General features: G+C 36.0%; 2 protein-coding genes and 1 pseudogene across 2 annotated transcripts; 1 reads left to right on the top strand and 2 right to left on the bottom strand.

Annotated features, from left to right (window-relative positions):
- The first annotated feature begins 30220 nt into the window (after positions 1-30220).
- Positions 30221-33040, top strand: LOC113303245 (annotated as a pseudogene).
- Positions 33041-33706: 666 nt separating this feature from the next.
- LOC113306116 (vacuolar-processing enzyme alpha-isozyme-like) lies at positions 33707-35505 on the bottom strand. The gene is made up of 3 exons (XM_026555093.1): positions 34741-35505; positions 34358-34636; positions 33707-34150 (listed from the first exon to the last, which is right to left on the bottom strand). The coding sequence occupies exons 1-3, from the start codon at positions 35503-35505 to the stop codon at positions 33707-33709; spliced, it is 1488 nt and encodes a 495-aa protein (XP_026410878.1).
- Positions 35506-37774: 2269 nt separating this feature from the next.
- LOC113303243 (nonsense-mediated mRNA decay protein 2-like) lies at positions 37775-40338 on the bottom strand. The gene is made up of 4 exons (XM_026552272.1): positions 40061-40338; positions 39206-39269; positions 38360-38597; positions 37775-38268 (listed from the first exon to the last, which is right to left on the bottom strand). Exons 1-4 carry the CDS (start codon positions 40242-40244, stop codon positions 37879-37881), a joined length of 876 nt encoding a protein of 291 aa, XP_026408057.1. The 5' UTR covers positions 40245-40338; the 3' UTR covers positions 37775-37878.
- Between the last annotated feature and the right edge of the window lie 31751 nt (positions 40339-72089).

Raw genomic sequence — 72089 nt, 5'->3', positions numbered from 1 at the left:
TTTAAGTGAAGGAAAAACAAAATAAAGAGGAGTATATCCTGATTCGGTATCATCAGTTTTTGGTTCAAAACTCCCTGTCATCTGCACATCTAGAAAACAATTGATTATAAGTATAACTATCCTTCCATCCCCGTGATTGTTCGCTTACATGCCCGTCATAAGGTTGTTGGCATGTATGAGAATATCCATAAGGTTCCGTGGGATATTGATCATAGACAAAAGATTGGTTTTGATTGTACTGAGATTGGAAACCATATTGACTAGTATTAAATAGATTATCACTTTGATATGAATGATCTTGTACACCGTACATGTTATTTCCAAATCGAAACATGACGATATGATACAAAATTGTAAGAATTAAAATTAACAAAACCTAAGCCTAAAATTTAAAATAAAAATAAAAATTATGTACACATATCGTTTATAGAATTTCCCCCCGTTGTAGACGGGTCATAAATACTATTAGTCCATTATGAACACATAAAAAATAAATAAAAAGAAAAGAAAAGCTAGAAGCAAAATCTAAAAATAAAAGTATTAAAAAATAAACTAACTAAAAATAAATAAATAATAGAATAAATAAATAAATTAATATAATTATTAAAATAAATAAAAACAACTAAAAGCTACCGACTGCTCCCCGGCAGCAGCGCCAAAATTTGGTGCGCGTCGTTTACGCAACAAATTAATTACTTCTTTCCACACAATTAACTGGTAATATAATGGCAAGGAGTTCGTTCCCACAAAGAGAATGGAGTTTCTAGCTGTTAAAAAGTAACTGAAAGGGGTCTTTTTAGATTTTAATCAAACTAACTAATAAAACGAAAATAATAAATATTGGTCCAAATTAATAAGGAGAAAGATGATTAGGGAATCATTCGCCGTCACTGAACCGAAGCTTAATTAAATGCAAATTTATCTCTTATTAAATTTATATTGTTACCAACTGTAGAATAGCAACAAGCTCTGAAATTCCACGGATTCCTATTGCCACTGGATACGGAAGCGCTCGACTACCAGATTCTATCCAACCAACCCACCAAGAATAAGCTCTCAAGGTGTAAATTAGTCGAATGTTTCACACTTTGTGAATCAGGTTGATCTCAGCATCAGACGCATAGGCTCGGCCTGCTTACTAGTGTTATCTTTACACACAATTGCTTAACAAAATCCTTCTGTCATCTATTGCGATTTACTACTTGTGTAAAGAGTTAATGTGACAATTACACGTATCACACAAACCTAAACTAGTAGAAGAAATATTGATTGGTTAATTTAATTGATCACTTTAAATAACCCCTCAATATTCTTAAACATTAACAATAATAAAGATAATCAACAATAAAATAAAACTTGAAATAAACGTGGTTTAAGAAAATAATGCTTCATGGTTCAGGACTTTGAAATCATCCCTAATCAATTAAAAGTTTAGCTACTCATAATTAGAAAATACTAGTAAATAAATAAAGAAGAAGGAATTAAATAAAACTAAAAATAAATGCTCACAACAATAACCATAAAATTTTATTTCTCGTCTCTTTATTTCTCACTCTATGTTTCCGGCTACTCGTAACGAAACCAAATGACTAAAAGAAGAAGAAAAGGAAGAAGTGTGTCTTTTCTCTCCCACTTGATCTCTACTTATACACAAAGCTTACCGTCAACATTCCCCTAATTCCTCCGTGGGATCCGGATTCGATAAGAAGTAAAGCGCCTGCCAAAAACTGTTTTGTTCACACAACCCTGTTTTGGTGCTGATTCAGAGTAACAGGGTGCACATAAGAAATGTGTACATAATTCCCAATCCGTTCGATCATCCAAGAACTACACGTGTCTTCTTATGCTCCGTCCATCTGTTTAGCTTCAATGGGCCTCCTTGCATCAGATCAATCCTTTTCTCCAAAATGCGTCAAATTCTCTTATTCCGTCATATATTGTCGGACATTTCCTTCCTTATCAAAATATATCTGGACGCACTTGATTGAGATGGGGAGAAGAAAATCAACCACTTTACTCTTTCTTCTGTTACACCACGTGATATTGGAAGTTGAATGGGCCCCACGTCAGCACCAACAGAAACAAACCATCTTCCCTGCCATGATCGCCAACCCAAGCTTCCAACAATAACAGTGTCTCCCTGAACTTCAAATCGAGCTCCATCACTGATATTGGTAGCAGCAATATATCACCAAGCTCCAACTCGTTTAACTTCATGACAACAGCAACACAAACTCGTGCCATCTCCTCGCCATCACTGCCAATGGCTCCTCGATCATCAGCAACGATGGTATCTCCATCATAACAACTCATTCTCTGTTTTCATTCTATATATATGTATACAGCTTCTCCATCTCTGCCAAGCTCGATTTCATCTCTTTATTGACTTCGCAACCCTGTAATTTCTTCATCTCCAAGATCGGATCAACGGCATCAACTAATAATTCACTTACAAACTCGAATATGATTGATTAATCGAAATCAGGCTAGTACCCATGCTTTCTATCGTCCTCAGGAACCTATTGATGTATTCAAATTCGAATATCGTTGTTGATCAAATCCATAAACATCGTGATTATCATGATGACCACCATTAAGAACAGCTCATGTTCTTCATGTTCATAATAAGGAAGAAGAAGAGGTTCCCTGAGTAATAATCCAGGTGCCTTTAACAGTATTTGAATCTTGACAGCCCCGTAAGTAAAAGACCGGACTTCCTTTAGCAATTCCCTTGAACTTGGCTGCCCCTTAATCGGAAGGTATCCCTTAACATTCAGTTGGAATGCCAATAGCACTTATCCTGTAAAATGACCATTTTTCCTTTACAATCTTCCAAGTTCTTGTTTTTCTCATAACTTCTTCATACAAACTCAGAATGGCTCCGTTCTTTCGTCGTTGACTTCGTATTTCCGTTCTTTTCAACATGATAGAAAAAACTCCTGTGATTTAACGAGTTTCTATTGGTCTTTGGCCCCTTCTCCACTTGTAGCTAGCTTCTTTTATTGCACAATTAAGTGCAAATTCACTTCTTTTTGGACGATTCTCCTAATGAAACACAAATAAGGGAAAAAAACATAATATACAATAATTTGCAAGAATATAGGCAATTACTAGCATGGAATTGACACTAAAATCATGTGAATTATGCACTTATCAGCGGGGGTCTAACAACCACACCCAAAAATTCGTTTGGAAATCTGAGAGGACTTACTTCAATACACTTTCTAGAGAATCAACTAGACAGTCAATCTAGAATAAAGTATATCAAAGAGTATAATATCTCTAACTCTTAATTCAATCCGCAATCAGCAAATAAAAATCTGCGAGCCTGATTGAATATAAGAGGAGTTACTTGAACGGTACCAAAGACCAATGTTCAAGTGTCAATTAATGTAAATCAACAACCAAAGGTTGGATATTCTAATTGATTGACCTTAACGCCCAATCTGTATAATTTCAATTATATAACAAAATATAATACGGAAAAGAAATGACACAGAAACCAGAATTTTGTTAACGAGGAAACCGCAAATGCAGAAAAACCCCGGGACCTAGTCCAGATAGAACACCACATTGTATTAAGACGCTACATACACTAGCCTACTACCAATTAACTTCAGACTGGACTGTAGTTGAATCCTAATCAATCTCACACTGATTCAAGGTACAGTTGCGCTCCTTACGTCTCTGATCCCAACAGGATACTACGCACTTGATTCCCTTAGCTGATCTCACGCACAACTAAGAGTTGCTACTACCCAAAGTCGAAGACTTGATAGACAAATCTGTCTCACACAGAAAAGTCTATAAGATTGAATAAATCTGTCTCCCACAGAAATACCCAAGAGTTTTTGTTCCGTCTTTTGATAAATCAAGGTGAACAGGAACCAGTTGATAAACGGGACTTATATTCCCGAAGAACATCCTAGTATTATCAATCACCTCACAATAAAATTAATCGACTAGCGAAACAAGTTATTGTGGAATCACAAACGATGAGACGAATTTTATTTGTGATATGTTTCTATCTTGCCTATCGGAGATATAAAATCTCGAGCCAATTATTTATTGTACTCAACACGATAGAAATAGCAAGATCAGATCACGAAACTACAAAGATAATAGTTGGGTCTGGCTTCCCAATCCCAATGAAGTCTTCGAGTCCTTAAACTACAGGATCTCGAGAAGAAACCTAAGGTTAAAGGAGAATCAACCCTAGTTATGCAACTAGTAACACACATGAGTGATGTAGTTTTTAAAGTGGTAAATAAAGTTCGTTCAACTCGGACTTGTGTAGACTCAATTTCAGACTTAATAATAGAAAACAATAAAAATAAAGTAAATATAAACACAAGGTTTGTTACAATGTCGAGAGAGTACTGAGACTCAGGATTCCACCAAACCTCATACCATGTGGTTCAAAAATCAATTCTTAGACAACTATAGCTCTTGTTTATTGACTCTAATTTTTTGCCAGGGTAGATTTTAAAAAGGTTAACTGTAAATCACTAGCATGATGCATCAAAAGCACTTAGACCAAGCATACATCATCATACGACTTCACAACTAATTAAGAAAAATCATAAAACGATTATAATGCAAAAAGTCATAAAAAGAATTAAATATAATAACCACATGTATGATATATGGCTTTCTCCATCATCCCAATGTTGGGGTTTAGCTCCTCATATCAAAAACGTGCTCAAAATAATAATCCATATCTCAAAAAGGTGTTTTATTGGAGAAATTGGATAACACAGAGATTTGCAACGCTGTAATGATGTTACAGACGTCGCTGTTACAAATAATATATTGGCTAAAATCCTAATGTAACTGCTGTTTATAAACGATATTTTTGTACTGTTGTTGAACAACGATATTTCTCTGCGACTGTTTCTGTGTGTCTTATGCTCTGTAGCTTCTTCTTCTATACCAGTAGAAACTCCTTCTCTGCAACTTCTCCTGTTGATCTTTGTAGCCTTCTGTTGGCTTCCCCCCAACTCTCGACACCCCCTTTGGAACTCAAAACACACTATTTATACATCACAGCTCCCTATCCAAGGTAAATCTTCACCGAATATATTAGTTCCTTGCCTTGCAAGTTACGGCTTCTTCTTTCCTTCTTTACCTCGTCTATGCTCTTTCAGCTGCCAAACTTTCCCAAATCTCCCAGAACAAAACCAGAAGATATTCGCTCCTCTAAATCCTGCACGTAACTTCCATATTGAAACAAAACAGGGTCGAGATTCTCTCACAGTTTTCGTAAATATCTTCCTTTTCCATGTTTTCGATAAATATCGATTGTATGAAGATTTAATTCCTTCTTTCAGTTCCAAAACACGTCATCTCCCCGTCAATAAGGTAACAACACAATATGACCGTAAAACCCTTGAAAATCTCCGCGTAACTTCCATATCTACATCCCGTGATAACCTTCCCCTCTGTTTCACGTCAACCCGATTATTCAGCCCATTGTAACCAATCCAAATGCATGAATCAACCCTGTTTGGTCAATCAGAGTCCGACCCAACACAAATATGCGATTAAATCTCCTTGGAACATCTCTAAATTCGAATCCAAAATCTTCCAGACGCTGCACACAGTTTCCCGCCAAAACTGATTTCAAACGGATAAGATGTTCCCCATATCCTCTGGTGGGGTGCGAATAGCAACTGCATCTAAATGGGATGCCCCTTAGTAATTAGATTACCCCTTATTCAAAGTGAGAGTCCGAATAGCAAATGTCCTCCGGGTGCTTTCCGACAACTTTTCGAGTCAATTTTTTCCAAAAATGTTTATTAGCCAAAAATACCTACAAATAAATAAAACACCATAATAAGTACAAAAATGAGCCCTAACAATATATAGAATCGAGACAAATCAGACACAAAAATGTGTCCATCAAATACCCCCAAACCTATTATTTGCTAGTCCTCGAGCAAAAATAAAATAGAAATAAAATCCTAACTCACTGTCGCAGGCATCATCGATTGCATTTAACGTATGCAATAAGCCTTTAAACCCCTAGGTGTCCCTAGTGGCGGGGTGTTGTCTCCGGAGGGCTTACCAGAGGTATACCCACAAAACCTTTATACTCCAGACCCTAGCTATCTACACAGAACCTTGGAAGGCACTAAAGAATCTCCTTGGTTGGCATACTTATTGACTACAGGAGGAAGTACCCTGATGCGAAATTCTAATTGTTGTATACGAGTTTGCACTCAAGCATACTAAAATTCATATGAAGTGACAAAGCTCTACTCAGATAGTCGCACTATAGACATCAATATCCGGAGTCAAAACTAATCACATGTATAGATCAAGAAGATGGATATAGAAAAACATAGATGGTTTTGATGTTTACTAGGTGAACGGTGTTTCTCATATCTGTTTGAAGGCCTCCGCAAAAATGAACCTATCCTAATGGACTGAGATACTAGTCTGACTAATATCAACACACTGTCATATACAAGGGAACCAGTGATTGATAATCCTAACTCTAGGTCAACACAACTGGCATATACAAGGGTTCCAGTGGTCGACTTTATTGAATTTATTCCGGTTGGTCTGATGGTCTGGTCTCTTTTTTTTTTCTTTTTTTTATCTCAATCACTCTAATTCACCCTAGCAACTTGAATCGTGAGCCCCACCTAATCACTTAGAGAAACATAGTTTAAAAACAAAACAAAATAAAAACAGAAGTGAAAAGGACTCAACGAGATATGGTGAAACTATCATGTTATTTCTAACACCTGAGCTCTGTGCTTTTATGAATAGACTCTTTAGATGTTTCCACCTAGTCAGATTGGTTCCTCAACTCCTACAACCAAAATGCTTCTATCCACTTAGATTGGTTAGTGCCATCCTTAATAGGCATAAATTTCTAGGCTCTGGAGTTTAATTATGCAACTAAAAAGTTTCTCATATACCCCCAAACTTAAATCTAACATTGTCCTCAATGTTCTAAAGATCAAATTAAAAGCATGAACAAGGAGAAACTGTTACCATTTGAAGCAAAAGAGATAAGGAAAGATATTACCGTGTTGCATGAGAATGGGTTACCTCCCAAGAAGTGCTAAGTTTAACGTCTTCAGTCAGACTAAGAAAGGATTAGTCACCTTATAAAATCATAAAGTAATAGCCGAAATATATGTCGGTCATCAAAACAAAATAGAGCTATCACAAGTAAAAGGAATCTGCAACATGCCAAGAAAATGAACAAATAAAGCACACCCTTGTCTAGTTTCCTGTTTAAGACAACTACATCTAGCTGTGGTTCAGTTTCAGGTTCTATAACTGGGTTCAAATAAAATATTTTCATGGGTTGCGTTTCCTCATAGGTTAGATCCAAATGTTCAGGTTCTAGAGTCTGGAAAAACTCAAATAAGAACTTAGAAGCACATAATAATAACCTGAATAATTGAGGATCCTCTAAATCAATCAGATTTGACTTACACAGCTGACCACAATTAGAGTGGTGATCTTCCTCAAATAACTATGTCAACCCTAATCTCCTAAAGTAATTAGGTTTAGTCTCAAAACTTAATATTCGACACATTTGAAAATCAAACATTCCCACATTTGGAAGAAAAATATTTGGTGGGAAAACAAAGTCAATCTAGGTATTATAGCCTGGGTAAACCACATCAACCAGAGGATGGGTTTCTAATAACTGAAATTTCTTGTGGACATCACTAGGTTTAGGAAAACGTGTATGGAGATAATCTTGTAAAATGGTTGAGGCACATATGTCAATTCCCAAGTGAGGGACCTTTCTAAGAGTTAAATCACATGGAGAATGATAATCACCCCCAAACTTAGAGTTTTCAGTGTCTCTAGAAAGACTAGTCACAACTTCCCTAATTTCAAGGTCATCTAATTCATGAAAATGGTCAATTGATTCTTCTAAGTCGGGTACATCCTCACTCATCTCGACGAGTTCATTTTATTTTTCTAAGTCTATTGTTTATAAATAGCTAGACTCAAAATATACTCGTTCCTCCAAACCATTATTAGCTTCGTAATCAAAAGGAAAAACTTCATCGTCTAAAACGGGGGTATCTCTAGTCAAATCCTCGTCCTTTTGAATAGGTGAATAATTATTAAGATTATTTGGATTTGAACTAGAAATAATATTATTATTAAGCTCAGTTGGAGTAGCAAATTCCTGATCACTATGCCTATTTATTTCAAATTCTTCATCAACACTATCCTCATCATAATCATTATAATAACATGAAAATGGTTGAACCTCATCTAAACAACAAGTAATGTTACCAATATATTCTCTTCATCTTGATTATGCAAACAACTATCCTCATTTTCAAGGGTATTCTTGGAGACACTGTATTTAAGATTATTTCGAGCAATTCTTTCGTTCGTCTCAGCTATCAGCTTGAGGGATTCCTCTATAGAAAGTTTTCTTTCGTCATAAACTAAGTTATTCATCTCAGCTATCCTACGTGTCGACTCTTCTAATTTCCTGAGAGACTCTTCTAAAAGAGAAATATAAGAATTTTGCTCATATGACCGGTGCGTATGTGGATAGTAATTGGGCTCACCATGGTATGGACCATAATCTTCAAAAGGCTGATGTTCCCAACCACTATTAACACTATGGTCAAAGTAGTAACGTCCATTTTGAAACTCAGTCGGATATTCGTTGTATTGGTTATTGTAATACCAGTTCGACATTCTACTGCAGGGGTGTGAGTTGTCACACAAAATAAAACCCACTGACAGGGGATTCATGGGTGGATAGAGTCTTACCTCCCGTACCATACGGGCGATGAACCATTGAAGTCGACTCATGCCACCGACCCCAATGTCAGTGTACGAACCCGAGGGGCCGAGACAGTATCGTAACTGTCGTCCTTCCCTGCAAACAGTTTATATTTAATTTTTAACCCTTCCTTAGGGTTTCAAAATAATAATACTGTCCAGTCCAAAAACAAAGTCCAAAAATAAAAATGTACAAAAAGGAAAAGAAAAATTACAAAAATAAAATCCTATTTACAATTTCTAAAAATAAAAAAAATAACTATATACAAAATCTTCTTCTTCACTCCTTTCAAATTCCTCTTTTTTTTCCTTCTTTGGCGATGCTTTCCTTTTATAGTACTTTTTTTTCCTTGTAGCTTCGATCCAAATCTGAAAAGAATCGAAAAATACTAAAATGCGTAAAAAAGAACAAAAATAATAAAATGAAAAAGAAACCTAAAACAAATATAAATACAAGTCCGCGTAGACGGCGCCAAAAATTGATGTAGTTTTTAAAGTGGTAAATAAAGTTTGTTCAACTCGGACTTGTGTAGACTCAATTTCAGACTTAATAATAGAAAACAATAAAAATAAAGAAAATATATACACAAGGTTTGTCACAATGTCGAGAGAGTACTGAGACTCAGGATTCCACCAAACCTCATACCATGTGGTTCAAAAATCAATTCTTAGACAATTATATCTCTTGTTTATTGACTCTAATTCTTTGCCAGGGTAGATTTTAAAAATATTAACTGTAAATCACTAGCATGATGCATCAAAAGCGCTTAGACCAAGCATACATCATCATACGACTTCACAACTAATTAAGAAAAATCTTAAAACGATTAAATTAATGCAAAAAGTCATAAAAAGAATTAAATATAATTACCACATGTATGATATATGGCTTTCTCCATCATCCCAGTGTTGGGGTTTAGCTCCTCATATCAAAAACGTGCTCAAAATAATAATCCATAGCTCAAAAAGGTGTTTTATTGGAGAAATTGTATAACACAGAGATTTGCAACGTTGTAATGATGTTAAAGACGTCGCTGTTACAAAGAAGATATTGGCTAAAATCCTAATGTAACTGCTGTTTATAAACGATATTTTTGTACTGTTGTTGGACAACGATATTTCTCTGCGACTTTTTCTGTGTGTCTTATGCTATGCAGCTTCTTCTTCTATACCAGTAGAAACTCCTTCTCTGGAACTTCTCCTGCTGATCTCTGTAGCCTTCTGTTGGCTTCCCCGAACTCTCGACACCCCCTTTGGAACTCAAAACACACTATTTGTACATCACATCTCCCTATCCAAGGTAAATCTTCACCGAATATATTAGTTCCCTGCCTTGCAAGTTACGGCTTCTTCTTTCCTTCTTTACCTCGTCTATGCTCTTTCAGCTGCCAAACTTTCCCAAATCTCCCATAACAAAACCAGAAGATATTCTCTCCTTTAAAGCCTGCACGTAACTTCCATATTGAAACAAAACAGGGTCGAGATTCTCTCACAGTTTCCGTAAATATCTTCCTAATAAATATCGATTGTATGAAGATTTAATTCCTTCTTTCAGTTCCAAAACACGTCATCTCCCCGTCAATAAGGTAACAACACAATCTGACCGTAAAACCCTTGAAAATCTCCGCGTAACTTCCATACCTACATCCCGTGATAACCTTCCCCTCTGTTTCACGTCAACCCGATTATTCAGCCCATTGTAACCAATCCAAATGCATGAATAAACCCTGCTTGGTCAATCAGAGTCCGGCCCAACACAAATATGCGATTAAATCTCCTTGGAACATCTCTAAATTCGAATCCAAAATCTGCCAGACGTTGCACACAGTTTCCCGCCAAAACTGATTTCAAACGGAAAAGATGTGCCCCATATCCTATGGTGGGGTGCGAATAGCAACTGCCTGGAAATGGGATTCCCCTTAGTAATTAGGTTACCCCTTATCCAAAGTGAGAGTCCGAATAACAAATGTCCTCCGGGTGCTTTCTGACAACTTTTCGAGCCAATTTTTTCCAAAAATGTTTATTAGCCAAAAATATCTACAAATAAATAAAACACCATAATAAGTACAAAAATGAGCCCTAACAATATATAGAATCGAGACAAATCGAACACAAAAATGTGTCTATCAATGAGGTGTGGGGATTAGGTTTCCCAGTTGCTAGAGTGCTCCTTTATATAGTTTTCAAATCAGGGTTTGCAATCCAAGTTACCTCAGTAACAAAGTATTCAATATTCACCGTTATATGAAAAACCTGATTCAACCAAGCTAACGGTGTATCACACAAACCATGTAAGATTTTACTCGGCAATTTTCGCATGATATAAGATGAACTTGGTCGAAGAGAAAGCTTACCAACATATATTTCGAGAAATATGTAAGCGAGATATACTCAGCTCGAAATCTCAAATGTGTATAGATAAAACTATATCGTAACACGACTTATGTCTCAATATAGGATATAGTAGAAATAGACTTTCCAAGTGATAGATAAGTTAAAGTCTCCACATACCTTTTGTCGAAAAAGTTCCACAAGATCCCCTTAGTAGTTCTTCGTCTTCAAGAGATGAACGTCGAGACATTTAAGATCAACTACACTATCTATGTCCTAGTTCGAGACATCTACAAATAGGATAGAAATCAAGACTTATAGTTTCGATCACTAACATTGATAAACATGCTTGAGATAACAACACATGCGAGTTCGACCGATCAATGCTCTAACAATCTCCCCCTTTGTCAATTTTAGTGACAAAACTATCAATACATATGGATTACGAAAAAGATAAAAAAATGTAGCTTCTTGTCCACATGCCTGATCTCCTTGACATCTTCAACGCGACTCGAAATCTTCGTCACTTCCACGTACTTCATGATCCTAAAGGTTGTAAGTTCAGGATCACATTTGTTGAAGATCCGTAACTATAACAATGAGAAAACAAAATGCTCTCGATCATTGTTTTTCAGTGTCATAGTATTATTATACAGCATTAAAATTCAATTGTGTCAAAACTTTGACAATAACACTGTGGTGATATGCATCACTCCTCTTTAGTCAACACATATCTCAACATGACCCCCCCCCCCCTCTTACATAATGATCCGTAAACCATATGTATTTGTAGTGTGAACTACATATTAATTCTCCACCTTTTTGTCAAAAAATTGGCAAAGGTACAAAAATTAGTGGGATCCTAATGAAATTTCCACGGAGATACATCATGACCAAAAGGTGTATTAACATACCAACAAATTTAGATGCAATCATAAAGTAGAAGCTAAATGCATTCATCAAGGAGTTAATGAAGATACAAGATAACCCCTAAAAATTCCACACCTACACTCCCCACAAAGATTTGGCAATTAAGCACAAGTTCAAAAGAACTCTCCCCCATTGAAATGTCATCCCCGAAGGAACAACAAAGGCGACCTTAGTTTCACAAGAAAAGAAGGATTTCTCTGGATAACCAAATCACATGAAAACATGAATTTGTATCCAAAAAAAAAATCAATTGAAATAACCACAAGAGAACCTATAGTTAGTTCAATCGAAAAATAACAACCAAAGCAAGAAAACCCATGATTAGTTTATTGGAATACACAACCAAATTAACCATAAAAACGATCAATTTAATCGGTCATGCTCGACATAAGCAAACTTACGGAGCAACAACTAAAATAACCAAAAGAGAATGGTCAATTTAGTTGATCATGTTCGACATAGGGAACCTTACGGAACAACAACCAAGTTAATCATAAGAATGAACAACTCAGTCGATTGTGCTCAACATAAGAAACCTTATGGAACAACACAGTATATGCACAAAGATTGTGGATCGGAGATCGACCAAATACTGCGGAATAAACAAGGATTCATTCTATTTTTCATCACTATTCGCACAATGACATATAATAGACTTAATCCTTGTAAAAAAAAGTTTTATCCTTTCCTTTTATCAAAAACATGACATAAAAGGCTTTAACTTTTGTAATGTCAAAATTTTATTCTATCTTCCATCAATACATTCATATCGGCATAATAGAGATAACTTTTGAACAAGCATGAGACAATCACAGGTTCACAGACGTAAACAACATATCCCATAAAAATTTGCAATATATAAAATCATAAAGATTAAAATTGCAAAAATCATCTTCCAAAAAATACTTTGGAATTTAAATAAATAAATCTAAAAACAATGAAGATGAAAATCGTTGGACATGGATATATGTACTCACAATAATGGCTACTCCAAACCCTGGTTATTCTTCTTAAAACATAAAAAGAAGATTCACTAGACCAAAAAAAACTCTATGAGTAATCACAAGTGATAATTAGAGTTCCGGTACGGAAGATTCACTGGTACCAAGACCTTCAAACTTGTGACTAACTGTATCAACTGCATCTTCGGAGAAGATATCCTCATTAAGAAGATCCTTAACCTGTGACTTCATGAGAACAAGATCAGTATCAGTCTTTTTCAACTCAGTTCATAATAGTTAAGATCCTTTACAGAGTTCTCGAGCTTAAGTTGAGTCTTCCCAAGATCAGTGAGAAAACCATGAACCACTTCAGCAGAGACCATCTCAGTATTCTCTCGATCTTAATGAGAAAACGCATAATAGCATGAGGCACAGGATTCGAGTTCGTCTTTCTTAACAAGGGTTCTTTTCTTCTTCAAAACAAACTCCAAATAGACCGAATCATCAATTGAACCGGCTGGTAAATACCAAAAACTTGAAGTGGACCCCATCCTTAAAAGAGCACAACAAGAGTATGCGTACTCTATAGAAGGTTTGATATTTATTGGTTTTGCAAGAACCATAAATTAGGGTTTTTCAAGTTTGGTCAGGGCCAATGTAAAAGGCGGTACACGCACGTACACAACTTTCCCTTATACCAAAAAGGACCTAGACGTGATCAAACAACCAAGAATGTCGTTTATTCACAAAGGTATTTGCTACGTGAAAAGATTCACAGACAAAAGCTTAATAAATCTTATATTCTCATATGAGAAAAATTCAGCGCATATAAGTGTAGCAAAAGAAATCTCAAGAAGAAATTCGTAGAACCTGACGCTTATTGAAACAAACAAATACTTATGCAAGACTTGTTTATGAATAATAATACAGCTAAGAACGATAAGAAATCAGCATAGAAAATCAATAAAACAAATTCTTTAACATAAGTATACATGAATACATCTCATTCAGTCAGGATTTTATCGAGAGTGAGGTTTCAACCTTGTGATTAATTAGCACTAGTATGATCCTTGAGCTTATTAAATGAACGTTGCTTATGGTTAAGACTCTTTTTCCTGTTCTTTGGAGGAAAACCATTATGATGTGAAAAATTATCATGAAACTTACTATCATCAAGATATGATACATAATTTTGATTCTTACCTGAAGAATTTTGGCCAAAGGGAATAGACATCCTGTTGATAATTTCATTATTTCCTTCAACTATCCCTTTTAAGTTGTCTTCCATACCTCCATTTTTGCTTCCTTCTTCTGGTATTTTTTTCACATCATCAACAACATAATCTCCCTTCCTAATTGAAGAATATTCATGAGTTCTTATTCATTGAAATGGTTTAGGAAGACTGTTATGTGTTTTAACATTCGAGGAATACAATGAACTGACTTTTCTGGTGGGGTACACATGGTGAGTACTAAAACCGATTGGTTTAGACATACGAATGTCAGTTACACCTTTGAGAATTAAATCTAAGGTGTGTTAAAGACGAATAATAGAATTTTCATTCAACCTAGAATTCCTCTTTTGTTACATAGCCCTTTTGAATCACAAAAGAGACACACTTTTTGATCACCCGAGTGATTAGCCAGAACAGTCTTAACACCATTGTTGGGAGAATTCTTCCTTCCGTGTGATGTGGGCTTCCCATGATTAGAAGAAGATACATGCACATATTTTTCAATAGAAGGGTTTTTTAGTTTTGCTTCTGCAACTATTTCTCTTACAGTTAAACCAGAAGCAGTTGATATGGTGGACTGTTTTGAACACTCTTGAATTGAGAGTTTACTTAAGAGCTGTTCAATTTTCAAAGCATCCTTTTTGAGATATTCTTCTTGAAGGATCTTTAAACGAGAGTCGCACTCACTTATCATACCAACTAGAGCATTGACTTTGTGTTTCAACTGGTTGACATTATCGGCCTGGATTCTAACAAGTTTTAGAATCACATCACTCTCTTTGGTTGCATTCCTTTCAACTTCATAGATAGACTCTTTTGTAAGGTAGTCAGGAAAACACTTGTCAATGTTTGTCTGTTTCCTTTGAACACAAGGTTCTTCTATATTAGAGATTGACATTTTTTTTGTTTAATAGACTTCATAGAAACATGACTTTTATTTCTGGCGATGCGTTTATTAGAGACAATATCGTCCATCCTCAGATCGCTACAAACACAGTCTTGTAAGGTCTTTAATGTGTTTGTTGATCTGATACCAATTGAAAATACGGGGGTCTAACAACCACACCCAAAAATTCGTTTGGCAATCTGAGAGGACTCACTTTAATACACTTTCTAGATAATCAACTAGAAAGTCATACTCAATCTAGAATAAAGTATATCAAAGATTTAATATCTCTAACTTTTAATTCAACCCGCAATCCGCAAATAGAAATTTGCGAGCCTGATTGAATATAAGAGGAGTTACTTGAACGGTACCAAATACCAATGTTCAAGTGTCAATCAATGTAAATCAACAACCAAAGGTTGGATATTCTAATTGATTGATCTTAACGCACAACCTGTGATATTTCAGTTACATAACAAAATATAATGTAGAAAAGAAATAACACATACACCAAAATTTTGTTAACGAGGAAAGCGCAAATGAAGAAAAACCCAGGGACCTAGTACAGATTGAACACCATACTGTATTAAGATGCTACAGACACTAGCCTACTACCAATTAACTTCGGACTGGACTGTAGTTGAACTTAATCAATCTCACACTGATTCAAGGTATAGTTGCGCTTCTTACGTCTCTGATCCCAACAGGATACTGCGCACTTGATTCCCTTAGATGATCTCACCCACAACTAAGAGTTGCTACGACCCAAATTCGAAGACTTAATAGACAAATCTGTTCACACTGAAAAGTATATAGGAGGGAATAAATCTGCCTCCCACAGAAATACCCAAGAGTTTTTGTTCCGTCTTTTGATGAATCAAGGTGAACATGAACCAATTGATAAACCGGACTTATATTCCCGAAGAACAACCTAGTATTATCAATCACATCACAATAAACTTAATCGACTAGCGAAACAAGTTATTGTGGAATCACAGACGATGGGACGAAGTTTGTTTGTGATTACTTTTCTATCTTGCCTATCGGAGATATAAAAATCTCGAGCCAATTATTTCAATTGTACTCAACACGATAGAAACAGTAAGATCAGATCAAGGAACTACAAATATAATAGTTGGGTCTGGCTTCACAATCCCAATGAAGTCTTCAAGTCGTTAACCTACAAGGTCTCGAGAAGAAACCTAAGGTTAAAGGAGAATCGACTCTAGTTATGCAACTAGTAACACACAGGAGGTGTGTGGATTAGGTTTCCCAGTTTCTAGAGTTCTCCTTTATATAGTTTTCAAATCAGGGTTTGCAATCCAAGTTACCTTGGTAACAAAGCATTCAATATTCATCGTTAGATGAAAAACCTGATTCAACCAAGCTAATATCTTTCAACCGTTAAAACGAACTTAGCATTTTACACACAAATGAAATGTACACTCATTTAGGTTTATGTAACCGTACCTAAACGTGTACACCATGTGGGTTCACAAATAGTTAACCGAGGTCATCCATATGATTACTCTCATATCAACCTTATTCATCTTAACCATAACTAGTTAGAATGACTCAAACGAAACTAGTTAAGAGTTGTTTAATTGTTTAGAAAACACAATTTAAATCAAATTGGTTTGATTCACTTGAATCAATAATGAACATTATAACCACGTTTTGCAAAGATTGCATTCATTATGATTTAAATGTTTAAGTTCATGGACTTGATCGATTTGAAAAAGTAACCGGCTTAAGTATGCATACGGATATGCGTACTTAAGCAACCGGTTTTTGAGTTTGTAAAGTACCCAAACTCAACGGAAATTTTCGGTTCAAAAACTTCCGCCAGTATGCGTACAAGTACGCATACTTAAGGTTACTAGTTAAGAGTTTTTCCAAAACCAAACTCAGCGAAAATTCTCGGTTAGAGAACTTCCGCCAGTATGCGTACGGGTACGCATACTTAGCCTGTCTCCTTCACCAATTTCATATACACACATATGCATACTCTTGGCTTCCGGTTTATAGACATATACACTAATGTGCGAACACACTATATATGCTTTTATCCAAAGATGGTTACATCATCAACTCTTTATTTCAATAATTGAAACATTCTTCTATAATGTCAATAGCCATTTTCACACACTATTAGCATCAAAGCAATTTTCAAGATATTGAAATAATCATTATTGAAACCTTCCAAGTCTTACACCAAATGATTGTATCACACAAAACATGTAAGATTTTACTCGAAAATTTTCTCATGATATAAGATGAACTAGGTTGAAGCGAAAGCTTACCAACACATATTTCGAGAAATATGTAAGCGAGATATACTCAGCTCGAAATATCAAATGTGTATAGAGAAACCTATATCGTAACACAACTTATGTCTCAATATAGGAGATAGTAGAAATAGACTTTCCAAGTGATAGATAAGTTCAAGTCTCTCCACACCTTTTTTCGGAGAAGTTCCACAAGCTCCCCTTAGTAGTTCTTCGTCTTCAAGAGATGAACGTCGATAGATTTAAGCTCAAGTACACTATTTATGTCCTAGTCCGAGAAATCTACAAATAGGTTAGAAATCAAGACTTATATTTTTGATCACTAACATTGACAAACATGCTTAAGATAACAACGCATGCGAGTTCGACCGAGCAATGCTCTAACATAATAAGTCTTTGAGCATCTGCTAAACATTTCCGGGACAATTGGTACAACGGTTTTCTAGCCGTAGGGATTGTTCACGGGTCTGGGTGTTACGGTTCATAAATCGAGTTCGCCAACCCTACTAGACTACCGAACCCAGTTGACAACGATTCATGAACCGGGTTCGCCAACTACTAGCCAGTTTATGTGACTTATAAATCAGTTCACTACGGTTCACCAACCGAGTTCATGAAATGTACCCAACTGAACTTGCGGTTTGCGAACAAGTTCGCCAACCTTCCTGTATTTTTATATCTCAGATATCTATATTTGCAAACTGGTTTCTCAACCTACCATGAGTAGAAATTTCAGTAAGTTCATATTTCTCTCTTATGACGTTTGAAACATTCCCGAGTGGCATAGAATGGTTCAATTTTCACATACCTGATACAGAAGTTCTTCAAATGTCTTATTTGATCATCAGTCTTCAAGGGTGATCTCTGATACTGAATTACAATTCTAACCTATCCGAAACTTGACTTAGTAGACTAGAAATCAAGATATAGTTTTGAAAACCTAACATTGAAAACATGCTTGAGATATCAAAACTTGTGGGTTCAACCGAGCAATGCTCTAACAATCTCCCTCTTTATTAATTTTAGTGACAAAACTATTCAATACATATGGATACAATAAATAAAATTTTCAACTCATTCCACTATGGTTGATTTTCTTGGTTCTTCAACACACGTCTTGTATTCTTTGTACTTTAAGCTCTTCTAATGTTTTGCCTGCGTTCGTTCAACACTTTCTTGTTGAAGATATGTAGTGATAACAACTCGTTAGAGATTTTATAGAATAAGGTAAATATACTCTACTCATTAATCACTATACAAAAACATAGTATTGTTACCTTCCTCAAAATTCAATTGCACCACAATTTTGAAGCAATACTACGGTGATATGTTCTCTCCCTTAGTCAAGACATAGTACTTTTACAAGGTAAACCATATATATAATAATTCACTCCCCCTTACATGATGCTCCGTAAATCCATGTATAATGTAATAAGATACTATTTAATAATTCTCCCCTTTTTTGTCAACAAAATTGGCAAAGGTGAAAAATCGGGATAATCATGAATTAATCAAAAGAGTTTCAAGACTAGAGAACACATACCAACCTTTAGTTTAGACGATTTCAACCAATAATTATCGATTTGCGTCTGCATTCCCCCCACAAAGTTATTACTATTGAGCAAGTTCAAAATAACTCTCCCTCATTTATGTCTGAAAGGACGAAATGAGCGACCCTACTCTAGTCACAAGAGAATGACTTGAACTTTAAATTTAATAGGTCAGTTAATTAGGAACAAATTAAATTTGTATCCAATTGTTTCTCTCTTCTCGCCAGTTATGAACAAAGAAGTTAAAAATAACGGTCTTAATGTTAGAGGCACTAAGATACAATATTTTCGTGAGAAAAGTCATCAATACAAACTATTCTCTATGCCAATTACGAACAAGAGAACAACTAGTGTTATATGACTCAACATAAGAATTATAACTTCTCTAGCCATGTACAAACGTAGAGATTAAAGTTCACCACTTATTCCCTGGTGGCGACACAATCAAGGAAGTAAATCAATCCCAAAATAATATCTTACGAAATCTTGTTTTTGTTAAATCACAAAATAATATCTTACGAGATAAAAAATTGTTATTCTCAAAATACTTTAATCCTCTTTTTCAAGAGTGAAAGAGCTTAACCTATGAGAAGATATGAGATATATGTTCTAGCCGTGTTTGTTTCTTCTAGTCACGAACTCTTTTACTTTGGCTTTAAAATCATTGTCACGATAACATATAGACAATAAACATGTAGTTAAGGAGGATTCAGTAACTTCTGAAGACTATTTTTTCTTTGTTCTTGATGACGAGACTCCTTCGCATAGAAAAACATTGACAGCTTCTAATGCATCCTTCTTCGTAACACCTTTAGTAATATGAGCCATTGTATCTCTACCTTTTTTTTGGAAGTTGAATGATATGTTTATATATATAGAGGAGAATCATAAAATCAAAATTTTTAAGAAAATAGGGAAACTGGTATAATAAACTGAACACTCCATAGGAAGTTCGTGAGCCAGTATACCAAAGGTTAAGAAACTCAGTAATACGCCCTTAATCCCATAAAAACAAAGAAAACTGAGAATCTTTATAGTTATAAACTGTAAAATGCGGTATAACACAAAAGTTTGTGACAGACTTGAGTAACCTTGACATCAGAAAAACATAGTTCTCAAGATGTTGATAAGTGCAAACCCCATATTCTCAAGTTAGTATTGTGAGGTTGCACTCATCACTAGAATTAAATAGTGATGGGGTGAGTATAAAACTCACTACTCGTCTCAGTTGACACAACAAGGTTAGTTACGTTTTTCTTACCATTTATGGGATTCCTCTTTCTTTTCTCTTGTTGAGCCATTGAGGAATCTGTAAGATTTTTCAAATCTAGACACATCCTTTCCATATCATTATGAAGTTTGACAAGGATCTTGTCATTTTTCTTTGACTTATGACACTTCCCTTTAGAATGACCATAACTGCCACAAAAAGATGCAGTTAAAGGCAAGAGAATTTCCAGAAAAAACAGGCTCGCTTCAACCACCATGAATACTTTCATTCTCCCTAAATCCTGCAAGAATGAAGGTAATGTTCTTGGTGAAAAGGATATTACTCTTAAACCCAATTCCACTTGTGTTACCAATTTTTTTTTTGACCAAACAACATAGTTGAGATCTTATCAAAACTTCCCGAAATTCTTTGTAAGTCACATTTAAATAAAGTAATCTCTTCCTACTTTAGAGATAAAGTTTTAGTGAAATTTTCATTGAGTTTGTCGAACTCTGGAATTTTCACCTGAAGAAATGTTTCAATCTTTACCAATTTTTTCTTGAGACGAAGATTTTCACGATGAACTTCTTCGCTCTTATCCAAGAATTCAAGAATCTCTCTATCTTCTTCACCGTCTGAATCAGGATTAGGATCTATAGGCAAAGATAGAATTCTCTGTTGAATCTTCAGAGGGAAGCTCATCAAGCATATCATTAAGAAAAACTATGAGAATTATTTCCTTCATAATATTCCTTACTTGGGAATTCCTTTTGCATATGTCCAAATCCTCGACATTTAAAGCACTTAAGTGAACTTTCATTATGAGAAGAATATTCATCTTGAAAGTTCGATCTAAGGATCCTTTCGAGAACATCTTTCTCTTTGTCTCTTGAAAATATTTTTTACATGTTGTGTAATCAAGGAAATGGTAATGTATACCTCATCATGATCATTACAACATTCATCGGCCCATGACAAATTTCCCTTTGGAGGAGGAAAACTAGTTTTAGTCACACCTTCAATAGCGGAGGCTTTTTCTTTAGCAGTGAGTTACCCATGATAAATTCTAACAAGATTACTTCTGGAAAGTGTAGAAAGATAGTTTCCTTCCATGATGACATGTTTCTTAGACTCGTATTGAGTTGGAAAAGATCTCAGAATTTTTATCACAATATCTTTTTCAGGAATAGTCTTTCCTAGTGAATAACAAGCATTCAAAATTTCTTATAATATGTGATTAAATTCCTAGTGAATAACAAGCATTCACAATTTCCTAGGTTTTGAAGCCTGGCTTCCTTCTCTACGGAATTTCCTTCAAATACGGTTTCTAAGAAATCCAAGCATATTTTGATCTAGCGCACGTGAACACATGATGTTGAAGAAACAAAGGGTAGAGGTCATGTGTTTTATCATCCATAATACTATCATTGCAACCGTAAAACACTTTTCTTGACTGTGCTTTGTCAACATAGATATTTGTGGTCAGAATGATGCAACCTCAAGGTACATCAAACTCTTAAAATACCCTGAAGTTACAACAAGATAAATTATTATCTTTAAATGTTTTGTGCTAATATTTCATTCGTTAGCCAAGAAAAGGAAGTTTTCCATATTCTCTGACTTGTGCGGTTGTAGAAAACCTTATTATGAAGTTGTGGTGTACATTGTGGTTTTGATTCTTCAACATAGAAGAACATTGAGATAAGGCTAAGGGAGACGGCGAAAAGATGAGACACTTATAAGGTTTCTACCAGATGGTGTTCGAGTTCAAATGTCCCGTCCATCTCTTTAGAAGCATCTGTAGATCATTTTCAGCAATCATTAAGGCCGAGAAACACTTAAAAATGAATGACAACAAAGTTGTTCGTCCTAGAAATTATACATTAAGAAGAGGTTAATAGAGAAGGTTCATAATGAGTTACTTTCTGAATATGCTAGCCAACTGATCAAAATATTAAAACTTTGATATATCATGTTATGTTTAGAGGCGCCAACCTGGATTATCTTATTACCAAAGGCATCATTTTGATCAAAGTAGAAGGTAGAGTAAGGAAGATAGTAGTTGCGATTAATATGGTGAAAATCGTCACCACCATTAGTCATGTGGGTTTTGTTTTTGATCAAGGAAAGTCGAAACAAAAGATGGCGTTCACTGGTTCCAAAAGAGAAAATGATGACCAGATCGATTATTATGCTCTGAATATAAAGACCTGATGATGGAATTACTTCTTGTTACTGACATAACTAAGTTCAATATCGGAAACGAAAGTTTGTGTTTGTTTTCGATCGTGGAAAGCCAGAAGAGGCATCAGAGATAAATGCATATTTCATAAAGTATCTCATTGAGCTGAGATTTCTTCAAACTGGGGTGGTTGATGCAAAGGCATATTCTTCCTAGTTATGAATGTTTCTATTTATGTATATGTTACTAGTTTCTTTTTATAGGGATGGCATTTATGTCCTTAGTATTAGGTTTATTTTCATAGGGGTTTATCTTTCTAATATAAACAGGCTATTTAGATCTTATTTAGGAGGCAAAACTTTTATGATATTTTTTTATATCTAATAATTTATTGATTATAGAAAAATGATGGTTTTTAAACTAGACTCAACTTATCTATGTTTTTCGAGTTTGATTTCATGTTCTCTATACTTACTTTTGTTTGATTGCGATATTATATCTAATTATTTTTTCTAAATTCATCAATTGGCGCTAGATAAAGAATACCTACAAATCCTAGTTTTCTACATTTAAAGGTATAAGTAGGGTGGTGGTAAAGGTAGTGAACGCGCAACAGTTATACTTGAGCTTACTATCATAGCGGAGGACGCGTTGCGATTGTTGGTAAAACTAGAGAAACAAGAACGTGCGAGATCCCGAATGGAGATACCGGAAGGCCGACACAACCCGTTTGATACACCAGAAGGAATTCCTAAAAAAGATGAACATATGTTTCCTAATCATGTTGTTCATGTGGATCCTTGTTCTCACTAGGTGAGAAAGGAAAAGATATAGTTGTGGTGGATTTGGACTTACCACCATTTTGAGATGCTTATCCAGATGATGAACTTGTCATTTTAAGTCACAAAAATCAATTTGTTACTTGCTTTAATTTTTTCACGAGTGTTATATTTCAAATAAATTGAAATCTCAAGTATATTATGGATAAAATTACTCATTAGTACCAGTTTATCATGTTATATCAAAATTGACAAAGCACCACTACAAATGGTTGTAAGATCTCATGTTAATCTAGAGATTTGACACAATTACTTGTATTCTGGACAAACATGTGCAACGTCTTGGAAAATATCATATCTTACAAACCACAAATCCGAATCAAAAAATTAAATTACCATTGCAAAAAAGATCATGGCTACATTTGAAAAAACTAACTTAGTCAACAACATTTTCTGCTCGTCGGAGTTTTTCATCAGAGACTAGCTCTAATAATTCGATATTCTTTAGGATCATTGGTGCGGGCTAGATTCCTAGCTTAAGAGCCACATAAATAAAGCAGGCTGAAGCTTTAGTTATGCTTGAAGCAGTAAAGTGGGTTGATCATTTTCAACTGTAACAGGTTATAATTCAAAGAGACAACAAGTCTTCCATGCAACGTGTTAATGGTAATGATAATGTTGTGAAATGGGAGAATCCGCATATCATCAGATAAGTTAAATATAGAGTCGGGAGTTTAAGTTGTGTTAGAGTCTATTTCAAAAATAGGGTTGTAAACAAGGCAGCAGATATGCTTGCTAATTTATCCAGAATAAGTAGAGCAAATATGAATTTGGGTTTAGATATTCCTCATGATATCAAAGACCAAATTCAGTGCAATTGTATTCTTTCCTTAAGGTCCGTAGAAGTCTAAGTGTGTTGTTTTTGTAGCCTTTGGGCTTCCTTTGTTTTTAATGAACTATCCCTTTTATTTAAAAAAAAAAAGTTTTTTGTGAAGGTTTTTCTGTTTAGTAAAATATCTAAAAAATACTTTTACAACTCAAAAAATTCTTAAATTTGGTGATCTATCAGGTTGTCTATTATATTTGATTAAAATGATTCATCATAATTCTTTCTAAGTTAAGATATATACTTGAAACTCTACGACTGACCAAAAACTCAATTTTTCTTTTAATATAGTTGGTTGTTCAATATAGTATCAACATCAATGATTCACAAATCAATCATTCATTTTCTATTATTAGTATATTTAGTGTATTAAGGTTGTTGGTGCAATAATAAAAAATGAGAAATAATCAAATAAATAAAATTCGTTGATACTTGTTAGCTCCTTTGTAATGTAAATGATTTGAGGAATTGGACGAGCTCTTAAGATCTAAGCAATAACAAAATGGTATGTAGAAAAACTTCAAAGAACAGAGTGAGTCACATGTTCAATACACTGTCCTTAAGACATTAGCGCCCGACTACATTCAAAAGCGATAATATAACCCCGCAGGACGAAAGTTTCTAGGATAAAACATGCACCATACTATACGTGCTACTAGCATATGTAGTAGATGCTCAACTTGAACGATAATCCTTCGAGGAAAATCTCAAAAAACTTAAGAAAAGCAATAAAAATATTGTTTTTTTGATCTCTTTAAAAATATAGAGAAACCTTTTTCGTTAGATCTTCCAATAGATGAGAAAAACTTGTTTATAAAATCTTTAAACACAATCTAAGATTCTTAAATCTTGTTTATAAAGAGGGGAACTCCCTGATGTGAGACTAAAAAGCTTCTTAAAACAATTTAAGAAATGGAAATTCCCCGGATGGAGGACTAATAAGTTTTTGATTCACAAAAGAAAACAAAAAGTTAATATACTTTTTAAAGCTTTAAAAGTCATATGTTATATATTGTTTTCCAACAGAAACAAATCAAAAAAAGAAATTCTTTTTACGATCAAGTTTGATGTTATAGAGTTCGGACTTGAAGATTTATTTATAATGTTCCAACTAGCTTTGTATGTACTTTTTCGGTCGGAAATATTTCATCATTAATGGGATCTTTTGTAATCACTTTTTATCGTGTTCTTTATAGATGTTTCTTTTTCTTCGAAACAGAAAAGAAAGAACAAGAGGCATTTTGAGAAATCACATTTAGAAAAATATTTAGCCTAATAAGATAAGAATGCAATCAATAGATTAAACAAGTTTCCAAACATCTCTAGCCATCATAATAAGATTATTCAATCCTATATTTCTAAAATGAATTCCACCCTACGAATTTAACTTTAGGCTTACACATTCCCTTTTGCAATCCCACGTAATGAAATAAATTTTCTTCCCTATGATTTCTAATAGGAGAATTTCTTTTGTATCACTTCTGAAAATAAACTTGGACATCCCAACCTAACATTATAGAGAAACTAGAAGATATTTTAGAGTTCTTGGTATTTTCCACTAACGTGTAGAATTGGTGGATCATTTTAAAATTATATATCAAAGCAAAGATTTGTGTTGACTGCTGCAAATATGATGTTACAAGGAAATTCCAGTACGTAGACTGACAAAAACAAAGATATATCTCGATACATGCACAACTTTCTTTTTTGTGGGAGCTGCACTTCCCAGTCTTCACAAAAAATGGATCTAACATAGGGACCTGTCGACAGATGTTATAGTGGATTGATGTTTCGAGGGGCCAAACCAAACGTGCAGTGCTCTTTAGTGTCAACATACGATTTATTTATAGCAAATGATAGTTGCTCGCTTTTCATAGCGACTAATAGAGACTAATAAAAATGACCCTTTATAGATAGGGGGAAGTCTACTAAGGATTTGATAGATTTTTAGAATGTAAGGATAAAGTTTTTATTGATAACTTTGGATTAACCGATCTTGGACAGGTACAAGTGGTATTTTTTAAAGATACAGACATAACAGTTTTGGACAGAAAACTGTTTTATTGTAACAGCTATGCAAAACTCACATGTTTAAAACACATGTTTACAGACACAAGAGTAATACTCATAACACACATTTACATTTCTTCAATATTACAGTCCCCCTCAAGCTTATAATGTGAGAAGCATAGAAGCTTGATAACTAGAGATAAAAAAACTGGAAATGTAATACCTTTAGTGAAGATGTCAGATACCTGTTAAGCTGAAGCAATATGTTGAATCTTGAGAAAACCAGAACTGACCAACTCTATGACACAGTGATAGTCCACCTCAACATGTTTAGTTCTTGCATGAAACACTGGATTACAATCTAAGCTGTTAGCAGAGGTAGTGTCATAAATTAATTTGCAAGGATGATGCACACAAACCCCAAGCTCTTATAAGATTAAAGATACCCAAACAATTTCTGCAGCAACAACTGCCATTAACTTATACTCACCTTCTGCTGAGGATTTGGAGATGGTTGGATATTTCTTGAAGGACCAAGAGATAAGAGAAGAACCTAGAAAAATACAGAAACCTGAGGTAGACCTTCTTGTATCAGGGAACCCTGCCCAATCTGAGTCAGAGTATGAAATAATATTATTAATATCACCTGAACTGATAAGAATACCTGAACCAATGGAGCCCTTCAGATTTCTAAAAATCCTTTTGACAAGAAGTAGATGTTCAGTGGTGGGAGCGTTCATGAATTGTGAAATATAATTCACTGAAAAACAGATGTATGGCCTTGTCATAGTTAAGTACTGTAACCCTCCAACCATGATTCTATAAGTTGTAACATCAGTCAAAAAAGCACCAGTGGGTATTGACAATCTAGGACCATGGAGTACTGGAGTGTTTGCTGGCTTACATCCCAACATATCAAACTTCTGAAGCATATCAATAGTATACATCTTCTGAGAAAGAATTAATTTTTGAGAGTCTTCTTGAAAAGTTGCTTTTATCCCTAAGAAGGAATGCAATAAGCCCAAATCTTTCATAGGATAAACTTTCTGAAGAAAACCAATAATAGAAGTAGCTAGTTGTTCTGCCGTAGAGGCCAAAATAATATCATCAACATAAAACAGTAGAATGGACATTGAGTTAGCATGTTGATATACAAACATGGAGTGATCACATGAGGATCTAAAAAGGCCATACTCAAATAAGGTTCCACAAAACCTCTCAAACCATGCCCTTGGTGCCTGTTTAAGACCATACAAGCTTCTTTTCAGTTTACATACATAATCTGGTCTCTGAAAATCAACAAAACCTTTAGGATGTTGCATATACACATCCTCAGTGAGAAATCCATGTAAAAAGACATTACTCACATCTAAGTGTCTAATACTCAATTCCCTTGAGAGAATAATTGTTAAGACAATTCTGATTGTAGTTGCTTTGACCACATGGCTAAATATTTCAAAATAATCAATTCCATCTTTTTAATTATAACCCTTTGCAACTAACCTAGCTTTGTGTCTGTCCAATGACCCATCAACCTTCAATTTAATCTTATATATCCACTTACAACCTATAATATTATAGGTTGAACCTGGTTTAACTAAGGTCCAGGTATCATTATCAATAAGAGTTGTATGTTCAGCTTTCATAGTTCAACAATAGTTGGAATCTTAGATGCAGTCTTATAAGATTTAGGTTTTGAAATTACTGCTACATAAGCAGTAAAAGCAGAGTGTAGAGGATACCTGCCACTGTTATAAGACACAAAGTCATGATCAAGTTGTTTTGACTTAGAGATTATAGAACTTGATCTAGTAGTCATAACTGGCTGAGGAGCAGAAGTAATAGAAGCAGTAGAAGTATCTGGGCCCTCAGAATTAATAACAGAATCAGAAACACCAGCTAAAGCATCATTGTGAACTGAAGAAGTATTTGGAGAAGAAATAATAGAAGTACTCGAGATGATCTTGTAAGGAAAAATCTTTTCATCAAAAGTTACATGAACAAAAATATAAATCTTGTTGGTAGTCAAATCATAACATTTGTATTCTTTGTGTAGTGGACTATACCCCCAAAAAGACACACTGTGTAGACTTTTGGATTAACTTGTCTTTCATATAAGGTTCCATATTTGGAAAACAATAGCATCCAAACACTCTCATGAAAGAATAATTAGGTAGGAAATTAAACAACATTTCATAAGGTGACTTTAAATGGAGAACCTTGGAGGGTAATCTGTTGATGCTATAAGTAGCTGTTAAGAAAGAGTCATACCAAAATGACTTAGGAAAATTTGCTTGAAAAGACATGGTATTACCCATTTCTGTTATATGTCGATGTTTGCGCTCTGCCAAACCATTTTGTTGGTGCAAATGTGGACATGAAACCCTGTAGACTATACCACTCTCATCTTAAAAGTCTTGAATATAGAATCAGGCAACCATACAGAAGCAACATTAAGATCAGATATAGAAAGAAAATTAGCTTTAATAGCTGCAAAAGCTTGTTGCAGAGAATTTGAAGCAACTCCCCCAGTAGAAGTATCAGATTTTGCAGAATTAAAAGTACTTGGTGCACTAGAATTTTTGTTTAGTATATAAATCGAATCATCAAAAGTAGCATTCAAACAGGGCATCACAAACCTGTTCACTGTGCGCCAATGCATAAGCAAAGGATTTATCACCTGATCACCATTAGTAAACTCCAGTGGACAAATACTAGATCCATCAACATACTCTTCAAGATTTGTAGTGATAAGAATGGACTCAAATTGATTTTTCCAGATTAGGTAATTTGAACCATCATCTTTGAGTTTTGCCGAGACAAAATTTGTGATAATCTGGAAAGGTAAAGCTGAAGAAGTTGACATAGTTGATGAGAGAAAATCAAGATCTGAATAGGAGAATTATGATGAAAAACAAATCAATATTTCGATAAATGGTATGAAAGATGAAGAAATCGTAGAAATTTTGATGGTTTGTAGAATATTTAAGAGATTTTAGTTGCAGCGGAAAGTTGTGAAGAAATCTGGATCAAAAATTGTAGAAGAATCAAAATCTCTCTTGAATATCTGATGCGATAATAGATTTTCAGAATGTAAAGTTAAAGTTTTTATTGATGAGTTTTGATTAACCAATCGGACAGGTACAAATGGTATTTATTAAAGATACATACATAACAGTTTTGGACAAAAAACTGGTTTAACAGCTGTAACAACTAAGCAAAACTCACATGTGCAAAACACATGTTTATAGACACAAGAGTAATACTCATAACACACATTCACATTTCTTCAATCTGACAGGATTAAAGAGTTCAAAAATTATCATTGTTTAGTAGCCGATTATAAGCATCTAACTACTGGTGCAATTAAACTTGCCCTAGGATGGAAGATCTTGTGATCATCGCCATACTATAACTTGTAACGAAAATCTTGTATTCGTGGGTGAAGCATTATTTAAAACTAAAATATCGATGCAAGTAATTGACTTTGACGAAGGAAAAATAAGACTTTGCCAGGGAAGAATTTTCCACATCATCCCCTTAATAGTTGTTGTATACATGTTTATCCATAATTTCTTTTCATATGTTATTCTTATCTCTGCAATTTTAATTCTGAGATACTGCAACACAGTTTTGTTTGGGCTGGTGATTTACAAAAACCAATTTTAAACCATGTTTATCAGTTACAAAGTAGCCAAAGCTTCAGAATATCTAGTAATCACTGGATTCGGCATCGACGACATAAAACTTGTAAAAAAGGCATGAGTACTTCTAGGCCAATCGAGGACTATCATCGACATATCTCCAGTGAATTACACTTTCGAAGTTCAAGCTATGAGTTCCGAAAAGCTTGCTTTCCTTCTCCCAGCCGTCTTCACTATTGGTCCCCGTCATGAAGATCATCAAAACCTATTGAGATATGCAAAATTGCTCTCTTGTATTATGGAAGACAGAACCGGCCCTGAGGCAAAGTCAACGAAGGTTGACTTTGGGGCAGCACGATGAGAGGGGCAGCAAAAATAGGATTTTGTGTATGGGGTGGCTTGTGTTAACAAATCCAAATAAGGATTAAATTATGATTACAGAAAATAAAAAGGACGTGTAGCAAAATATGTCTGGGTATATTGTAAATAAGAACTTTGATGGCTTATTGCTAAATATATAAAAAGATCTCATATGTCACGGAGAATGAGAGTCCAAAACTCGTCAAAACTCTCGTCTCCTTCCTTCTCGTTGCTTACTTCCTTCCCTAAACTACTTTTACTTGAGCCACCATCTCCACGGTTAGTGAAATTAGACCCCCAACTCAATCATAAGAATGGACTGCCGTTTATATTCTATGATTGATTTTGAATTTAATCTTTGATTTTCATTTAGTAATTACTTAATTGTATTTTTAGGGAAAATTTTTTTGAACCCCAATTCAATAATAAGAATAGACAATCACGTATATTCTGTGATTGATTTTAAATCGAATCCTTTGATTTGCAGTTATTACTGCTCAATTGTATTTTTAGGGCAACAAAATTTTAAACTCCAATTAGTATTATTGATACGATGGTAACACAACTTACAGGCTACCTAATGCTCCTAATTATGTCTTTTTTATCAAAAGGGGCAACATTGTTTTGGTCTTCTTTGGGGCAGAAAATCGTCAGGGCCGGCTCTGATGGAAGATGTATTCAAAGGTACTAGATTTCAAGAAAGAAGTATTTGAGAAAGTTCAACTAGAACTCAACCAATTTGGGCTTTTGATTTATAACGCAAACATTAAACAGCTTGTGGATGTTAGAGGACATGAATATTTTTCGTATTTGGGTCAGAAGGTTCAAATGGAAGCAGCCAATCAAGCAAAAATCGACGTTGCAGAAGCAAAAATGAAAGGTGAAGTTGGAGCCAAGTTGAGAGAAGGTCAAGCTGCACAAAACGCGGCAAAAATCGATGCAGATTATATAAACTCAAAGGCAAAGGGAAGGAAAGAAGGAAGAACTTAAGGTGAAGGCTGAGGTTAAGATTTTTGAAAACCAGAGAGAAGCCGATGTAGCTGAAGCTAATGCTGAATTGGCTACCAAGAAGGCTGGGTGGGCTCAGTTGGCACAGTTGGCTGAGGTTGAGTCTGTGGCCATCAAAGAGGCTGAGTTGCAAAGAGAAGTTGAGATGAAGAATGCTTTGACTCAGACCGAGAAGTTGAAGGCTGAGTTCCTTAGTAAAGCCAATGTGGAGTATGAAATCAAGGTAATCGTTTCATTTCTTCTTCCACTTTTTTATTCTAGAAATTTGGATTGGACACACTTAGCTAAAACATGCTAATTTTAGACAAAAAAATTAGGATGCAAAGGGGTGATTAAAGTCAGCCCTCTTGTTTCGCCATATGATTACAAAAGGTCACTAAATTATGAAGAATAAAACTTATATGGAGATATTATTACTGAAATAATGCACAAACAGAGAATTCTACCACTGTAGAAAAACCGCTTCAGAACAGAACAAAAACTAAAGAAAGAGAACTAGAGAAACGTACAACCCATGAATAATGCAGTTTGACAGGTCAAGTTGGCCGCAGCTGCTAATGAGAAAATTGTTGGCTTTCCCTCCAATCCAAGGCTAAAATCTGATTGTACTTGTAATTTCAAACACTCTCGCTTTTCAAAAAGATTAAAGCGTTGCCACTGGGCATAATTGGCTAATTGCCAGACCCTCTCTCACCAGCGTTTTAGAAACCCCTTGGTGAGAATGAACTTGCTAAACTCACAACTGATTTAGGAGTCACCCAACCCCATCCATTTGGCATGAGTGAGACCATACGGAAGCAAAACACAGTTGGAAGTAGAATAAAGAGATTTCAGAACACCCCTGATTAGGTAGGTTTCTGCTTGTATGTTTCAATTGGGATGAGAATACAATTGAAACCTAAACCACTGATGAGCAATCCTAATTCATATCTATAACCAGGGATCACACTATGTATAATAACAATGAGAACAGAGTTCATATCTATGACGAGGGATCACTACGTTTAATAACAACGAGAACAGCTAGATAGGTGGAAAACCACAAAAACTTAAAGATTGTAATTCCAACTAGAGCTGAATGCCTGCCTCTGACAAATAATCTACTCCAACTAAAGAGACTAAATTTATTATAGTCATACTCTAGAAGAAGCTGACACTAAAATAATATAAACCAGCAGTGACCATATTTAGTTCTTGAACATTCCCTCCCTATGAATTCTCATAAGCAATTAAGCAAGATAAAAGTACCACACAAGCATTTGGACAAGAATTTGTTTGTTTGACCTAAATAACCAATTATCAGGTTCAAGAGGCAAACTGGGAGCTATACAAGAAACAAAAAGAAGCAGAAGCAGTACTCTATGAGAGCCAGAAGGCAGCTGAGGCCCAAAAACTAGCCGCAGAAGCAACTCTTTTTGCTCGAAAAGAAGCAGCAGATGGAGAACTATATGCGAAAACAAAAGAATCAGAAGGTTTAGTAACCGCAGCAGAGGTACAAGGAATTTACATTCGAACTTTATTACAGGCATTTAACAGGAACTATTCTGCATTAAGAGATTATCTGATGATAAATGGTGGTATGTTTCAAGAAATTGCCAAGATTAATGCTAGTGCAGTTCAAGGTTTGCAGCCAAAGATTAGTATATGGACCACAGGCAATGGCCATTCAGGGGATGGTAGTACTATTAATGCCGTAGACGGTTCAATTTCAGGAGCCATGAAAGAGGTGGCAGGAGTTTACAAGGAGTTACCACCATTGTTTCAAACTGTTGAAGAACAAACTGGGATGGTCCCACCTTCATGGTTGGCTGCTCGGTCCGTTACATCTTCTAATCAATCATGATACTTCTTTTTGACATACAAGTTTAATGTGGGTTATGTAACTTTTCCTCTCTAAATACTGGTATTAAGGTATTGTTGTATTTGTGCAAGATTCGGAATTGGTGTACTCGTTTGTGAAGTTCGTCTATGTAATAAAGTCAGACATACATGACAAAAAGAGCTCTATAAATTCAAGTACACAACTATCTTAAGCTAGTCTATGAATAAGCAACAGTCTCTGAGATTGATGCCTTTAAAAGTAGTTTTGCACCTGATGTTAGCTACATAAGGAGGGATTTGGGGATCTGCATAGCCGATTGATTTTGGTATCAGTTTTCAACTGGGTATCTGCTTGGTGTCCATATAATAAACAGTTGACAACAGCAACTGTTCACCAACTATAGAAAGCATCAATCTGACTTATTTTATACACCAATTCCAGGTGTGTGCTATGGACATTAAGTTCGAAAAAGCAAGCACCATTGGATTCTCAAGATGACTAAAATAAATGTGAATTTTTTTAACAGAACAACTAATTTATTAATAAAAAGAAAAACTCTCTAGGGAAGTTTGCATAGTAACATTGAAACGTAAACTGAATGGAGTTCACACTACCTAAATATTCATTAAACAAAACACTTGTAGTAACCTCTAAAGTCTTACGCAACCTAAAATTATGATCATAATCTGAGATCCTACAAACCCAATAAGACTAATGAAATCAAAGTCTAAACTATATTGTACCTTGACAAATATAAGCATATAATGAGATCGCATAGTTACTGAGGAGTACCAAGAAGTTTCAGCTCACCACACAGGTGGAGTCATTCCAGTCTGTTCCTCCACAGTTTGAAACAACGGTGGCTACGTCTTGTACACTTTTGCAATTTCTTTCATGACTCCTGTAGCTAATCCACCTTCAGTAGGGCTACCATTTCCAGCAGAGGAACCATCTCCATTAGTCCATATACTGATCTTTGGCTGCAAACCTTGAACAGCACCTGCATTGATCTTAGCAACTTCTTGAAACATTCCACCACTAATCATCAGATAATCTCTCAATGAAGCGTAGTTCCCATCAAATTCTTTCAACAAACTTTGAATATAAACTCCTTGTGCTTCTGCTGCAGCAACCATTCCTTCAGCTTCTTTCTTTTTTGCGTATAATTCTCCATCAGCAGCCTGTTGTTGTGCGAAAAATTGGGCTTCAGCAGCAAGTTTTTGAGCCTCCACTGAGTTTTGTTTCCCAAATAAAACAGCTTCTGCTTGTTTCTGCTTCTTGCACACCTCACAGGTTGCCTCTTGGACCTAATTATATTAACCAATTGTTAATAACAAATACGCTTAAAGTTGTAAGATACATTTACTGCTGATTTTAATCAATAATTGGTATCTAATCAAACAGAAAGATCAGTGACTTTAAAAATTTAGAAACATACTATACTGTGATTAAGAGACATATTCCACTGGTGATAGTAAGATAATGGAATCGAATTCAAAGGCAGTAAAAATCACCTGGACATCATACTCCACACTAGCTTTACTAAGATGCTCAGCCTTCAATTTCTCAGTCCGGGACAAAGCTTTCTTCAACTCAACTTCTCTTTGTAACCCAGCCTGTTTGATAGCCTTAACAGATTCAACCTCAGCTAACTGTGACTTTCTAGCTGAACCACCACCGATGTATGTTGCCATCGTCTGGTTTCCTAGGGATTCCAGATCTCCAAATTGTGTCACGTGCTGTATATAATTTGGAGAAGTTTGTTTTCCAATTCTCAAACTGCATTCTCGCACCTGCACATAATTTTAGTCAGATACAACTAGTCACTATGATATACACAAATTACTCTTCAGTTCATAATCAATATATTATACAAACAAGTCGACAAGTTACTTACCAACTCATAATGTCTGTTTAACGTTTCCGTTGTCATATCTTCTTTACGACAACGTTCTATCCAGCAAGAAGTGAATATATCTCCAAGACAAATTTTGTAACCAGGGGGTTGGCCATTTTCACCATCCATGGGGAAATAGTGGCCATAAGAGGATTCTAACGGATTGCATGCCGTAATGGCATATACATTCATCCCAGGTTGCAGTATTTCATAAAACATGCTCCCAGAATAGCATGATTCAACGAAAATTAGAATATTCTTGTAGTGTCCTTGCTGAAACTTCAAGTTAATAGCTGCTTGCAACGTCTCAGCATCCAATACTTCACCATTCGGCATGAACAGTTTCTGTGGCGCACCGTGACCTAATATGTAGATGAAAATCGTGTCCTCAGGTCCGCTATCAATCATCTTGCCGGATCCTTCAGCAGCAAGAGCAATCTGGTTTCGAGCAAGAAACACATCTAGCAAATTGTCTACATTTACAGTTTCCCCGACATAGTCCCTTGGGACACCATTGTAGACATCAATCCCAGAAGAACTGTTGATTAGTGTGCCAGGCCTTGGATTAATTTGATGATAGGCTACATCATCGTACATTATAGTAACTATGTTCTCATCTTGAAGGCCTCCTCCTCTTAGAAGTTGATAAGCGTTACAGATGTCCGCTTGATGCCTATAGTTAATATACCCTTGGGATCCGGCAACAAGCAGAGCCCATTTTCTTCGGGGAGGCTTACTTTCAATCACCTCCTGTAAAAGAACCATTTTTTGGGACCATGATTTTTTTGTGTGGAGGATGATTCTATTTTAGGCAAGACATTATAAGTAATCCTAAGTCACCCCTTATTTAAATGTTTTTCTTAATACCAAACTTACCTTCCTTAATTAAATGTGTTAGTTTAATGATTAATTAGTTATTAGTTAATGATTAGTATGATTAGTGATTAGTATGATTAGTACGATTAGTAATGATTAGTTACCATTAAGAAGTTCTATTACAAAAAATTGAAAATTTTCTTTGCGATCAAACCAAACTATATATTTGGTGTGACCGGTAAAAATTTCGGTTACAAAGAAATTTTAAATTTTTTTGGTTACCCAAATTTATGACCAAAAACGAACTTAATGATTAGTGATTAGTATGATTACTAATGACTAGTATGATTAGTAATGATTAGTTATCAGTAAGAAGTTCGGTTACAAAAAATTGAAAATTTTCTTTGCGATCAAACCGAACTATATATTTGGTGTGACCATTAAATAGTTCGGTTATATAAAGTTCGGTTACCCAAATTTATGACCAAAAACCGAACTTAGTGATTAGTGATTCATATGATTAGTTACCAGTAAGATGTTCGGTTACAAAAAGTTGAAAATTTTCTTTGCGATCAAACCGAACTATATATTTGGTGTGACCATTAAATAGTTCGGTTACAAAAAAATTTAAAACTTTTTACCATCAAACCGAACTTAAAGTTCAGTTACCCAAATTTATGACCAAAAACCGAACTTAATGATTAGTGATTCATATGATTAGTAATAATTAGTTACCATTAAGAAGTTCGGTTACAAAAAATTGAAATTTTTCTTTGCGTTCAAACCGAACTATATATTTGGGGTGACCATTAATCAGTTTGGTCACAAATAAATTTAACACTTTTTACGATCAAACCGAACTTAATGATTAGTGATTCATATGATTAGTGATGATTATTATGATTAATAATGATTAGTTACCAGTAAGAAGTTCAGTTACAAAAAATTGAATTTATTTTGCGATCAAACCAACCTAATATATATATGGTTATTAGGTTGGTTTTAAATTAAATTAGGTTAAGAGTAGGTTAGTCATTTCAACATTTTAGGACACCCCTTATAAGGGAAGGTGGCCTAATAAAACGATGATCTCCTCAAAAAAACCATGGTCCCTAAAAAATCATTCCTGTAAAATGCTTCCAGTAGGCTTACTTTCAATTATCCCCTGTAAGAGACACTATCATATTAGCCCTAGGTTAAGGTTTCAGGCATCAGAAGAAGTGCAAATTGCGACTCAAAAGAGAAAGGAAGATAGATACTAAATGATAGGTTTTATGAACCTCGTTTAATTGGGGGCCCCTAAAAAAATTAGGGGCCTCACACTACAAGACAAAAAAGATCATGAAATAACAATTTGTGGTTAACCCTTATCCCAATATTTTTTAAATGTCCAAACTATCCTTAAATAATTAGTGTTAATTAAGTTGTTAAGTTAAGCTAATTAGTTTGTTTAAATTAAAATCAGATTTAGGAGTTAAAAATTTGGAGGGAAAAAAGTAGTGTTTTTGTGTGTTGAGAAGAAGAAGACGAGTTTTTGGTGCAAATGAAGATCCCATTGCTTAAAATGAAGGAACCAACCCTCAAAATGAGGAACCCGAAACTCAAAACAATCAGGTAAACATCTTATACTCTTCGATTTGTCTGTTTGTTTCTCCAAGTGGTCGAATCATCCACACTATGTAACAACTCAGTGTAAGGGTCATCATAGTCGGGGGGGGGGGGGGGGGGGGTTGTATACCCAAACGACTCTCTAGTGTCGTCACTCTATTGGCACTACCAATAACGACTTAAACCTGCAACTTTTCCAGGTTATGAAAAATCGTTAGGTTGGTCTGATAAACATTGACGACTCAAACCTGCAACTTTTCCAGGTTATGAAAAATCGTTAGGGTGATCTGATAAACATTGACGACTCCAGCAAGCTATCTAGGTCACTTAGCGTCGTTACTTTGTTTTGTTTATACCAAGACGACTCTAAAACCAAAAACTCTCTGTAAATGTAACTCTTAGGGTCGTCATTTGTGTAATCATATTCAATAACGACACTAACCAACCATTTCATAGATAGCTTCATTCCCAACATCTATAACAATAACGACTATGAAGAAGTCGTTATTCTGCTATATATATAGTTGACGACCCTTAAGCTGCCATAATATAAAATCTTATCAGCTTTAGAGTCCTTATTCATTCTAGCCAACATTTAAACAAAGAATTTCTAAACAACGTTCTAAAATCTTAGGAAAGCAAAATAATTTCAACAAACCATCCAAACCAAACCCCAAGTATCTAATGGACAACATAGTTGCATCTAAGAAAAGTTCAGAAACATAAGTTCAAGTCAAAAGTAATATAAAACATAAGTTCATTTCGACAACAACTCCTAGTACCTCCCTGATCGGCTAACTTTCCATCTTCTATTAAGACCCTGATTGCACATCCCCCTGGGGAACCACCATCTTCTCTACTTCCTTGTTCATCAAGAGGATGATGGCTACCTTGTCCCTGTTCAACACATTCTTCTCCTAGTTGGCTACGTGTTTTCTTGGTCCTCTTACCTTCCTTAGCCAGCTCAACAAACATTTTCTTTGCATTGGGATTTTCAACGTGTCTGTAGTAATCAGCGTACCAACGTTGTTTGCCAGGATCGAACACTTCCCCTTTGTCGCCCGAGCAACACAGTGCGTTTGCAAAAAGATTCATTCGTTCCCTCTATTTGCATTCAAATATAAATTCACATTAACAAACTTATATTTGTATGTAGATGACGATGACAATTACAATTACAAAAATAAATACTCACCACAAGCTTAAGAATGGTAGAATCATCCTCTTCATCCTCCTTATCACCAGCATCATTACGATCATCATCATCATCCTTATCACCACTACCACCACCATTTTCATCATCCTCCTCATCATCATCATTGCGTCCATCCTCCTCCTCAATCTCCAAATCCTCCCTACCACCACCACCATCACCTCGACCAGAACCACGGTTACCAGCATCATCATCATCATCATCATCATCACAAACGACCCTTCAACATAAATGACGACTCCAAACTAGATCATGACGATTCTCAAATACATAATGACGACTCTACTTCTTTTAGATAACGACCCTTCTAATTATTTGGACAGTAAACAAGTTGTTTATAGTACAGAGTCGTTAGGTTCTAAAAATGGGACGTCATAAGGAATCGTTAATGGTTTATATATTAAAACTAACGACCCTTTCATTATTTTGGACATAGAGGTAGTTTTGTATAACATAGAGTCGTTTGGCAATAAAATAGGTCGTCAACATGAATCATCATCGGGGTACTTAAAACATCCTACTCTCTAACCTAGGGTCGTTATCTCCCTCAGCATAAACATTAACGATTTTTCATAATATCAACATGCAGATGAAAAATTGTTAAGGAATAAGGACTTAGATTATGACGACCCTAGAACTGAAACTGCAATTTTGCAGTTGATTTCATAATATCAAAATGCAGATGAAAAATCGTTAAGGAATAAGAACTTCGACTATAACGATCCTAAAATTGAAACTGCAATTTTGCAGTTGAAAACTTAGTTTTTCAATCAGAAAATCAAATCAAACGCAAACCCAAATTTGATTAGGGGGTTATAGTTCACATACCTTTTGATTGGAGCCATACTTTTCTCCGATTCCGCCTTAGTACGTGCCATTTTTGTAGTAAAAGCTAATCGTGCCATGTTTGAAAGAAAAAAAATCGGATTGTTAATTGCGGAGGAGGGAGCAAAGAGAGGAATAGGGGAGGATAAAAAGAGTTTTTTGTTTAGATAGGAAATGAAACTGGGGGCCTTGGGTTAAGGGCTGATAGGATTTTTAGGTTAATTATTAGGGAAGGGCATAATAGAATTTTCGCCATGAAACCCCCCTATAACTTTTGGTGTGGGAAACATATTGGTCAGGGCCCTAATTGTTTTTACGGGCCCCTAATTAAACGAGGTTTATGAAAGCTCCCTGTGGATTTCCCATAAATTCACTAGTCACTTACAGCAAGCCTCTCCTTTCCGTAAAAATAAAATAAAAAATGGTATGTTTCTCATAAATCTACTACTCAGTAAGTGTCATAATTTGATGTTGTACAGAGAGCTCATCCAAAAACTACTAGCTAATCGATCAAGACACATATATACTAGATCGGGAACTAAAACATCAGAAACCATACCAGATCTTTGCACGACAAAAGAAAAAGAAGAAGAAACAATAAGTAATTCAAAGCAAAACAATCCGAGTAAACAAAACAACTAGCTAATTGAGCAGACATCGTATATATGTATTAGATCTGGAAAAAAACAACTAGATCGCAAAAGAAAAAGAAGAAGAAACAAGAACTAATTAGATACCTCTGTTCTAGGATCCGACTTCACGGAAGTTTGATCTTTAACACATTTCTCTAAAAAATTAAAAATATAAAATCATAGTAATTACATCTGAACAGAAAGCCCGAGTTGCTGACAAACAAACCTGACTGTATTTTCCGAATGGCGAATTGTCCTAAAGACGCACCAACCAGTAGGGAAAAGACTCCTAAAGAAACAGAATCCGAAGAAGAAGAAGAAGATCGTACTGTTTTTCTTACAGTACTTCTAGAAATTGATCCTGATAATGATCGAAGTTTCTCTAATTTTTTCATTAGAAGCATAATCATGTTGTTATAGAGTTTGTTGTTAATTGATTGAAAATTTTGAAACCCTAGAAAATTAGTATCTCTCTCTTTCTGTTGGAGCGTTTTGAAAATTCAAAATAATTCAAAATTCAGATGAGCACTCATTTGCCAGAACCGATATTTATATTACTGGTAGCTGTTGTGAGTTTGTTCAACAATTACAAAAATACCAGGTTGTAGGAGGACTACCGGCCCCGACACAGAGCCCATAACTTACCACCTTATCTACTAACTAACAAGTGAGGGCAACTCCAACGGGACTACCCAGATCTATGGTGCCATGCTAGGTGGATGGATAAACTCGTTTCGGTGCAGTGCGAAAATTGTTTCTCGACCCAAACTGAGCCGACCGCCCCTAACCGCTACATAAACGGCTAATTGGTTATTCAAACACCAACGGCTATATATTCTTCTACCTAAATAAATATACGAAATCCAACGATATTAAAGACACTCGGCTACTATTTATTCTCTATATTCACAAAATATCTTCAAACTTTTTAAACATGTTTTTAGTTTTTATTTGTTTCGTTCATTTATGGATTCTGGGAACCGTCTCTATATTAGAAATTGCATAAATCTTGTAATGGCAAATGTTCCTCAGAGTTCTGGGAATATTCTTATTAATGAATCAATAGGATGAGGTGTTGTGTCTCTTTTACGAGAAAAAAAAATCATTTATGGATTCTAATTTGGAATATAAGGAAGCACAATTATTAGCGAAAGTATTTTTGTATTGTAACAATGATGTATTTTCAAAGTTGTTGTAGTGATATGATTCGTTCAAGACTTGTGAAAGCGGATTTTTAGATTTTTTTTAATAAATAAAAATAGCGAACTAAATTAAAAAGATGTTGTGAAAATTATGGAGAGAATGAGGCTAGGATTCCACCATTGGTTGATATTAGTGATTTAATAAACAATAATTATGCAACTCAACATTCAAATTGATTCTAATAGTATTTCCTAGACATGTAGATTTCCAAAAAAATAGATGTTAATCCAAGCATAGAATATCAAAACCCTAAAGTAAGCATATTCTATCAAGAGAAAATGCACCTAACTAATCAAAATCATATAAACAATTTTTAGTTCAATGCAAAAATCATAATAGAGTTGTTGTAATTAATTAATAGAAATATATCACTTTTACCGAAACAAAGGCTTCCTCCATAGCCCCAAGGATCGGGTTTAGCTCATCATGATGTTGGAAACACGCTCAAAAGTTGATTTCATTGCTCAAAGTAGGTGTACAAATGATGAAATGGAGAAAATGATGAAAATCGGGTGTTTGCAACGTTTATAATTGTTGCAAAACACTGTTACAAAGAACGATAAATAAGAACTGTTGTTGTTGTATCTCTGCGACCCTCGTGTGGCTGTCGTTGTCACTGTTGATAAACGACTGCCTCTAGTGGTCTTTTGTTCTTCGTGTTCTTGGTGCAGCAGCAAAAACAGAGTTCTGAAAACTCTTGATTCACGCCTCTTGAGCTCTCCTCTCGACCCCAAACTCTTCGTCCTCTCTCTCTGCAACACCATAACCCTTTATATATCCAGTAGCACCAAGAAATCTCGCTATAACTCAAGATAATTCTCTCTTAACTCAGCCTTGATGAAAAATATTCTGGGAATATTTTCTTCCCTGATTTAGCTTCTCACGATGTTTCCCCACGCCAAATTACTCTCAATGCATCCAGTCATTGTCCAGAAGTGTTCCAACATGCAGCAGCCACGCGAAAATCTCTTGGTCACTCAAACAGGACTCGGAATGGAAAACCAACCCGTGATGCTCTGATTTCATATCTTGGGTTATCTAGCCAAATTTGATCGAAACAAACACCCATACCAGCTCTGTTAGGATATGTCACAACTACCCATGAAGTTTCAGCGATTGAATCGCACAAAAACTCCTCCAAAATCCGATCGAAAAATCTGCCTGTGAATGGAAATGTTTTCCCGCCAAAATATTTTTTTGAAATGTTGAAGATGAAGTGCCCCTATCCTTTTCTGGGGTGCGAATAGCAGATGGGTGCGGAGGACAAATTTGGATGTTGAAGATGAATTTGGGCTACGCATAACCTTGGGTGTCCCTTAGCCAAATCTGGGGTCCGTATAGCAAATGTCCTCCAGGGGTCCAAATAGCACTTTTTTGAGCAACTTTTTCCGCACAAGTGTATTTCTCCAAAAACATCTACACAAACATAAAAACACCATAATAAGTACAAAATCAAGCACTAGCAATAGAGACACTGAGGACAATTCAAACACAAAAATGTATCTATCAAATACCCCCAAACTTATTATTTGCTATTCCTCGAGCAAATCTAATATAGAAAATAAAAATGACTACACTTAGCACGTGCAGCAAGTCGTTAAACCACTAGGTGGCCCTAGTGGCGGAGTGTTGTCTCCGGAGGGTTTACCAGAGGTGTACCCACAAAAGCTTTACTCTAGACCTTAGCTATCTACGCAGAACCTTGGAAAGGACTAAAGAATCTCCTTGGTTGGCATACTCTCATTGACTACAGGAGGAAGTACCCTAATGCCAAATTTCAATTGTTGTACACGAGTTTGCACTCAGCATACTAAAATTCATATATAAGTGACAGAGCTCTACTCAGATAGTTTCTAGACATCATAACCGGAGTCAACCAATCACATGGAAAGATTAAGAAGATGGATAAAGAGATGGTTAAAAGTGAACGGTGTTTCCCATATCTGTCTGAAGGCCTCTGCCAAGGTGAACCTATCCTAATGGACTGAGATACCGGTCTGACTAATATCAACACAACTGGCATATACAAGGGGACCAGTGGTCGATAAACCTAACTCTAGGTCAACACAACTGGCATATACAAGGGCACCATTGGTCGACTTTATTGAATTTATTCCGGTTGGTCTAATGGTCTGGTCTCATTTTCTTTATTTTTTTTTATTTTTTTTCAATTTTTTTTTTGTTGTCTCAATCACTCTATTCCACCCTAGCAAAGGTAACAACTTGAATCGTGTGCCCCACCAAATCACTTAAAAAATAAAAACAGAAGGATTAGGATTCAACGAGATATGGCGAAACTACCATGTTTGTTTTTTAATTCTAACACCTGAGCTCTGTGCTTTTATGAATAGACTCTTTAGACGTTTCCATATAATCAGATTGGTTCCTCAACTCCTATAACTAAGATGTTCCCATCCACTTAGATTGGTTAGTGCCAACCTTAATAAGCATAAATTTCTAGGCTCTGGAGTTTATTTGTTGCAGCTAAGAGCTAACAAAAAGTTTCTTCCCCACCCCCAAACTTAAATCTAACATTGTCCTCAATGTTCAAAAGATGAAATTAAAAGCATGAACAATAAGAAAATGTTACCACTTGATGGATGGAAAAAAAAATAAGGAAGGATATTACCGTAAGCATGAGTACCTCCCAGGAAATGCTAAATTTAAAGTCTTTAGCTAGACATCAAATACCTCAAAAAGGATTGTCACCTTCCAAAGTCATATATCAATAGTCGAAACAATTGTGGGTCCATAATACCAAATAGAGATGACACCAGTATGAGACAAATGTACTGATTCATAAAAATGAAAAGAAGGAGCACGTCCTCATCTAAGGTTTCTGTCAAGACAACTGGGTTTATCTGCGGCGCGTAATTGAACTTCATATGTGTGTCTCGATTAATAGATTCATCCTAAAAACGGGTCTCTAATACCTGGGTTACCTCCTGGACAGTATCAGGAGGATCGGGTTGCGGAGTCTGAAAAGACTCAAGTAATATCTCAGATGTACAAGGCTCGAGTCCCAAGTTAGGGACTCTAATTAGGGATACGATACAATCACAAGAACCTTCACTACCCCCAAACTTAGGGTTCACATTCTTGAATTTCTGGATCTTCAGAGTCCTTAAAATACTCAAGAGATTCTTCTAGTTCTCTACCCCCAAACTTAGGGTCATCATTATTCTCAGAAAAACCTAAAACTATTGCCTGAATTTCTGGGTCCATAGAATCTTTAAAATACTCAAGAACTTCTTCTAAAGATTGATCACATATCTGATCTAAGAGAATGGTTTCCTCAAAATCATCTAAAGAATCTACCAGTAAAATGTCAAGCCAATTATCCTGAACCAAATCCTGAACTAAAGTGCTAATCATATTCACTTCTTCTAAATCATCGTTCTCAGAAGGTTTTCTAGTAACATTAAAGATATTTAATTCAGTGGTCATATTACCAAAGGATATGTTCATAAGCCCAGTCCTACAGTTGATGAAAGCGTTAGCTGTGGCTAAAAATGGGCGACCTAAAATCACTGGGATTTGACGACTTGGGTCCTGAACAGGCTGGGTGTCTAAAACAACGAAATCCACATGATAAATAAACTTATCAACCTCAATCAGAACATCCTCAATGACACCACGAGGGACTTTGACAGACCTATCAGCTACTTGTAGTGTCATTTTAGTCGGTTTCAACTTACCAAGACCTAGCTGGGTGTATACATGATACGGGAGTAAGTTAACACTAGCTCCTAAGTCAAATAAATCTTTATCGATCATGTGATTACCAATCGCACAAGATATGGTGGGGCATCCAGGATCCTCATACTTAGGGGGTGTTTGGTTCAGAAGAATGGAACTTACCTGACCAGCTAAAAAAGATTTCTTATGGACATTAAGCTTACGCTTTCGTGTACAAAGATATTTAAGGAACTTGGCATAACCAGGCATCTGCCTAATTGCTTCTAATAGCGGAATGTTGATGTTCACCTGCTTAAATGTTTCAATTATCTCGTTGAAAGTCGACTCCTTCTTTGTTGGGGCTAACAAATGTGGATATGGGGCTCTAGGCACAAAGGTAGACCTATCAGGAATTTCTTGGGAATCTTTAGAGACTGTTTCAGTTTCCTCGTTTATGGGCTCCTCTTGGGAAGTAGAAGGTGGAACTACAGTACGTCCACTAGGCATGGATACCTTATTGTCTACCGTTTTACCACTCCTAAGAGTTGTTATCGAGTTCACATGGTTTGATGATTTCTCACCAGCTAAAGATATTTGATGGACTCCCCTAGGGTTGGGTTGTGGTTGACTAGGAAACTTTCCTTTTCTCTCAATGTCTCATTTATCTGAATAACCTGGGTTTTCAACTCGGAAATAGCCTGAGAGTTAGCTTGTACCATCTTTTTATTTTCATCTAATCCTTGTGCAACCGATTGCTGAAATTCTAAAGTGTTCCGAGTTAACAAGGCAAGAGACTCTTCTAAACTCATGATTTTCTTATCTGAAGGGATCTGAAACTGTGCCGGAGCTGAAGGATTCTTAGTATAACCAAAACCTGGGGGAACCTGAGCATTACTAGACTGACCTTGATTCTGGCCCTTGGACCAAGAAAGGTTTGGATGGTTTCTCTAGCCAGGGTTATAGGTTTCTGAATATGGGTCAAACTTTTGTCGGTTATCAAACCTAGTGTTGTTATAAAGAGCATTGGATTGCTATTCAACATCATGACCTTCCCAAAAAGGCTCATTTCTTTCACTACTACCACTAGAATGACCTAATTCTAAGGCTTCTAACCTTTTGGCTATAGCTGCTATTTTGGCATCTGACTCATAAGATCCTTATATCCTATTAACATTTCCTCTACTTAGAAGAATTGTTTTCTGGGGTTCCCTACTATTTTCCCATTGTTGGGTCTTATCGGCGATTTCATTCAAAAATGGCATTGCTTCGTCAACAGTTTTGTTCTCAAACCCACCTGTGCATAAGGACTCAACCATGGTTGTTGTTGAATAATCTAAACCCTCGTAGAGGATCTGAACTAACCTAACCTTCTCCAAACCATGATGAGGACATTGAGATATCAAGTCATTGAACCTTTCTAAGTACATATATAAAGATTCTCCCTCTTGTTGGGCAAAAGTACATATTTGTGTCCTAATAGACGATGTTTTATGCCTTGGGAAAAACTTATGTATAAAGGCAGAAGTAAGTTGGTCATAGGTTTCAATTGACTCAGAGTCCAAACTGTACAACCAAGATTTGGCTTTATCTTTTAAGGAAAAGGGGAATAACCTAAGTTTCAACGCATCATCACTTAGGTTTTTAATTTTCAGAGTACTACAAACTTACTCAAATTCCCTAACATGAAAATGGGGGTTCTCATTCTCCTTTCCTAAAAACATTGGGAGCATCTGTAAAGTCCCAGGTTTCAGTTCATAATTTGCCTCGGTTTCAGCTAACTTGATACAAGACGTACGAGAGGTCCTAGTTGGGTTTAGCAAAGCTTTCAAAGTTTCCATTTCTGGCACTACCAAAGGACTAGGAGTACTAGGGGTACTTTCCTCACGAAGAGACAGATTCTCAAAACTGAAGTTTCCAAAAACGGGGCTCTCAAAAGAAGAGTCTTCGAGCTCCCCGCTTTCACAAGAAGAACTACTAGGTTTTTCACTAATCAAACGACCTAGAGTGTTTCTTTTCCAAGCCCGTTTAAAAACTTCGGGCATACACTAGAAAAACAAAATCAAAAATAAAAGTCCTATAAAGGAAGGGATGTTCTATGCAAAACACAACCAAGGCTGACTCCACCACAACAAACCTACTGATTTCAAGCAAACAAAAAGCATGATGGCTCCACTTAGATTGTTTCTAGACCAGCTTCTAATCCTTCAAACGGGAATTCGTTACATTTTAAGCAAACCCCTCTGGAATCAATCCGAGTTAAAGTAAGTTGAATAGAGGTGAGGGAAGCTCGGTGGAGCTTTGATACCCAAGGCCTCACCGATATTACAAGGCGGCGCAGTCACGCATTCAACTTACAGAAACCGTCAAGAACTTTGAAGTATGCTTAAAAGAGTAACCAATATTTTTGAATGATTTTCCTGTTAAGCTCGTTACCCTATCGGTATCGTTCTAGTCAAAATTTTAGGCTTAGGTTCACGTTTGGTATCGTTTTCCTAAGGCGGGCAAGAAAAGAACGGTGATGAAATCCGAACCCTTATCTTGTATGACCAGTCCTTGCCCTTTACTAGGAAATTATAGTAGCCGTTTTCAAGTCCTCAACATATATGCATACGAAGGAAGACAGTAACTCGCTGACAGGGGATTCGCGAGTGTTTCGACAAACTTACCTCCCGTACCAGACGGGGGATGAACCTTTGTAGTCGACTCGGGCCACGACTCCTATGTCATGTACGAACCCGAGGGGACGAGGTGATATCGTAATCACCGTCCTTCTCTGCAAACAGTTTATATTTAAACTACCCTTCCGTAGGGTTTAAAAATAATGTCCCAAAATTTAAAGTCCAAAGTCCAAAAATATAAAGTGCAAAAGAAAAAGAAAGCCAAAAAAAAATAAAAATCTACAAAAATAAAAATGTCTCTCTTTTTTTTAAGTATTCACCAAAAGCTTTGGCAAAATTTTCTTTCGCTCCAAATTATGGAGAGAATGGGGCTAGGATTCCACCATTGGTTGATATTAGTGATTTAATAAAACAATAATTATGCAACTCAACATTCAAATTGATTCTAATAGTATTGCCTAGACATGTAGATTTCCAAAAGAATAGATGTTAATCCAAGCATAGAATATCAAAACCCTAAAGCAAGCATATTCTATCAAGAGAAAATGCACCTAACTATTCAAAATCATATAAACAATTTTTAGTTCAATGCAAAAATCATAATAGAGTTGTTGTAGTTAATTAATAGAAATATATCACTTTTACCGAAACAACGGCTTCCTCCATAGCCCCAAGGATCGGGTTTAGCTCATCATGATGTTGGAAACACGCTCAAAAGTTGATTTCATTGCTCAAAGTAGGTGTACAAATGATGAAATGGAGAAAATGATGAAAATCGGGTGTTTGCAACGTTTATAATTGTTGCAAAACACTGTTACAAAGAACGATAAATAAGAACTGTTGTTGTTGTATCTCTGCGACCCTCGTGTGGCTGTCGTTGTCACTGTTGATAAACGACTGCCTCTGATGGTCTTTTGTTCTTCGTGTTCTTGGTGCAGCAGCAGAAACAGAGTTCTGAAAAATCTTGATTCACGCCTCCTGAGCTCTCCTCTCGACCCCAAACTCTCCGTCCTCTCTCTCTGCAACACCATAACCCTTTATATATCCAGTAGCACCAAGAAATCTCACTATAACTCAAGATAATTCTCTCTTAACTCGGCCTTGATGAAAAATATTCTGGAAATATTTTCTTCCCTGATTTAGCTTCTCACACTGTTTCCCCATGCCAAATTATTCTCAACGTATCCAGTCATTGTCCAGAAGTGTTCCAACATGCAGAAGCCACGCGAAAATCTCTTGGTCACTCAAACAGGACTCAGAATGGAAAACCAACCCGTGATGCTCTGATTTCATATCTTGGGTTATCTAGCCAAATTTGATCGAAACAAACACCCATACCAGCTCTGTTAGGATATATCACAACTACCCATGAAGTTTCAGCGATTGAACCGCACAAAAATTCCTCCATATTCTGATCGAAAAATCTGCCTGTGAATGGAAATGTTTTCCCGCCAAAATATTTTTTTGAAATGTTGAAGATGAAGTGACTCTATCCTTTTCCGGGGTGCGAATAGCATATGGGTGTTGAGGACAAATTTGGGTGCTGAGGATGAATTTGGGCTACGCATAACCTTGGGTGTCCCTTAGCCAAATCTGGAGTCCGTATAGCAAATGTCCTCCAGGGGTCCAAATAGCACTTTTTGAGCAACTTTTTCCGCACAAGTGTATTTTCTCCAAAAACACCTACACAAACATAAAAACACCATAATAAGTACAAAATCAAGCACTAGCAATAGAGACACTGAGGAAAATTCAGACACAAAAACGTGTCTATCAAACAACAATAAAGATTTATACCGCAGCTGGATCAAATGGATGAACATCCAAACATCAACAGAACGATTACCAACACCATGATACAATTACATACGGATCAAGTTCCGCGAGATCCAAAAACAAGAGTTGTATTGAGAAGAATTTTTATGTGGAGATTTCGAGAGGAAGGTCACAACAAATCATTCGTGATTATTTTCTTAACAGAAGTGTGCACTCTATCAAAATTTTCAACATTGCTACCGCATGTCACAACACTTGATCATGTGGGTTATTGCTTTGTCGGATAAACCCTTAATTCAACTATCATTTTGATGCAAGAAACGTACAAGGGCATAGTGTTGAACAAAAGGTCACTACAATCCTCAGGATTCTAGGTTAAGGTTTTCCGGAAGATGCATGTGATGAGTACATTCATATGGCCAAAACAACAACATACGATAATCTCGAAATATTTTATGAAACTTTAGTTAACCATTTTGGTCCATGATTTTTACGTCAACCAACGCAAGAGGATGTCGACCGACTAAAAAATGAAAATAAGAAGAGAGGGTTTCCAGGAATGCTACGTAGCCTTGATTGCATGCATTGGGTGTGTCATGAATATTTGTATGCTTGTCAAGGTAAATATAAGGGCCACTACACAAAACCAAATGTGGTTCTGGAAGCGGAAACTTCTTATGATTTTTGGACATGTCATTTTTTTTTGACTTTCGGTTTGCAACAACGACATCAATACCTTTCACGAATCACCATTGTTCGAAGAATTGAAGTATAGGAATGCTTTGACTCATAATGTCACCATCAACCGCAGTAACTATTACATGGGGTATTGTTTGGCGAACAGAATTTATCCAGCGTGGTCAACTTTAGTTCAAGCTTATAATGAGATACCTATAAGCGTGGAACTTATCTGTGCTCAAAGGATGTTTAACGGAAAACAGACGACGTGTAAGAAGGATGTGGAACGAGCATTTGGAATTTCGAAGAGAAAGTTCCATATAATTTGTGGACTATATGGTTCGTTGAAACCAATAGAAATGAATATGATTATGCTCACCTGCATCATTTGGACAATATGGTAATTGAGGAAACTCGACGAGATAAAAACATGGTTCATTATCCAGATAAATATTTGAGGAAAGAAGTTCAACCCACCTGGGGTGTGCCGCCAAGAGAGTATACAATGGTAGAAATGAGAATTCAAAACAGAGGTTTATATTCCAGACTAAGGGAGGATCTCACTGTACACTTATGGGCTGATTCTGGAAGAAGAAACCCTCACAAGATTTAATTTTCTTTCTTTTAATTAAGGGTTTAGCTTAATTTGGTATTTTATTTGACATTTTTGTTTTCTTTCTTTTAATTGACGGTTAAATTTTATTTCTTGTAATGTAATGTGATTTGTGTAATTTGATTGAATTTGAAATTGAGGATCAAACTGGAAAAAACACTGAAACTCAAACTCAAACTAAGGAATAAATTGAATTTAAAACAAAGGATTACACCGAAATTAATCTAACTATTGAGTCCAGAATTTAAAACTAAGCCAGTGTAACGGAAGGTGTCCTCATCAAAATCAACATCAACTGGTGTTGGATGTTGTTGTGTCTATTATGCTTTAATTTCATCAAATTCTTCTTTCAATAATTTCAATTGTGCCTGATTCATCTTTGTCATGTCTATTCTCATTATTCCTCTCATGTGTGCATTAAAAATATTATTTTTAATTTCCTTACGACCTTTATTCATTTCTGAAGGCATTTTTTTACGCTCAAGTGTTTTGACAATATCATTCTTTGTTTGTTTTTGAAAAAATACTTGAAGATGAAATTATGAAGTTGATGATTGTGCAGCATATTGAGCTTCTTTTCTTAGTTTTTTTGACTTTTTCACACACACTTATCATATTTTCCATTAACATTCAGATTTGAATTACCATCTACTTATCCACCATTGTTGAGGGGTGAGTGTTTGAGTTTTTTCTGGTGAAGAATAAGGAGAACCTTGAGATCCATGTTGGGATCCACTGTGTTGGGATTTACTACCATGTTGGGATCCATCGGTATCGTAAAGGGATTCCTTTTGTACAACATATCCATCCAAAAAATCAGGGTTACATCGGTTCAGCTTTCTGAGGATGTGAAAACATGCTTCGTGCTTGAAACTCGAACTTCTTGTTTTTTTTCATTCCTCTCGAGTTTTCCTTCGCTGCAGTTTTACCAATATATTAATTGGCTATTACAAAAAATTGATAAAAGATTTCAATAGGCAGTGACTAAATACAACCTCCATTTTGACTAAATACAACCCTCAAGTAACAAACACAATCTTAAAAAACCTTAGTCGTGCGGGTGATACAACCGACGGTTATACTTGGTTATTCGTGGCCGACCCTCATCACCTCCTGATTGTTCTATTCTTATTTCTCAATAATATATTGATATTGCAGATGACTAATTATTTTTTATTTTAGAAATCTTTAACTCTTTCATCATCTAATTCAAGCTTTAGAAACAGATCCCACAATCATTTAGAGGACAAAAATCAAATCCAACTTAAACCCTAATTTGTAAAGAGAAATACTAACATTTTTATCCATAATCTTGTCCATGGGTAACAATATTTTATGCAAATTAGTTCATTCAGATCTTAATTTTCGTTTATGTATTTAGTACATTCATAATAAATTCAAATGATATTTTTAAGAAATCAGATCAATGGTACTTCGTATCAATAATTCTTTCCTTTAATCCCATAAGAATCATATTTAATATTCTCGATTTATGAATGACAGCATGTGAATGATATAAATTATACAGAGACCTGATGATCTATGACATCTGATATATATTATATATAGTGCTTTCAATTCCATAAACATTCAAATAAAAAGTTAATATGACAGTAAAAGATGATGATGAAGAAGGTGTGTTTTGTTTACCCATTTTAAGGAGGTTTGCAAACATTTGATGAGTCGTGTTGTGAAGGGGTCACCCTCGTGATAGCTCATGTAAGGGATCACCTTATAGCCATTAGATATGACATCTTAGATAAACACGGATCCTTAGACAATTTTAGATAATGACATTGTTTTTATTAGTTTTTTCTCTTTTATAGATGTGTATATTTAAATTTGTTTGTACTTTAGTCCCTCTAATAAATCAGAGATTTAATTATTCGCCCGTGAAAAAGGAAACATTATTTTCTTCTTTTATCGGTCAAAAACCTAGAATCTGAGTCGTGGGTATTTTTCTTGCTGGTTTTACAACATGGAAGAAGACTTACACTGTTCTGATCGTGATAGATTTGAAGTGATTGATCATGTGGAAGAATCGTATCAATGGTATATGTTATATATGTTTAGTCTTTAGATCAATGGTGCGTATTTTATTTCACGTGGGCAGCATTTCTAGATCATAAGAATGAAACCCTTGATGAATTCAAGATTATTGTTAATAGAATCCAAAATGAACATGGCCGCAAACTAAAGAAAATTAGAAGCGACCGTGGAAATGAATTCAAGAACACGAAGGTGTTTGAATTTTGTGACAAACTGGGGATTATTCAACAATACTCACCACCCATTACTCATCAAGCTGATGGAGTCACAGAAAGAAAGAATAAGAACATTCAGGAAATGGCCAGCGTAATGCTCCATAACAAAAACTTACCTTTAAGGTTTTGGGAAGAAGATGTTTTCACAGTATGTTATTTGATCAACCGTGTCTACCTATGGTCTAAAACCATAAACACTCCTTATGAGTTGTGGGTGGTACGGTAGGAAACCCAAGTTACACTATCTCGGAGTGTTCGAAAGTAAGTGCTACATTCTAAAAGATCGAGAACATAGAGGGAAATTTGATGCTAAAAGTGATGAAGGTATCTTTCTTGGATATGCTTCTGATAGTCGTGGTTTTCAAGTTTTTAATCTCGGAACCCATGTTATGATGGAATCTGCTAATGTTATCATTGATGATATTAGCAATTTTCATCATGATAATCCTCCTGCTAAATTGCCTACAACTGAGACAATTGAGAAAGTCAAAGAAATCCCATAATCAGTTGAAGTCGTCAATACTGTTACTGATCCTGATATTTCTAGTGATGAGGACAAGAGCTCTAATCAGGCTACTCCTGTTGAACAAGAACGTACCCCTCCACGACACCCCTGGGTTCAAAGGAATCATGATCCCAACAGTATTATTGGAGGAAGAGATTCTACTGCTAATACAAGAGGACAACTTCAAAATATTTGCAATTTTAGTTGCTATCTTTCACAAGTAGAACCGAGAAATATTGATGAAACTCTTAGCGACCCCTTTTGAGTGAATGCAATGCATGAAGAGTTAAATCGATTTCAAAGAAAATATGTATGGGAACTAGTACCTTGTCCCTCCAATATCAATATTATTGGTACCAAATGGACATTCAAGAATAAGTCTGATGAATTTGGTACAATTGTCAGAAATAAAGCCAGACTTGTCGCTCAAGGATATTCACAGATCGAGGGTATTGACTTTGACGAAACCTTTGCTCCCGTGACATGCCTTGAGTCCATTCGGTTGTTATTAGCTCATGCTTGTTTTCTTAAGGTTAAGTTGTTTCAAATGGACATAAAATCCGCATTCCTAAAGGGAAATTTAAAGGAAGAGGTCTACATTGCTCAACCTTAGGGTTTTGAAAATCTTGATTTCCCATATCATGTCTTTAAGCTTAAAAATACATTATATAGGTTAAAACAAGCTCCTCGTGCCTGGTTCGAAAAACTAACTACTTGTCTTCTTAGGAAAGGTTTTTCGAGAGGCGGAGCTGATAAAACCTTGTCTACCAAATGGAGTGGGAAATATGTTGTCATTGCTCAAGTCTATGTAGATGATATCATCTATGGTTCAACTTCTGAGAAACTTGCAAAATATTTTCAAGTCTCTCTTGGCAAAGAATTTGAAATGAGCAATGTTGGTGAATTAAAGTTCTTTTTAGGATTACAAATTCAGCAACATAAGGGTGGAATTTACTTATCTCAAGAAAAATATGTTAAGGATCTTTTATCAAGGTTCGTTCTGGATAAGTCAACTCCAGAACTGACACCTATTCCCACCACGGGTAAACTACATAGAGATGAGAAAGGAGTAAATGTGGGTCAAAATATTTATCGATCTATCATTGGTAGCCTTTTATATCTAACAACTACTAGACCGGGTATTTCATTTAGTATTGGTTGTTGTGCTAGATTTCAGGCTAATCCAAAGGAATCTCATCTTGCAGCTGCGAAGAGGATCATACGATATATTCAACATACTAGAGGGTATGATCTATCCTATACTTTTGATACTAACACTAATCTTACTGCCTATTCAGATGCGGATTGGGCAGGATGTGTGGAAGACAAAAAAAGTACTTCAGGGGGATTTTATTATGTTGGGTTGAGTCTTGTGGCTTGGTACAACAAGAAACAAAACTCACAATCCCTGTATACATGCGAAGCAGAATACATTACTGCAGGTTCGTGTTGTACCCAACTTCTGTGGATGAAACAAATACTTGCTGATTATGGAGTTGACACTGGAATAGTGAAGATATTTTGTGATAACTCAAATGAGATTCGCATCATTGAGAATCATGTTGAGCACTCAAGATCTAAGCACATAGATATAAGGTATCAATTTATTAGTGATCTCTATGAAGATTGTATCATCAATATGGAATTTGTTCCTTCAGAACAACAATTGGCTGATATCCTCACCAAACCTTTAGACGCTGCTACGTTTCAACACTTACGAAAATCTATAGGTGTTGTTTTGGTTCATTAGTTCCCTAGCCTTTTTCCCCTAAACTCATTTATATCCTTTGGCAATCAAGGCTTCGAAAGCCATCGTAGTGTTTTTTCATATTCATATTTGTTTCTACGTAGATTACAAGTCTATTCGGTATCAAAGTTTTCGCTGAAATCCTTCTATTCGTGTGAAAGTAAGGTCTCTCTTGTTGTTCTTTTGGGAATGACATTTTATGGGGGAGAGTTCTTAATTGAACTTGTGCTTAATTGCCAAATCTTTGTGGGGAGTGCGACTGTAGAATATTATAGGGGTTATCTTGTATCATTATAAACTCCTTGATGAATGCATTTAGTTCGGCTATATGATTGCATCTAAAAAAGTTGATATGTGCTTTTATTTTGGTCATGAAGTATCTCTATGGAAATTTCATTAGGATTCCACTAATTTTCGTACCTTTTCCAATTTTATTGACAAAAAGGGGGACATTAATGTGTAGTTCACACTATAAATACATATGGTTTTCGTATCATTATGTAAGGGGGAGTGGTTTTCATGTGAGATGAAGTATTCACTAAGGGGGAGTGATACATATCACCATAGTATTATTGTCGAAGTTGTTATACAATTGAACTTTGATGTTGTGTAATAATACTATGACAATGTATAACAATGAGTGAAAGATATTTTTTTCTCATTGTTATAGCTACGGATCTTCAACAATGATGATGCTGATTTGAATACATTTAGAATCATTGGAGTACTTGGAAGTGACGAAGATTTCAAGTAATGTTGAAGAACCAATGAGATCAAGCATTTGGATGAGAAGCTACAAAGTTTATTTATTTTGTATTCCATATGTATTGATAGTTTTGTCACTAAAATTGACAAAGGGGAGATTGTTAGAGCACTGCTCGGTCAAACTCGCAAGCGTTTCTATCTCAAGCTTGTTGTCAAGTTTAGTTGCCAAAATTATAAGTCTTGATTTCTAGTCTACTTATAGCTAAGTCTCGGATTAAGATAGAAAGTGTAGTTGAGCATTAGACTTCACGGTGTTCATCTATTGAAGACAAAGAACTAATCAATGGAACTTGTGGAACTTCATCAACGAAATCTATGTGAAGACTTGAACTTATCTATCACTAAAAAGTCTATCTACTCTATCTCCTATTTGAGAAAAAATCGTATAACTATATAAACTTCGATTATACACATTTGATATTTCGAACTAAGTTTCACTCGCATACATATTTCTCGAAATATGTGTTGGTAAGCTTTCACTTTAACCAAGTTCATCTTATATTCTTCACGAAATTCAAAAGATGATCATGTGAAAATCACCTGGTAACATCTTACATGATTTGTGTGAGACAATCATTTGATGTAGACTCGAAATGTTTCGTACTGATCATTCGACCACTTGAAAATTGCTTCGAAGCTAATAGTCTGTGTGAGACATCTATTTTCGTATTCTAAGAATGTTTCAATGATTAAAATGGGAGTTTAGAACACTTATCCATAATTGGTCTATGTGCACAGTATGCGTACTTGCATATGTGTTGATCCAAGACCGGAATGTAGTATGCATACTTGTATGCGTAGTGGCAATTTCAGGTAAAGTCCGGGAGCTAAAGTATGCGTACCAGTTTGCGTACTGGCGAAGTCACTGAAGTACGGTTACTGTAGTACGCGTACCAGCACGCGTCCTGGATTCAACTGAAACTTGGAAGTGTATGACAGTATCGTACCCGTTTGCATACTTGAGTGGGTTATGTTCTAAAAATCGGTTTGTTCATGAACTAATACATTTATATATTAAGGAATAAAATCTTTTGCAAACCGTGGCTATAATGTTCATGAATTGATTCTAGGGAATCAAAATCTGAAAAAGCGGGGGTCTAACAACCACACTGAATATTTCGCTTAGCTATCTGTATGGACTAACTCTAATATACTTTGCTAGAGAATCAACTAGACAATCAGACTCAATCTAGATAAAATTATATCAAAGGAGTTAATATCTCAATCTCTCGATTTGATATATACTCAAGCAAATAGAAATCTGCGAGCCTTTATACTAAAGAGATAACTTGGATGGTACCAAAGACCACTATCCAAGTGTCAATCAATTTAAATCAACAACCAAAAGGTCGGATATTCTAATTGATTGAACAACGACCTGTGATATTTCAATTATATAACAAAATATAATGCGGAAAAGAAATAACACAGACACCATAATTTTGTTAACGAGGAAACCACAAATGCAGGAAAAACCTCGGGACCTAGTCCAGATTGAACACACACTGTATTAAGCCGCTACAGACACTAGCCTACTCCAAACTAACTTTGGTCTGGACTGTAGTTAAACCCCAATCAATCTCATACTGATCCAAGGTACAGTTATGCTCCTACGTCTCTGATCCCAGCAGAATACTACGTACTTGATTCCCTTAGTTGATCTAACCCACAACTAAGAGTTGCTATGACCCAAAGTCGAAGACTTTAATAAATAAATTTTTATCACACAGAAAAGTCTATAGGATTGAATAAATCTGTCTCCCATAGAAATACCCAAGAGTTTGTTCCATATTTTAATAAATCAAGGTGAACATGAACCAATTATAACCCGAACTTATATTCCCGGAGAACAGCCTAGTATTATCAATCACCTCACAATAGTCTTAATCGACGCAACGAAAAAATATATTATGGAATCACAAACGATGAGACGAAGATGTTTGTGATTACTTTTTATCTTGCCTACCGGAGATAGAAATATCAAGCCAATTATTACAATCGTACTCGTACGATAGAAACAACAAGATCAGATCACACAACTACGATAAAGTAGTATCGGTTCGGCTTCACAATCCCAATGAAGTCTTTAAGTCGTTAACCCGGTTTGAGAAAAGAAAACCATAGGTTAAAGGAGAACCGACTCTAGCTTAGCACAACTAGTATCACACATAAGGTGTGGGGATTAGGTTTCCCAGTTGCTAGAGTTCTCCCTTATATAGTCTTTCAAATCAGGGTTTGCAATCAATGTTATCTTAGTAACAAAGCATTCAATATTCACCGTTAGATGAAAAACTGATTAGATTCAAGCTAATATTTATCAACCGTTAGATCGAAAACATAGCTTGTTATACATAAATGAAATGCACGTTTCTAGGCTCGTGTAACCGTACCCAAACTTGTACATTAGTTGGTTCAACAATAGTTAACCAAATGGTTAGCCATATGATCACTTTCATATCAACCATATTCTTCTTCACCATAACTAGTTTAAATGACTCAAATGAACTAGTTAGAGGGTTGTTCAATTGCTTAGATCTTATGTAACTTCACAAGACACAATCGAAGCAAAAACGATTTGATTCACTCGAATCGGTTCATGAACTTTATAGCCACGGTTTGCAAAAACATTACTTAGTCAAATATAAAGATGAGTTCAAGAACAACCGTTTTTAGATATAACCTACTCAAGTTCGCAGACTGGGTTCGCGGACTTAAGTTCCCGGAAAGAGTTTTCAAACTCCAGGATATATTCTCGGGTCGAGAACTATCGTCAGTTCGCGGACTGGGTTCGCGGACTGAGTTTGCTGAGTGAGTTCTCAAACTCCAGCGGATATTCTTGGTCGAGAACTTCCGCCAGTTCGCGGATTGAGTTCGCAAACTGTGCAAACTTCCGGTTCTCTTGATCAACAAAGTTCGCAAACTTTGGTTCCAGGAATATGACTTATACATATATGTGTTTCCACAACAATGCTTATATCCACCAATGGTTATATAATCTAAACTCTCATTTCAATCACTGAAACATTCTTAGAGGACGTTATATAGTTGTTGTTCACAAACTATTTTTCGTCAAAGCCATTTTCAAGTAATTGAAACATAATATAACTTTCGTCACTAGGTAAAGATGAACTTATCCAAAGCGAAAACTTACCAACATATATTTCGAGAAATAGATAAGCGAGATAAACTCGGCTCGAAATAGCAAATGTGCATAACGACTATATAGCAAAACGACTTTTGTCTCAAGATAGGAGAAAGAGTAGATATACTTTTGAGTGATAAATAAGTTCAAGTCTCCACATACCTTTTAGTCGATGAAGTTCCACCAGTTCCTTGAGTGATTCTTCGTCTTGTATGATGATCGCCATGGAGTTCTTGAGCTCAACTACACTTTATATCCTAGTCCGAGACTTAGCTATAGTAGACTAGAAATCAAGACTTATAGTTTTGATCACCAAAATTGACAAACATGCTTGAGATAGCAACGCATGCGAGTTTGACCGAGCAGTGCTCTTATAATCTCCCCCTTTGTCAATTTTAGTGACAAAACTATCAATACATATGGAATACAAAAAAGATAAATACATTTTTTAAGCTCCTATTCAACATGCCTAATCTTCAACATTACTCGAAATATTCGTCACTTCCAAGTACTCCAATGATCCCAAAGGTTGTAAGTTTAGCATCATCGTTGCTAAAAATCCGTAGCTATAATAACGAGAAAACAAGATTTTTCGTTTATTGCTATACAGTGACATAGTATCATTATACAGTATCAAAGTTGAATTGTATCACAACTTTGACAACAATACTATGGTGATATGTATCACTCCCCCTTAGTCAATACTCCATATCACATGGAAACCACTCCCCCTTACATAATGATCCGGAAACCATATATATTTATAGTGTGAACCACATATTAATTCTCCCCCTTTTTGTCAATAAAATTGGCAAAGGTACAAGAACGGGATCCTAATGAAATTTCCGAAGAGACATTTCATGACTAAAAGAAAGCATATATCAACTTGTTCTTTAGTTGCAATCATAAATCCGAAGGTAAATGCATTCATCAAGGAGTTTAAAGATACAAGATAACCCCTATAATATTCCACATCCACACTCCTCACAAAGATATGGCAATTAAGCACAAGTTCAATTAAGAACTCTCCCCCATTAAATGTCATTCCCGACAGAACAACAAGAGCGACCTTAATTTCAAAAAGAAAATAAGGATTTCACATAACAAATCACATACGAATATGAATTAGAATCCCAAAGATACCCAATTAAATTAACCACAAGAGAACCCATGGTTAATTTAATCGTAAATGCTCAAGATAAGTAAACTTACGGAGACTCAAAAATACCCAATTAGATTAATCACAAGAGAACCCATAATTAATCTAATCGGAATACATAACCAAATTAACCACAAACAGTAATCAATTTAATTATTATGCTCTACATAAGAAAATCTATGGAGCAATAACTAGGTTAATCAAAAGAAAAATCAACTCAGTCAATAGTGCTCAACATAAGAAAACTTACGGAGCCTCACAGTAACACATAAAAAATTATGGATCAAGGAAGATCAATACTGCGGAATACACAAGGATTCATTCTATTTTCCATCACTATTTGCATAACGACATACAATAGATATAATCCCTGCAAACAAAAGATTTTAACCTATCTTACATCAATAATTGACATAATAGGCTTAACTTTTGTATTTGTCAAAATTCAATTCATTCTTTTATCAATACATGCATATCAACGTATGAACGACTTTACTTTTGACAAGGTATATGACAATCAAGTTGACGGACTAAACACACATATCCTATAAAAATATTGCAATATATAAAACCATAGAGATTAATACTGCAAAAATCATCTTCCAAACAATTTTTTAGAATTTAAAAAAATAAACCTAAAAACATGAAGATGAAAACGTTGGATATATCTATGTGTAATCACAATCATAGCTATTCCAAACTCTAGTTATTATTCTAAACAAGAAAATAGAAGATTTACTAGGCAATAAGACCTTTGAAGAATTCTTTATTGTCCCCGAACTCCTTGTCGTCAACAAACATTGGAACATAAGGTTCATTAAGGTAGGAGTTTATATCAATAAACCTTCTTGGCTGATGTTATCGAACTAGGGCCTTCTGAATCTCATGAGTCTTATACATGAAAGCCTTTATTTGTTGAATCTCCTTTCGCATCTCCTTCACCACTTCAAGAACGTCAGAAAACTTCTGAGAATTTGAAGGAACAACTCCTGGCTTCTTCGCATTCCTTCATTTTCTTTTCAGGGTAGGAGACAATGGAGATTTCTCCTTTTCCTTCATGATTGATGGCTTAACAACCATATTAACATCTTTCCATCAGAAGACATCACGCTTGGAGTATCCATAGATGTATGGATTTGTGAGTGGAAATCACAATTTAAACTCAACAAGTAGTCTCTAGATAAAAAGAGGTTTTAAGGAAGGAAAAAGGAATGTAGGGTTTCAAAACCTTTAAACAGGTTCGTACACGACCGACTCTCAACTCTAGAAAGAGCATAATTGTCGATAATAACCTTCTTTTATTGATAGACACAAAACTAAGAAAAGAAGAAAACAAACTTTTCTTAAATCCTGGGAGGTACACAATCTTGTCTCTTTTTATCAGGCACATGAGACAGGATTTACCAATCAACACAATCAAGTTGTGTTGCAGTGAACAACGATTTGTCCACCATTTTCCTCATGAGAGGAATCCACAAACCTCTGTCTATCAAACCGGCTCGACCATACTTTCTTCTCTAATGGTCTTGTTTGTCTTTGGAAACTAACTTCTTAGACGAAGATAAAATCTTGCATACCTCAGCAGTCTTCTGGGCGAGTTTAAGCTTGTTTGCTAATCGATTTGCTCTTCGTTGAAGTTTGTTGACGTGTCTCGATTGATGTTTGTATTTGTAACACCTTGATAGTTCATGACCCTTTTTAGAACAAAATGAACACGTCAATCTTGAATAATATTCAGGCATCTGAGATGTGCAAGCAGCTAGACACATGGTGGATCCTGAAACATTACAAACAGAGTTTCCAAATAATGGGTCAGTTTTTTCTTCCAGATTGGTTGGATTATCTTCTGAAAGAATATCGAGATTCATGTATGTATTTCTACAGTTATCAAAATCAATATTTTCACCGAGAAGTGCAACACTTGATTTCTCGTCTTCATCAGACTCATAGCTGTCAGACATTTCATTAAGAGTTGCAGCAAGACTTTTGTTCCCAGTGTATTTCTTACGATTTGGACACTCGTTTGAAAAATGACCAAATCCTTTACACTTAAAGAACTGAGGCATATCCTCATTATCGGTTTCATTAATATCCCTGTTTTTAGGAGGAACACGATTATGAGGTTTGACTGATGCCTTAGGCTTATTTCTGGAAAACCGTTTACTTCTCTTCAGTAGAAGATCCCTAAACTGTCTTGTGATCATCGAGACTGATTTGTCAAGATCTTCATCTGATGAATCTGTCTCAGAGTGATCATCTTCAGAGATATACAATTTTTTACTTTTATCAAGTAATTTAGTGTCCTTTAGTGCTTTGAACGCAACATCCTTATAATTGGATGAATGCTCATTATCAAATATCTTAAGCTTCCCAACCAGTGTATTCCTGGGAGATTATCTAGGTTATTTCCCTCAACGATGGCATGCTTCTTAGAATCGTATCTAGATGGTAGCGATCTGAGAATTTTCATCACAATGTTATTTTGTAATAGTCTTACCCAATGAAAAAGATGCATTAACAATTTCAGACACTTTGTGATTAAACTCATCAAATTTTTCTTCATCTGCCATACGAAGGTTTTCCCAATCGGAATTAAGGTTTTGAAGCCTAGCTTCCTTTTCACTGGTATTACCTTCAAATACGGTTTCTAAGATACCCCAATCTTCTTTAGACTCAGTGCAATTTGACACATGGTGATGAAGATTTGGGGTAATGGCATGTATAATGGCATTCAAGCCGTCGGAATTTGGCTTTGCAACATTTATCTCGGCAGGGATATATTCACCAATGTCCTTGGGAACGTTTACATCTCCAACTGCAGCGACAAGAGTATTATAAGTAATTAGAGCCATCGAAGACTGGTGGTACGTTTATTGAGATAACACCTCTGTCCATAGAGTCAGATCGCTACAAACACAGACTTGTAAGGTCTTAAACGTGTTTGCCTGCTCTGATACCAATTGAAAAAGAGGGGGTATAACAACCACACCAAATATTTCGCTTAGCAATCTGTATGGACTAACTCCAATATACTTTGCTAGAGAATCAATTAGACAGTCAGACTCAATCTAGATAAAGTATATCAAAGGAGTTAATTGATGTGATTTCAAGTTGTTGTTGTAGTAAGAAGTTCGTTGAGACTTGTGAAAGAGAAAGATTTTAGATTTAATTTTAAAGCAAATAAAAGAAGCAAATAAATGTTGATAGGTTGTGAAAATTATGGAGAGGCTGGAGCTAGGATTTCACCATTCATCAATACTTATGTGGTTCTAAATTAATTTATATCATGCAATTTAAACAATTGATTCAATTCTAAAGTATTGCCAAAATCAGATTCCCAAAATATCAAATGTTAGTCGCAAGTATAACGCATCAAGAGTCTAAAAACTAAGCATGCATCATCAAGAGAAAACACATTTGATTAATAAGAATCATTTAATTTATTTTTTATCAATGCAATTAATCATAAAAAAATATTGCATAAATTTATTAAATTAATATTACCACATAATTCTTGAGAGAATGGCTTCCTCCGTCGCCCCAAGAATTGTGTTTAGCTCATCATTAGGAAAACACGCTCAAAAGTTGATTTCATTGCTCAAATGGTGTTTACAAATGACAAAATGGGAGAAACAATGATAACCGGGTTCGTAACAGTTATATGTGTTACAAATAGAAAAGAACGATAGAAGTGTACTGTCGCTGATTCTCGACCCACGGCTGTGTGTCGTTTCCACTGTTGAAAAACGACTGTCTTGGATGGTCTGTTCTTCGCGTTCTTTAGATGAGCAGCAACAGAAGAATATTTCTGGAATTTGATTTTCTCGACTCTGTGATGCTCTATAATCTCCCAAACTCTCCGTACCCCTTGTACGACCCCCAAACACTTCTTTTATACTCACCAGGACCTCAAAATATCACTAGTTAATGCCAATATCTTCTCTTTACTCACTCTGCATATTACCGAGATTTCTTTCCATGTTTAACTCCTACACGCTTCTGTTGTATCCAAACATACTCCAATTTCGCTCAGAATAAGAATCAGAAAGATCCCAACACTTCAGACACGCGCAATCCTCAAACACTTTCCAGAGATAAAGCCGAGAATATATTTCTTCCCTGTTTTACTGAAACACCGAGGAAACTTCATTCTTTCTTCAAACTAACCGGGTTACCAGTCCTGTTTCGTCTTAACAGGCCCATGCAAGTCCAAACCCATGAAAGAATCCCCACAAAATCTTCCCAAACTCGATTCAGCAGTTACGCAGGTGACAACATATTTCTCCCGTGCACGAACTGCTCTGGTTTGATCCCTTGGATTATCTAGCCAAATTCAGTCAAAAAAGACAATCATACCACGCCTGTTACGCACAAACAATTCATCCCAAAGAATCTCAGCCATTGAATCTCTCTAAAACAACTCTAAATCACGAACCCTAATTCTGATAATAGCCTATGAACAGTTTCCCGCCAAACTGAAAATTCAAATGAAGAGGATGAAGTCCCCTTAACCAGACTGGGGGTGCGAATAGCAGATGCTCAACTGAGGTGCCCCTTAGTAATTGAGGTGCCCCTTATCCAAAACCGGGGTCCGTTTAGCAGTTGTCCTTCGGGGTGTTCTGCATTATTTTTCGAGCCGATTTTTCCAAAAATACCTACAAACACACAAAACACCAAAATAAGCACAAATCCGAGTACCAACTATACAGAAAATTGAGGACAACTTAGACACAAAAATGTGTCTATCAAATACCCTCAAAATTATTATTTACTAAATCTAGAAAATAAAATGACTACACTTAGCACGTGCCGCAAGCCGTTAAACCGCTAGGTGGCCCTAGCGGCGGAGTGTTGTCTCCGGGGGGTTTACCAGAGGTGTACCCACAAAACCTTTACTCCAGACCCTAGCTATCTACACAAAACCTTGGAAGGCACTAAATAATCTCCTTGGTTGGCATACAAACATTGACTATAGGAGGAAGTACCCTGATGCGAAATTCCAATTGATGTACACGAGTTTGCACTCGGCATACTATAATTCATATATAAGTGACAGAGCTCTACTCAGATAGTTTCTAGACATCATAACCGGAGTCAACCAATCACATGGAAAAATTAAGAAGATGGATAAAGAGAAAAATAGATGGTTAAAGTGAACAGTGTTTCCCATATCTGTCTGAAGGCCTCTACCAAGATGATCCTATCCTAATGGACTGAGATACCGGTCTGACTAATATTAACACAACTGGCATATACAAGGGGACAGTGGTCGATAAACCTAACTAGGTCAACACAACTGGCATATACAAGGGCACCAGTGGTCGACTTTATTGAATTTATTCCGGTTGGTCTGATGGTCTGGTCTCAATTTTTTTTTTTTTTTTTGGTATCTCAATCACCCTATTTCACCTAGCAATGGTAACAACTTGAGTCGTGTGCCCCACCAATCACTTAAGAAATAAAACAGAAGGGATTAGGATTCAACGAGTTATGGCGAAACTACCATGTTTTTTTTTAATTCTAACACCTGAGCTCTGTGCTTTTATGAATAGACTCTTTAGATGTTTCCATCTAATCAGATTGGTTCCTCAACTCCTACAACCAAGATGTTCCCATCCACTTAGATTGGTTAGTGCCAACCTTAATAAGCATAAATTTCTAGGCTCTGGAGTTTATTTATTGCAACTAAAAGCTAACAAAAAGTTTCTTCCCCACCCCCAAACTTAAATCTAACATTGTCCTCAATGTTTCTAATGAAAGAGCAATACCAAAAAGCAAAGTAACATGAGGAATCAGTAAAGAGAGAAGTCGGAAATAGTACCTGGGTGAAGAGAGAAATCAAAAACTAATATACAACATACAATCGCCTCGATGGTCAATCAAGGGTAAACAGGGTCCTCCAGAGGGACCTCCTCAACATCACCTGTAGGAAAGGGCTCTAAAAAGGGTTTCAATCTCTGACCGTTAACCTTAGAAGAACTACTACCATCTGGTGTCTCGATCTCAATAGCTCCATGAGGAAAGACAGTGCGAACAATAAAAGGACCCGTCCACCGAGAACGTAACTCCCCAGGGAAAAGATGCAAGCGGGTATCATACAGAAGAACTTTTTGACCTGGAGAAAATACTTTCTTAAAATATTCTTATCATGCACAAGTTTCATTTTGTTCTTATACACCTTCGCACTATCGTAAGCATCTATACGAATCTCTTCCAACTCATTGAGCTGGAGTTTCCTATGGGCTCCTGCCTTGTCAAGTGAAAAATTTAGCTGCTTAACATCCCAATAAGCTCTATGTTGTAACTCAACAGGTAAATGACATGCCTTTCCATACACAAGCCGATAAGGCGACATTCCAATGGGGGTCTTAAACGCAGTACGATAAGCCTATAAGGCATCAATAAGCCTAGATGACCAGTCTTTCCGATTAGGATTAACTGTTTTCTCTAATATACGCTTTATCTCCCTATTGGAAACCTCTACCTGACCACTAGTCTGTGGATGATATGGGGTAGATATCTTATGTATAATACCATATTTCTTCATCAAAAGCCTAAAAGGTACATTATAAAAGTGCGACCCTCCATCACTAATTATAGCTCGCGGTGTACCAAAACGTGTATGTATATTATTTTTCAAGAACTCAATCATAATCCTATGGTCATTGGTTTTACATGCAACCGCCTCAATCCACTTAGAGACATAGTCTACAGCGACAAGGATGTAAAGGTTACCAAAAGAATTAGGAAAATGACCTATAAAGTCAATACCCCACACATCAAAGACCTCAACAACTAAAATAGGATTCAAGGGAATCATGTTACTACGGGAAATGGTTCCTAATTTCTGGCAACGCTCACAAGTAACACAGTGACTATGGGAGTCTTTAAACAACGAACGCCAATAGAATCCACGCTGCAATATCTTAGCAGCGGTCTTCTTAGCACTAAAGTGACTCCCACAAGCATGATCATGACAAAAGGAAATAATACTGGACTGGTCATTCTCAGGTATACATCTCCTAATAATCTGGTCTGGACAATACTTAAACAAATAAGGATCATCCCAAAAGAAGTGCTTCACCTCGGCTAAAAACTTAGAACGATCTTGTTTGCCCCAATGTTGGGGCATTCGACGAGTAACAAGATAATTCACTATATTCGCATACCAAGGTGCTTGGGTAACAAAGAACATTTGTTCGTCAGGAAAACTATCCCTAACAGGAGGAGAATCATTAAGGGTATCCACAACAAGCCTAGACAAGTGGTCTGCTACTATATTTTCTGCACCTTTTTTATCTCTAATGTCTAAGGAAAATTCCTGCAACAATAGGATCCATCTAATCAATCTAGGTTTAGTATCCTTCTTGGAAAGAAGATACTTCAAAGCAGCATGATCAGTAAAGATTATGACCTTAGAACCTAAGAGGTAGGATCTAAACTTGTCTAAGGCAAACACAATAGCTAATAGTTCCTTCTCCGTAGTGGTATAGTTCAACTGGGCATCATTCAGAGTTTTGCTAGCATAGTAAATCACATGAAAGAACTTATTTTCTCGCTGACCTAGCACAACACCAATAGCATAATCTGAAGCATCACACATGATCTCAAAGGGTAGATTCCAGTTGGGTGCCTGGACTATGGGGGCGGTAGTGAGTAAATTCTTAAGCTTCTCAAAAGCCTCTAAACAAGAATCATCAAAGACAAACTTAACGTCTTTTGCAAGAAAACTGCAAAGAGGTCTAAAAATTAAGCTAAAATCCTTAATGAATCGACGATAAAAACCTGCATGTCCTAAGAATGACCTAATACCTCTTACAGTTTTTGGGACCTGTAAAGTTTTAATGAGGTCAACTTTGGCTCTATCTACCTCTATACCCTTCGAAGATACTATATGCCCTAGAACAATTCCTGAATGAACCATGAAGTAACATTTCTCCCAATTAAGCACTAAATTCTTTTCCTTACACCTAGTCAAAACTAATGACAAATGATGCAAGCACTCATCGAAAGACGAACCAAACACTGGAAAGTCATCCATAAAGACCTCTAAGAACGGTTCTACCATGTCAGAAAATATGCTCAACATACAACGCTGAAAGATCGCAAGGGCATTACATAACCCAAAAGGCATGCGTCTATACGCAAAGGTACCAAAGGGACAGGTAAAAGTGGTTTTCTCTTGGTCTTCTGGGGCTATGAAAATCTGATTATAACCGCAGTATCCATCTAAAAAGCAATAATGGCTACGTCCAGCTAATCTCTCTAGCATTTGGTCGATGAAGGGAAGGGGAAAGTGGTCCTTCCTAGTGACCTTGTTCAATTTCCTATAGTCAATACAGACACGCCAACCCGTGGTCACCCGGGTTGGGATTAACTCATTGTTATCATTCTGGACTACAGTAATACCGGATTTCTTGGGAACAACCTGAACGGGGCTGACCCACTTACTATCTGAAATGGGATAGATAATGCCTGCATCTAACAACTTAAGAACCTCAGTTCGAATTACTTCTTTCATATTAAGGTTCAGCCGACGTTGCATCTCCCTAGAAGGTTTGGTTCAGTCTCTAAATAGATCTGATGCATATAATCAGTAGGACTTATACCCTTAATGTCTTCTATGGTCCACCCTAAAACTTCCTTGTTATTCTGAAGGACAGTCACTAGCCTACTTTCCTGATCACTATCCAATTCGGATGCTATAATCGCAGGTAAAGTTTCAGATGGGCCTAAAAACACATACTTCAGGGAATCTGGTAATGGTTTAAGGTCCAACTTAGGAGGCTTTTCTAACGAAGGAACTAGGGTAGACTCAGAAACGGGTAGAGGTTCGAACTTAGGTTTCCAGCCATTACTAGTGTCTATCAAAGGGGTTGAATCTAACAAAGCATTCACCTCATTAATCACATTTTCATCATCAAAATCAATCCCAAAGTGGGCTAGGCATTTCTCTAATGGATCTTCTAACAAAGTGTTTGGTAATGAATCCTCGACTAATGTTCCTATCATGTTCACCTCTTCTATGTTCGAGTCATCTAGTTCAGAGGGTAGCTTACTAATATTAAAAATGTTCAGCTCAATAGTCATATTACCAAAGGACAAATTCATAATACCATTTCGACAGTTAATGATCGCATTGGATGTAGCTAAAAACGGGCGACCTAAAATCACTGGTATTTGGTTCTCTGGGTCAGGGACAGGTTGGGTATCTAGGATAACAAAATCCACTGGATAAATAAACTTTTAGACCTCAATAAGAACGTCCTCGATCACACCACGAGGAATTTTAACGGACCTATCAGCTAACTGATGTGTCATCTGGGTAGGTTTCATCTCACCAAGTCCTAGCTTAAGGTACACATGGTATGGAAGTAAGTTCACACTGGCTCCTAAGTCAAGCAAAGCTTTCTCGACAAGGTATTTACCTGTGCAAGAAATAGTAGGGGACCGTGGGTCTTTATACTTAGGAGTAGTGGTATTCTGAATAATAGTTATCACATGACTAGCTAGGAAAGATTTCTTCTGGACACTAAGTTTTCGCTTTCGCGTACGCATATCCTTAAGAAACTTGGCATAAGCGGGAATCTGCTTAATCGCATCTAACAAGGGGAGGTTGATAGTAACCTGCTTAAAAACCTCCAATATATCATTAAAGTTGGACTCCCTCTTAGTTGGAACTAAAATCTGGGGGAACGTGGCTCTGGGAACAAATACGGGCTCAACATGACCCTCATTGGTCTCTTTGGAGACTCATCCTCATTTTCTGGCTCAGCAGGGTGAACTACAACATGTTCACTATCAGGCATGGCAACCTTATTGTCAACTTTCTTTCCACTCCTAAGGGTTGTTATAGAATTCACATGATTGTACGATTTCTCTCCTTTAGGGTTAGGATCAGTTTGACTAGGGAATCTTCCATCTTCTCTTTCACTAAGAAACTTAGCTATTTGGCCGGCTTGAAGTTTTAAGTTAACAAGAGACTGGGAATTATTCCTAAAATTCTTTCTGGTTTCTTCTTGAAAACCACAGTGGTTCTTTGATAACATCTCATGGTTCTTTGCTAACATAGTAAGGGTTTCTTCTAAGATGGAGATCTTTTTCTCATTTTGAAACTGGGGTTGACCTGAAGAATTCCTAGCATAACCAAAACCTGGGGGAGGCTGAGAATTACTAGACTCTCCTTGATTCTGACCCTTAGACCAAAAAAATTAGGATGGTTTCTCAAACCAGGGTTGTACGTCTCTGAGTATGGGTCAAACTTCTGACGGTTCTCAAACCTAGCATTGTTATAGACAGCATGGGCTTGCTCTTCACTAACCTGACCTTCCCAAAACGAGTTATTGGGTTCTACTCCACAACTAGACACTTGATAGGATCTAAACCTATCATCAGGTTCAACAAGAGACCTATGTTTAGGATGATTCAATTCCAAAGCTTCTAACTGATGTGTTTTCAAAGTTGTTGTAATAGTATGATTCGTTCAAGACTTGTGAAAGCGGATTTTTATATTTTTTTTTAATAAATAAAAATAGCGAACTAATTTAAAAAGATGTTGTGAAAATTATGGAGAGAATAGAGCTAGGATTCCACCATTGGTTGATATTAGTGATTTAATAAAACAATAATTATGCAACTCAACATTCAAATTGATTCTAATAGTATTGCCTAGACATGTAGATTTCCAAAAGAATAGATGTTAATCCAAGCATAGAATATCAAAACCCTAAAGCAAGCATATTCTATCAAGATAAAATACACCTAACTAATCAAAATCATATAAACAATTTTTAGTTCAATGCAAAAATCATAATAGATTTGTTGTAATTAATTAATAAAAGTATATCACTTTTACCGAAACAACGGCTTCTTCCATAGCCCCAAGGATTGGGTTTAGCTCCGCATATTGGAAACACACTCAAAATAATTTTTCATTGCTCAAAAGTGTTTATAAGTGATGGAATGGGAGAAAATAATGATTAAACCGGGTTTGCTCTAAACGATCCCCAAACTCTCCATCTCCTCACTGATACCCAAGACACTCTTATTTATACTGTGAAGCCAATCTTAGGTCGAAAATCATCTCAATTACTCCAAAAGATCTTTGCAGTTAATGAAAGTATTTCACGTGAATATTTCCTCTCCATTTTCACACGTCTTCTGAGTTGTATGGTATATCCAAATCTTCTCATTTAATTGAGCCAAATAATGAAGAGAATATCTTCAATTAATTCCGTGAATAGTTCCTTCCCTGTTTTCGAAAATATCCAAAAGTATACGATTTCCTTCCATTCAAAACACGTACAAAATCTTACTATCATGGTAAGAAGATAATCATGTCTTAAAGACACAAATATCCCCATAATATCATGACCAGAATCTCACACAGTTGAGATTTCTTTTCCCGCCAAATATCTTTCCCGTGAAGAAGAAGATGGGTGCCCCCTATCCGGTCATGGGGTGCGAATAACAAATACCATGAGGGGTGTCTCTGATCAGCTTCTTGGGTGCAAATATCCTTTGGGTACCCCTTATCATTTGGGCACCCCTTATCCACAGGTGAGAGTCTGAATAACACGTTCCTTCCGGTGCTTTAGACAACTTTTCGAGCCGATTTTTCCAATAATGTTTATTTCCAAAAATGCCTACAAACACATAAAATACCATAATAAGTACAAAAATCGAGTACCAACAATACATGAAATTAAGGACAACGTAGACACAAAAATGTGTCTATCAAATACCCCCAAACTTATTATTTGCTAGTACTCGAGCAAATCTAATCTAGAAAAATAAAATAACTACACTTAGCACGTGCAGCAAGCTGTTAAACCGCTAGTTGGCCCTAGCGGCAGAGTGTTGTCTCCGGAGGGTTTACCAGAGGTGTACCCACAAAACCTTTACTCCAGACCCTATCTATCTACGCAGAACCTTGGAAGGCACTAAAGAATCTCCTTGGTTGGCAGACAAACATTGACTATAGGAGGAAGTACCCTGATGCGAATTTCCAATTGTTGTACACGAGTTTGCACTCATCATACTATAATTCATATATAAGTGACAGAGCTCTACTCAGATAGTTTCTAGACATCATAACCGGAGTCAAC

This window comes from Papaver somniferum, chromosome 8 (assembly GCF_003573695.1).
Source record: "Papaver somniferum cultivar HN1 chromosome 8, ASM357369v1, whole genome shotgun sequence".
Taxonomy (NCBI): Eukaryota; Viridiplantae; Streptophyta; class Magnoliopsida; order Ranunculales; family Papaveraceae; genus Papaver; species Papaver somniferum.
This window is presented reverse-complemented; position numbering and strand designations above follow the sequence as displayed.

What these genes read in the sequence shown, in the direction of transcription:
- LOC113303243 (XM_026552272.1), bottom strand. Translation starts at nt 40,244, where the DNA reads ATGATTATGCTTCTAATGAAAAAATTAGAGAAACTTCGATCATTATCA. An exon ending in CATTCGGAAAATACAGTCAG is followed by an intron (nt 39,270 to 40,060) that starts GTTTGTTTGTCA and finishes TGGCACGATTAG; the next exon opens with CTTTTACTACAAAAATGGCA. An exon ending in CTACCATTCTTAAGCTTGTG is followed by an intron (nt 38,269 to 38,359) that starts GTGAGTATTTAT and finishes GAATGCAAATAG; the next exon opens with AGGGAACGAATGAATCTTTT.
- LOC113306116 (XM_026555093.1), bottom strand. Translation starts at nt 35,505, where the DNA reads ATGGTTCTTTTACAGGAGGTGATTGAAAGTAAGCCTCCCCGAAGAAAA. An exon ending in TAAACAGACATTATGAGTTG is followed by an intron (nt 34,637 to 34,740) that starts GTAAGTAACTTG and finishes AATTATGTGCAG; the next exon opens with GTGCGAGAATGCAGTTTGAG. An exon ending in GTGTGGAGTATGATGTCCAG is followed by an intron (nt 34,151 to 34,357) that starts GTGATTTTTACT and finishes TAATATAATTAG; the next exon opens with GTCCAAGAGGCAACCTGTGA.